Raw genomic sequence first — 60948 nt, 5'->3', positions numbered from 1 at the left:
GGATGGCTATAGCCACCCTGAGCCTCCCCTAGTAACGTCCCTGTGCATGTGTGTGGCTGCACGGGGCCAGGAACACAGCCAGGCAGCCAGCTCCCTGCAGGTAAGTCTAATGGGGGGAAGGGGCATAAGGGAGGGAAGGGGTAGGGGGGGCAGATTGAGGCCCCCATAGTGAGGGAGGGAGTGGGGTAGGGGCCAGAACAGTGCATGGGACCCAGGGCAGGGAGCGGGATGGAGCTACAGATGGCTCATCCAGGGGGCACCAGGGGCAGGGAGGGGGAGGGAGAGCCCCGAGTCCACAGTGGCCAGCTTACACCTGCCCTTGCCCTGCTGGGATCCACTCCTGTTGTGGCAGGGGGCTGGGGGAGCAGGGAGGAGAGGTGGGCATGTGCCACTCCACCCCCAGTCTGCCCAGCCTCCCCTGAGGGGCACAGAGCCCCCACCACCCTTGGCAGTGGCAGCACTAGGAGGGAGAGGGGCCCCTCGCCTCGCTAGAGTCCACCTCCCATGGGGGGTAGGAGGCCTCTAATTTTGTGTTTGCCCAGGGCTCCAGTAAATCTTAATCTGCCTCGGTGTGGCAGTGATAACTGAGTCAAGGCACAGCCTGAAAGCATTCCTCAAACCAGGAAGGCTAGATTTAAATTATGCAGAAACAGGCTGGGAAGAGGCAGTTACCTCACCCTGAATGTGGGTCATGGTAGCATGATGCAACATAGCTATCATTTTGAGGCTATTATTTTGCTCCAGTTGATTGAAGCAACCGTAGTCAGTCCCAGTGCTGTCTGACTTTATTACATTGATTTTTGAGCACCTGCAAAATCAGAAGAATTGAAAACAATATACTGAAACTATATTTTAGAGAACTAGAACATGTCTCAGTACACCCTGGGAGGATACTGGGAGCAAGAGAGAGAAATAACAATGATACTGAGATACTGCACATATCACGTTACAGTTGTTCACATGTGCTTGCAGGGCCACAAAAGATACAGTGTGATCAGACAGTTGAAAACTCTTAAGCTGAAGAGTTTCCCATCATTATCAATATGCAACATTTATCAGAAATCTACCCAATAAAGAATTCAATTCTACGCAACAATTTGACATTTCTCCCCCCAAAACATTTACCATAAAGCTGTAAAACTGCAAGGATAGTAGGATCATAGGATATTAAATTAATAAAGGAAAGATCAGACTTTTTTTCTCTGTCATTTACTACCACAAAGTAATCCTGGGCTAGACTTCTATGTTATGGACACTATCGTTAATCTGACTGACTTTTTCCTTCATGTGGTTTTGATTGTGAATTGTAATATATGGTGCTTTATTAACAGGTGAATGCTGTAAATAAGCGCACTTGCCGTTCTTATTTCCATAGTAGTGTATAATAGAACCCAAAGTTAAAATGTAATTGTTAATTATATGATAAATTAATCATAGGCTTCTGCATAATAACTTTGATCATTATAAGCTGAAGCTAGCAAACAACAATTATCCATGATGGCTGGTTCTGCAGAAACAGTGCAAACCTCCTGGGCTTCAAGAAATGTCAGAGGCAGCTTCCTATCCCAAGGAGGAAGTATGCATCCTCTGATAGCTATTCTACAGCCAGCCTCTCTCAGGAGAAAAGGCTGTGATTTCACTGGCTCAATTACCAGATAAAAATAGATTCACCGCAGGAACGGTGGGGGGAATCACTGAGCATGCTTCTGTAAGCATCCCCTGCCAATACAATGGGAAGATCACCAGAGAGTGAAAAAATATTTTTTTTCACTTTTCTGGCAATGTAATTTTTTTTTAAGTGCTAGATGGCTGGAATAATATCAGTGGCCCTCTGCAGAGCTGGAAGTTAAGTGAGGTCTTTTCTTCTGAATTGGCATGGAACTGGCACGTGCCTATTTACAGGTAGATTCTCCAACTTCTTCAGAGCCCTGTCAGCTGGGTATTTCAGTCTGCTTTCTTCCTGCTAGAATTTTGTGAGGCCTTCAGAAAGAGAAAACTACCTAAGAGCTGGTGCTGAGGGAGAAGATAGTTTTGATAAATATCGGAGGGAAACATTGCTTCCCTTTCACTCACTCCCATATACCCGTGGGCAAATGAAATAGCTTCTTACTAGGGGTGCACCGATAAAGATTTTCTTGGCCGATATCGATGACCGATTATTAACCAGCTATATTAGTTGATCCCGATTTGATAGCTGATTTACAGGAACAGAGCCTGGCAACATGGAGAACAGTGTCTGGCTGGTAAGTCTCCGGGGGGGCGGGGGCGGGCATGAGGGGTACAGATTGAGGTGCCCATGGAGAGGGAGAGAGTGGGGCAGGGGCAGGGGCTCCCCAGCCAGGGTGGTGAATGTGACCTCAGGAATGGGACAGAGCCATGGGTAGCTCATCCAGGGGGTGCCAGGGGGTAGAGAGAAGGGGCAGATTCCTGCCACTGCGCACACTCCAGGGCAGGCATAGGGGCCATGTGGCCCCCTGGATTTGTGTGCAGGGCGAGGGTGGGCTGCCCACTGTGGGGTCAGAGCTAGGGGCTGTGCTGGCCTCTTCCTGGTGGGGGGGTGGTTAGCTAGGGCTGGGCTTGGGATGGGGGAGGGCAGGCAGTGGCACTAGGAGGGGTGGTTATGGAGAATTTTGGGTTGGCTATAGCCCACCCTGTAGCCACTCCTCCCAGCACTGCTGCTTGCCTCACCCCTGGCTGCTCGGAGCCCAGCCCTGACCCCCTCCCCTGCTGGGAAGAGGCTGGTGCAGCCTTGGCCCCGAGCTCACAGTAGGCAGCCCGCCGCTGCCCTGTGGACAAATCCAGGGGGCCCCATGCCCCCCATGCCTCCCTTGGGGGTATGCACAGTGGTGAGGAGAAGCTCCCCCCTCCCCACCCCAACTGCGCCCCTTGGATGAGCCACCCACAGCTCCATCCCACTCCTGGGATCGCATTCACTGCCCTGGCTGGGCAGGACCTGCCCCTGCCCTTGCCCCTGCCCCACTCCCTTCCTCACCACGGGGGCCTCAATCTGCACCCCCCACACTCTTCCCCCCCAAATTACCAGCAGGAAGCTTCTCTCCAAGCTGCCAGGCTGCATTCTGGTTGTGCACATGCTGTGGCTGTACCCATGCATGCTGCATTTATCAATGACAGTATTGGCTACATCGCCCAAAAAAAGCTGATTGCTGATAATGTTAATTTTCCCATTATCAGTGCCAATCCAATATGTAACTGATATATCAGTGCACCTCTACTTCTTACATATTAATAGCACATCAATGTGGATGATGGACATGACTGTCTTCCCTTAGCTTTCTGGAAAATATTTTATAATGCGTCATACCATTTATTTTGCATATAACATGCCTAACATTGTGATAAATCAAGTTAGACAGCTACCAAGCTCTCTGACTAAATCTGTTCTGAAGTTCAGAATAGACTTCATGGGCTTCATCTTGTAAAATATCATTAGTCAAAAAAAAGACCACATTTTGCAGTACATATGTATACATTTAATAATTACAGAAATAACTTGTTACTACAAAAATCCTTTAAAATGTTCTATCATGATTAATGAAATCCAACATTCCTTCTTGGTGCCAGCAGCTACCTAAACAAAGTGTGGACCTGAGGTTTCTATGAAACTGCAAATGAATTCTTCAGTTGGGCTAAGTCAAGATGTCCTAATGAATTATTTTCTCTGCATAGTAATGGGACACTGAAAACTTGTTACAGTACAGTAATCCTAAAATGATGAGTTTATGAAAGATTTGAGCCAAAAATGTTAGCTTTTGAATGAAAACTCTTAATTTGTGAGCTAGAGGTTTATCATGGTAGTAACTGACATTCCTCTCAAGCTAGCTTTATCAATATATAGGGTATCTGACACACAACTTTGCTTGGGCTAAATTATTTGGAGAATTATAAAACTTCGGTATGCCTAACAACAAAGCTACCACTGCTCAGAGCTATTTAAACATACTATTAACTATTCTCCCTTCTTATTCCTGTTTGACATTTCCTCCTCCTCTTCTGTTCTTCTGAAACCTCTCAATAGAGAGGTTTTATGAACAGCAGGAAATGCAGAGAATTTTAGAACAGAAGCATTCCCATCACAGTATAAACCACTTAACATAATTAACTGCCTGAATATTACTAAAACAATGTTTTCTTTGTTAGATCTTACCAGAGGAGACAGATTAAAAAGGTATATGCTGACAGTCCTGAATATGAAAACACTGTTTACTATGTCTTGATAGGTTTAGTTTAATACCCATTGGTAAAAGCTCTGCATTTTCCCCCCTGAATTTTCCTGTATTTTTTCCAAAGATAAGTTACTCTTTGATCTATTTCACCATTTTTTGTTACTGTAATAGTCTTCTGTGTATATAAGGAATTACTTTTCAACTGTCTATGGGCATCTTCTGTTATTTTGATGCCCACAGGATTTATAGTCAGCAATATCTGAATACAGTAGGCCTTATTAAAATTCTGTCCTGACTCAAAAAAAATGAACATAAGCCTGGCAAAAAAATACATGGCTTTTAGTTGCTCAAAAAACATAATTATATCAGTTAATGTGGATTATTTTTAATACTCTCTTTTTATGTTGCATTATTATCTCTTCTGAATTGAAGCTTGACATTTAGCTAATAAACTAAGGCTTTCAATGAGGTCTAAAAGAAGAGGACCCCAAACCCATGTAGATCTATAATGGAGGCAGTGGAATGTCACTTGTATATAACATTTTATCTCCAAGGAGCTCACTGCAGGATTGGGGCCTTAATGCAGTCTTTCGTATATTCACTGTTATCCATTCCTAAGAAAACACAATCAGTACAATTGTATTCTGGTGAACCATGAAAACAACTGGGTCCTTGTTGATGAAATCCCTGACTTTCATAGAATCATAGAATCACTGAGTCGGAAGGGACCTAGGCAAATCATCTAGTCTGACCCCCTGCCATGGGCAGGAAGGAGCACGGAGGGTGGCAGGGGTCATAAGACCCCAGCCAGGTGCCTATCCAGTCTCCTCTTGAAGATCTCCAGGGAAGGTGAGAGCACCACCTCTCTGGGAAGCCTCTTCCAGGCTCTGGCCACGCTTACCGTGAAGTAGTTCTTCTTAATATCCAACCTAAACCTATCCTCCCTCAGCTTGTGGCCATTGTTCCTTGTGACTCCAAGGGGGGCCCTGGTGAACAGACTTTCCCTGAGTCCCTGTTGGTGGCCCCTGATAAGGTTGTAGGAAGCCACAAGATCCCCCCTCAGTCTCCTCTTGCGGAGACTGAAGAGATTCAGGTCCCTCAGCCTCTCCTCATAGGGCTGGCCATGGAGGCCCTCAGCTATACGAGTGGCCCTCCCCTCCACATTCTCCATGTCCTTCTTGAAGTGCGGCGCCCAGAACTGGACACAGCACTCCAGCTGTGACCTGACCAGCGCCACATAGAGGGGGAGCAAGACCTGTCTGGGCCTGTTAGTGATGCCCCTGTTGACGCATGACAGAGTGAGGTTGGCTCTGCCTATTGCTTCATCGCATTGGCGACTCATATTCATCCTGGAGTCAATCATGACTCCAAGATCGCTCTCTGCCTCTGTGCTGCTGAGAAGGTCAGCCCCTAACCTATAACCATAATGCTAGTTCCCTCTGCCCAGGTGCAGCACTCTGCACTTGTCCTTGTTGAACCCCATCCTGTTCAGATCCGTCCACTTCTCCAACCTATCCAGGTCTGCACGAACCCATGTTGGTTACCCCTCAACATCACTTTGGCACCCAGCCTCCCGAGTGGAAGCCAGAACCCTGTGTCAGATGCCTATGCTCACTATTCACTGCTTGGGGACAATCAGGCACCCCATAAATGGCTCTAAACTAGCCAGTACCATGAGTGCACTGCCAGTAAGGGCCAGATTAGGAGTACCATGGACAGCACCGCCACAGAGTATAGTAGGGATGGGCAATTATTTTGGCTGGAGGTCTGCTTAATGAGCTTAGCTGAGCTGTCAAGGGCCACATGGTTAGCCCCTAACCCCTGACCTTTGCCACCACCAGTCTCTCCCTTTGACCCGGAAGTAGTCCGGGGGGAGAGGGGGGATGGTGGGAGCTTGCCATCTTGAAACTGGGGGAAAAAAACATATACTACAAAAATCAGACATCTATTATAACTTACTTTAATTTTTTTTAATGTCAAGATTTATGTGTGTTTGCATAGAGTATCTAGAGGCAATTGCATAATAACTCAAAACACACTCTTACTTTTGCATATTGTATGTGGGGCAGTTAAGGGGGTGCACGTGGGGGTTGTGTGGGGAGGAGTAGGTATGAGGTTGTGGGGTGTGTGTGTATGTGGGTATGGTGACGGGTGTGTGGGGGAGAGTCGGGGGTAGGTGTGGAGGGGTATGGGTATAGGGTGTGTGGGAAGATGTGGGTATGGGTGTGGTAGGGGTGGGAGGGTGAGAGTGTGTGGAAGGATGTGGGTGTGTTTAGGGGTATGGTGGTGGGGGCATGGTGGTTACTTTTTGTTCAAGTAACCCCTTATGATGCTTTGTTCTGGAGCTAGTATAAGTATCACTGCAATATGTCTAGTAAACAGATTATGAAGAAAGTGGGCTGAGGAGCCATGTGTGAGGTTGAAGGGAGATGGGCTGTGCATGAGAAAGAGAGAAGTGGGCAGTGGAGCGGCACACAAAGGATAAAAGAACATTGTGGGATTGTGCATGGGGTTGGAGGGGATCTGGCCAGTTGGACTATGCAGGGCACTGTGAAGTAACTGGACTTTGGGACTGTAGCAAGAAACAAGAAACCTTTTTTTTGCCTGCCCCCCACCTCCAGTGTGAAGTCCCTCCACATGGCAAAAAGCCCCTTTTGCAGTATTTGCCCCCTTTTGGGGATGCTTTCCCTTTTCTACACTTTCTTCCTTCCACCCTCTTCTTTTATTATATTATTTCTATAGCATATAAGGTGTACTTGTAATAAAAATATAGTTTGTAGATGCTTTTATGGGTATAAAATAGTATTATGCATCAGCATGTCCCATCCCCCCATTGTATTTGGTCTATTTGTTGTATGTGCCATGGCATTTCACCCTTTTGTTTTATATTCTATGCTTTTTAACTTTGTAACAAAGGTACTTTAAGTTTAAAAGTAAGTTGTACCATGTAACAATGTTAGCAAGGGTGGGAATCAAACCGCAGTTTCTCTGTATGGAGCGAATCCCTAAATAAATCTTGATTGATTGCATAACAAGTTAATGAGCAGCAATTAACACCTACCAAAGCACAAACTAAGGAGAGGAAAGGATCAATACAGTTTCAGGAACTCCCTGAAACTTCAGTTAGAGGTATAGAAGCCCCCATTTAAACTAATCACAGAAGTGAATTAATCAAACTTCATCAACGGACTCCCGAGACTGCACATACCTGCAGACATGACCACTGGGGCTGACAGCTGCCATCCAGCAACCACCAAGGGGCACATCCCAGGAGGTCAATGACCTCTGGATTGGGTAAGCCCAAAAATTGGGGAGTCAGCAAAGTCTGCCAGAGAGGGATAAAAGGCACTGAAGAATGACCCCCAATGGCACACTCTTCAACCTGACCAGCACCTTGCCTGCCCACCCAAAAGGACCAGCTGGCGACCCCCTTCTGAAGCAACATCGCACTGAAAGAAGCCTTGACTGGTCATCGCCGGCAGACTCCAGCGCTTGGGGATAGGTATATCTTGACACTGGTGCTTAGTGTTCATAGCTAGCTACTGAGAGTGTGTATGTGTGCATGAATGTGTGTGTTTGAGGGGATCAGCCCCAAGGTTTACGATCTGACTTCTGCATCCATCTAATAAACTAGAATTTTATGATGATTCTGTGAGTTGGTCCTTTGTAGCCAACAGGATCACATGGGGTTGGAAGAGGCGGAGAGTGGGACTACACAGGAGGCAGCAAAGGAGGCTCGCGGTGTTCAGGAGAAAGTAGGCATAGAATAAGGTGCTGGATGTGGATGCCAAGCACTAAAACAATGGGTGTTGGGGTTCTGGGCTAGTTGTGCTATAGGTGACAGGGTGAAAATAGGGCTAAGAAGCAACTGGACTGAAAGGCGATGGGTAAGGCACCTGAAAGTTAATGCACATTAACTAGTTTAACACAAAACTCTTTGACACAAAATTTTCACTAAGTAATTACAGAAACACCTCTGGAAGTAGGAACTGGAGCCCAGCTGACTGCCTGCCCAGTAAGCTCCTGAACCATGTTTTGCCTTATGATTAGCCAGTGAATTTTGCAATGTATAAATTTCCTTCTGCACAGCTTCAACAGGAGAAGTGGAGTGCTCCCCCAAACTCAAATCTGTGGACCACTTCTTTAGGAGTGGGAAGTGTGAGCTTGAGCCCCTTCATGCCAAGGAGGCAACTGAACCTGGATCTTATGACGTCTGAGCAAGTGGCTATAATTATGCAGGAAGAGGACCCCTGTGGTTTTCAGAAGAAGCAGTAGCTGTCACTGCATGTTGCAGGGAGCACAATTCTGTGGGTGCTGGGTGGGCCCTGAGAATGCCTTTTTGATCTAGTCTTTAGAGAAGGGGTGGGGAATTATTTGGGCCGGGGGCCACTTATGGAGCTTTGGTGAGCTGTTGTGGGCTGGGTCACCACCCCTCTTCCCCCTACCCCAGCAACAGCTCACCAAAACTCCCTAAGTGGTAGATTACTAGACCAGTCCAGGGGCACTGGACTAAGCAGACAGGTGGCAGGGCTTTCCATGCAGACCCACCCAGGACCTCCACAGGCCAGGTGCACTCAGCGAGGCAGTTGGAATAGTGCAGCAAGTGGGTGAGAAGTGACATCCAGGAGTGGGATGGGCAGGCAGGGCCAGGGCCTCAGGGCAGTGACAGCATGGAGCCAGGGCCCAAGGCAGAGCCATGATCTGTTCCCAGCATGGGCCTGTGTTGTCACTACCCTGCAATCCCAGCCTTGGCTGTGGCCCTGCTCCCAGACGCCACTCCTTGCCTGCCCACAACTCCATCCCATCCACTCAGCCAAGCACATCCTGCCCACAGGGGTCTCGGGCTGGTCTCCCTAGAGACCCCACCCACACACCCACTTGCTCCATCTGACACCTGTGGCAGTGGGTGTGGGGCAGACAGGCCAGGGTACCTGGCAGTGGGCCTGGGGCTAGCAGTGACAGTGGCAGCATTGACACTGGCAGTAGCAGCTAGAAGGAGCCACCACTGTTGGGAAGCTGAGTCTGGCTGCCATACTGCCCTAGCTGTTGTGCACCTGGGGCAGCAAGACCAGCCACATGTATCACAGCTAAGGGACCCACCACAGGCTGTATTAAATCCCTTAGTGGGCTGGATCCAGTCCACAGGCTGCATTTTCCCACCCTTGCTTTAGAGGCTTGGGTAGAGTTGCATCTACTTTCTGAATCCCATTTGGGCTTACATACAGAGATGTTCAGCTGTCGGGACTGCAGCAATTCTGAGCACATGCAGAACCACAGTTCTAAGAATGCCTTTTAGATCTAGTCAACTCTGCCTACGCAGAATTGCATCTACTTTCTGAATCCCATTTGGGCTTATGTAGATATGTTCAGCTGTCAGGAACCACAGCTCTAAGCACCTCTGGAGTTTAGATGCCACCTAGATTAGGTAAGCCAAGATTCTGAAGATCACAATTTGGATTTAGGAAGAATTTAGACACCTAAGCCTCCTTTTTTGGTGTTTCACAGATTCTGTTTGCCTCATATGATACTCCTTGGATCTGATTCTCAGATTAGCTATGCAGTGGGAGCTCCTCTTGAGTCAGTTTGAAAACGAGAACCCAAGTGTTTCACACTGTGAATCCAAAAAAAATGGAAGTAATCAAAATTAATGTCCACTTTTGAAAACACCGATCTTTGTTTTTTGTCTTAAGAAAGGACAGCAAAACCACCTCAACTGATTTAAGAATGAGCATGTATCCAAGAGTTGCACAGCTGAAGCTGCCTAGAAAAATCTCCAGTATTTTTTTCTTAAAGGTAGACAGTAGAAGACAGGACAACTTCAGTTCATCTGGTTAAATATCTCAATCCTGATCTCACTCAGCAAACATATTTATGATATGCTAGAGTCCAAAATCAGAGAGAGCCTACTCCCAAAACATTTTTTGGATGAGACTTTTACATTTTTTCCTTCAGAAAGCAAAAAGGGGGAACCTGTCAATATATCAGGCAAATGGCTAACAGATCCCAACCCTGCGCTGATCCACCTGTCCCAGACCCAGTCGAAGAGGGAAAGGAGCTGTGAAGGAATATAAATGTGAACACTAGCTATAAACTCAGTCTAAAAGTGGAAGGCCATATGTGCAACACCATAATTACTCCTCTATTCAGCAAATGACAGATGCAATCTGGCTATTCACTATTACACTGGATGCTGAAGCCTGATGCTGATTTCACAGTGCTTCTGAACATGAAAAAAATCATTTTAGTGGAGTTGTCCTTGTTTTTCAGAACAGAATTATTTGAAATGTAATGTAAAGATCATTTTAGTGATACTATAGTCTAAGTTCGTATGGTATAAGATACACTGTGGACGAGCTCATTTAAACACTGAGCATTACACATCGCATATGCACATTTGATGCTTTATTTCAGAAAAATATATATTCTTAAAAATAAGGCATTTCAAACATATGTTAACAAACATATAACAGGGCCAATTCCAATTTTATATCAATGCTGCAAAGGTATGTCAGTTTAATGGGAAAGAAAAGAACACCACATTGGCAACTACAGTAATTGAAATGAAAATAAATCTATCAATAAAGTTTACCACCAGCACAAATCAGTGACAATTTGAAGTTAGCTAATATAAAAAGCATCAAAAAAAATTAGTCCAGACACAAATCCAGTTGCCCCAGCCAGTCACAACTGACTACATATTCCTCAACAAAAGAAAATGTGTCAGTAACAGTTGGTCTGCTACTTATAAAACCAAAACATTCCCCTGAGAATGCTGGTTCAACTCTGATCCAGGGAGGCAGTGATTGAAAGTGCCAGCATCTGAAAGCTGTTTTAGGGGTGTGTCTACGTAAAATTAGTTTGGTAATTATGACCCAGACAAAAACCTCTATCATACCAGACAGAGAATGAGCAAATGGTTGACACTTCCTTACAGTGCTGCCAGAAATAAAAAGCCCAGTATAGGATCACTTGGGTATTTAAGTTTGTGTGTGAATTTATATCAGATCACATTATTGAAACATATTGCATTACAGTTCTTAAAGTTGCAGCTTATAAATTAATTATTAATTTAGCCAGCCATCTACACCAACTGGAGCAGTTTTGAGGCCATATTGCACGTATTTTTGCAGTTTTGAAGCTGTACTACACATATTTAATGATTCACTTCTACAATAAAGCAGCATAGGCCTGGATGATGTTCATGAACACAAAATTCTGGGGCTTAATTAAGTAACACAGAAACCCCCAAGTTTCCAACTCATCACTCTATCAAGCTTTATGGTGATAATTTGGAATGTCACCCTCCAAATCTCTGGATGCCCTGAATATCAAAACCATTGTGCAGATTTCAAAATATCTCAAGGGCTGGAGTAGTGAGCTATGGCCTCTACAGCTATTTTCAAAGCATCTGAAAGCACAATGAATGTAGTTGTCAGAGGGTCTGAATGAATACTGAGAAAGGATGCTTTTCAGAGACATTGCCCTTTCTTTCTACAGATCTAAACCTGCTGAATTCAAAGAGCAACCAGACAAGAAGGCACTGTAGCTGGGTCACTGGCCTTTAGGGAACTGTGAGCAGGTGGTGCTTAAGGGGAGCAATTTAGCAGAGGTAGGGAGCTTTAAATGCACACTTTTGTTCAAGTGCACAGACAAATCAGAAGAATCGACTTCTCAGGCATCGTAGTAAGGATCCATCTGTTCAGCTGGATAAGTGGACAGGGCACACATTCACTGCAATATCATCTCTTTCAAACCATGTATGAATGGTACAATTACAATTTAATGTGTGTGTGTTTAAACAAGCCTTCAAGGAATTCAGGATCAAAACTCCCTCTCAAGCTAAAAAGGACTTCTGTGCATCCAAGGAAGCTGCTGAGAACAGCAAACTTGTACTATGTAGTTAACAGATATGGTTGTTACTAGTTACTAACACTGTTTACCTCGCCTACAGTCAGGCAGACATTCCTCTCTCTCTCCCTCATGGCTGGTAAATGAGTTCTGACAACCGGGGCAAATTGCTTACTTGATGCATTTTACTCTGTTAAAGACAAAAAATGAGAGAAAACTCTATTGTTTTGGTCATTTATGGGAGTATTAAATCAAGGCTTACTTAAAAAGAAGAAAAGCAGTATTTCGATCATTCTAAGATGGGCTGATTCAATGTATAATCACAAATTGCACTGATCTCTTCATCCAAACATACTTCTACATTAACTAGTATGAGAAAATAGTTAACTAAGTGCATCTAAAATGCAAATTCAGTGTCAGCTCTGGAGCTGCTGGTAAGTAGCCAATATAGTTTTTTGTTGGCCAGATTTGGGGATATTAAATGGGAATACACATGTGAAAAATAGCTATAAATTCAAGAGCAGGAATAATTTTCATTGATGTGACCCTATATTTAAGATAAACATAAATCTTGGTAATGAATGTATTAGCAGTTTAGGTTTTGAACGTTGACAGCAGACAGCACGTGGACAGGCTTCACTATATTGTTGTATTCTCCATAGGGTGGGGAGCTTTAATTTCCATTGTTTGTCTCTTTCCATCCAAGCCGCCTCAAAGCTCTTTCAAGTGCCACTTGTCCCATGAGGAACGTGATAGTAAAATTACGTTTATACCAATCTCTACATTCCAACATGAAAAAAGCAACCAGCCCAAAAAGAAAACAGAAGAGACAGATAGACAATTACATTAAGGATCTTTAAACACTGATACATGACAATTTACTAATGATGTACCTTCCTCTTTTCTGGCAGCCTTGTTTCTCCTGTCTAATTAGAACTTGCCTCTGAAAATTTGTATTTCCTGCTATTAAGAACTAAGTCACACACTGTGTAATCAGCCTGTGGAATGCATGGCTGCAAGCAATCAGAGGTTAATGCCGTAATGGAGTTAAAAAGGGGTTGAATAATCCAATAAACAATTATATTTAATATGCAATCTAAGATAAGAGTAATAAACCTCACATTTCAGAAGGAAGGTGATCATCAAGCAGTTGGGGGAAACCTCCTCCATAAACAGCACTGTGCTACTGGTTGTCTGTGTTTCTGCTTGCCTATACATTTGTTGACGTGGGTGAATCTGACCACCCTTCAAGGCAGAAAGGAGGCTTTGCTTCGATTCATGTAGTAAATGCGCAGTTTCCAAGTCAGTATATTTATTTAGTCAGGACTACAGCTACCATATTTTCAAAGTTCGTGTTACATACTAACTTTTTTTTTTAGATGGGCTTTTGAAGCATGGCTTTTAGAACCAAGTCAAGGTCTATGTACAATGACCCATCCCACTGTTTCATTTCTGGAGAGCTTGTCTGAAATCCTTGCCCTCGTTACAAATTAAAAAGTAAATGTTGTCATTTCCTTCTTATTCCCAGTGGCTTTGTCCATGTCATAAAACATTGCACAATTAACAGGATATGTTAAAAAAAAGACTTAGAACTGGAATGCCAGAGGGTGTTAAAGATCAGGATTGTGGTCTTTTGGCAGAACTCTGTGGGAAAGCTTATACACACATGCCTGGCACAAGCCAGTGCTATTATCTCTACAGTAAGGGCCCAATCTAAGAGAAGGCTCTTAGTTAGCCTTAAATTACACACAAAAACATAATATAAAATCAACTTAATTAATAAAGGAATTACTTCCTTCTCCTCTTGTTTCCAGAATTATGCATTTGCCTTTTTTCCTGTTTATTGAAAGCTAACAGTCCTACTCCAGTTTTCAGAATTAGACAGTTTCCAGTATAAATATTCCCAAATACATATTCATGAACCAGTGCACCGTCGTACTGCACTAAATAGCACTGTAGATTTCAAATTTCAACACTATGACAGTCACAACTTTGAATCCAGCTGGCAAAGCTGTGAGAGAACATTGAGTTGAACACATAAATACCAGATTTTACAAGTGAGGCTCCTGGAAACTACAATACCTACAATGCATGCCATCGTTTCCAAGACTGTATAATTACACTTGTTAATTAAAATGATGTAACTTCAGCAGATGAACTGATGGCAGGGTAATAACAAGCAGGACCCCACCCACGAACAGATTCTGAATGCTCTTTACCAGGTGGATGGATACCAGCCACAGTTCACCCCACTAAACCTTCCCATGGGCAATTCTGCGTGTCGCAGTCTGCCTTTTCAACCTTCAGTTAATATAATGTTTGCTATGTCTGTTACCATCGTGTTATTAAAAATTAATAACATTTTTTTTAATGCCTGTGTTTTGATGATGTTTCTTTGGTGTTTTCTGTGACTGATTAACTACAAAGTTTAATGGAATTGTTACTGTAAATACACAGAAAAGTTTATCTACAAACTTCAATTTACTGTAAATGTGTAATATGAAAAATTAGTTTCATAGTTGGTAGGGTTGGAAGGGACATGATCAGATCATCAAGTCCGACTCCCTGCCATAGCAGGAAAGAACGCTGGGGTCAAACAACCCCAGCCAGGTGATTATCTAGCCTCCTTCTGAAGACTCCCAGGGTAGAAGTGAGCACCACTTCTTGTAGTTAGTAGATTTAGTCGGACTTCTAGCCTGCTTGACTAGGAAAAACAGACAGAGACCAGAAGTGCTTATACTGCTTACTTCAGTTACATATTCTGAGATAAGGAATCCTGCATGCCCTGTTTAGTCTTGATATATTACCCTGTACACAGATGTTTTCTTTAAGTAAACTGCCTGCATGTCTGTGTGATTTACTATTGTTTTGTTTCTCCAAGGTCATATTTTTTCTTTCTCTGTCTTAAGTATAAATATGCTTGTAAACTTAGAGAGTCCAAGAAATCCTTTGAAACAGACAAGTGGGTGATTCCCCATGCTGTATGGAATTCTTCCTGTGATCACAGTATAGCCCTACATAAAGAAAAGCTGGCTCTGTCAGTTCTGATTCAACCGCCACACAAAGTTTGATTTCTTCCAGACTTCCCTTGGAAGTTGGTTCCAGATCCTAGCTGCCCTGACTGTGAAGTAGTGCCTCCTGATGTCTAGCCTGAACCTACTCTCCATCAACTTGTGGCCGTTATTCCTAGTTACTCCTGGTAGTGCTCAGGGGAACAGGGACTCTCTCGTTCCCTGCAGGTCCCCCCTGGTAAGTTTATAGATGGCCACCAGATCCCCTCTCAGCCTTCTCTTATGGAGGCTGAACAGGTTCAGGTCCCACCACCTCTCTTCGTAGGGCCTGCCCTGCTGCCCCCTGATCATGCAAATGGCCCTCCTCTGAAACCTCTCAATGCTGTTCACATTCCTCCTAAAGTGCAGCACCCAGAACTGGATGCAGTACTCCAACTGCAGCCTGACCAGTGCTGCATGGAAGGGGAGGATCACCTCCTTGGACCTGCTCGTGATGCATCTGTGGATGCATGACAAGGTACGGTTAGCCTTACTGATAGCGTCCTCACATTGGCGGTGAATGTTCATCTTGGAATCAATGACTCCAAGATCCCTTTCTGCCTCTGTGCTGACGAGAAGGGAGTTCCCCAGCCTATAAGTATACTGCTGGTTCTTTCTCCCTTGTCAGTATTGAATCCCATCTTATTCTCATCCGCCTACCCCTGTAACCTGTCCAGATCTAGTTGTAGCCTGTTCCTCCCTTCTATTGTGCCCACCTCTCCTCACATCTTAGTGTCATCTGCAAATTTGAACAACGTGCTTTTCCCCCTCATCCAAATCGCTGATAAAGCAAGCCATTTCCCCTGGTGGGACTGTGCTCCTCCTGGGTTAGGTGGAGGTTCTGTATCTTGGCTAGGAATTTACGTGAGTGGTCAAACCTGGCTGACTGGTCCTCCCAGCAGATGTCCGGGTAGTTTAGGTCACCCATGATGACCACATCCCTTGACTTAACTGCCTCCGCGAGCTGACCTGAGAATTCCCAGTTCACCTCTTCCTCCTGGTTGGGTAGGCTGTGCTAGATACCCACCGTTAAGTCCCTTTCCCCACAAACGCCATGTATTCTTACCCAGAGCACTTATGTCTACCCCTCCTCTGACCCCGTGCCATTTTTTGAGGATGTGTATTGCTCTTTGATGCAGAGCACCACACCCCTGCCTTTCCTCCCCGTTCTATTCCGCCTGTATAGTCTGTAGCCCCTAATGTTTACTGCCCAATCATTCATTAGAAGCTTGTAAAGTAATAGTTCTAGTAACATGAATCCGTTTGAGTCCCATAACTCTTCAACATAACCCAAAGAAATAGACTCCACAACATGGGTGAGAAAAGGGGCTGAGATGCTCCATCAGGTGTGATATTGAATTAAGTTCACAGCAGGCCTGTGCAAAGCAGCTAGTATTCACTTCAGATCCGAATTCAGCCGATAAGGGGATAGTGATTCAATTCCGTGATACAAATCACTGTCCCGAATCGATTTGGCCGAAACTGATTCAGAGATTCGGCTGCTGCCAAATCTCTGAATCACACAGGCCCATCCTCCACCTGTTCCCCCAGCCCAGCAATGGCTGCCCAGTCCAGCTCCTGGCACTTCGAAAAAAAATCCCTGACTCACCAGGTGCTGCCAGGCGGGGCGGGGAGGGGCATCACCCCTGCCCCACACTGCATGGGGGGGGCTCTGCACAAGCCTCCCTGCCCCACCCCCATCCAAGCCCTCCCATGACTGACCCGCCTGCCCGAGCTCCGACCCTATAAGAAAAAAACAAAAAGCCCCCCAGACTCACTGGTTCTCGTTTGGTGGGGGGGGGGGGGGAGGCGGGGGGTGATCCCCAATGCCCCATGCTGCATGGGGAGCTCTGCACAAGGCCCTCAAAGCCCCAAAGCCACTGCAGGAATCGGTGAGTCCGGATTTTTTTTTTCTTTTCTTAAAAGGGCCAGAGCTGTGGTGAATGGGGCAACCATAGGGGAGCTGGGGGAGTGAGGAGGGAGCAGTCAGGGGGCTTGTGGCAGGATCCCCCATGCAGTGTGGTGTGGGGCAATGAGGAGCAGTGGGCTTATCCCACTGCCAGGTGGCACCCAGTGAGTGGGGGCTTTTTTTTTTTTTTTTAAAAACACCAGGAGCTGGGGTGGATGGGGCAGCCATGGGTGGGGACTTGGGGGAATAAGTAGGGGATGGGGCCTGGCAGCGTCCCCCCCATGGTCCCCTCCCCTCCCTCCAGCCACTCCTTGTCCAGCTCCAGCAACCTGCTGCAGTGGGCGGGGACTGCCCAAATCACTGAAGCCCTCCAAATCTTTTCCAAATGGATTCAGAGAGCTTCAGATAGATTCAGACCTTTTTATTGGTCTGCTGATTCGATTCGGATTTGGAGATTTGGCCACCGAATCAGGCCGAATCTCCTCTGAATTGATTCAGCACCTGAAGCTTTGCACAGTCACAGCCAGCAAAAGGAAAGCTAGTTCACAGCCAGCAAAAGGAAAACTCACACAACTTCTCACACCCCCAACAAAACAGTACCAATCAGTTTCACCTCTGCAAGATTATGGGCAACATTGCAATACCTAAAATAATGCAACTGACATGACTTTTTAAATTACTGCCTTGTTCAATTTATTGAAAAGGCACATGGCTAAATAAAACCTCATTATCTGAAAAATAATTTAAGTGGGTTTAATTTCATGTTTACCTATGTTGACTTTTTCCTTCCGTGTTACTGTGTGAAATATCCACATAATAAAAAAGGAAGCTAACTAGCTGAACACGTGTCCCAGCTCCCATTGAAGTCTGTAGAAAGACTAACAGTGATTCAGGGAAGTTGAATTTAACCATAAAGGAAGTACTCAAAGGGATTATCCATAAACACTTGTTAAATGCAAAGTAAATAATGGTGGAAAAAAGAGAACATGTGCATCTTTTCTAGCCTTTGTCAGTACTCATCATCATAGATGTTATTTGTAACTATAGCAAGAAAAACATTTCAGACTGAAGAATACTTTAGGTAGATGGTGTCCCTTCAAAGTAGCTGATAAGATGTAGCATTCAACATACCTGTTATAACACATATGCTTTTTAAAATTTTTACTTAAAAACTCCTTGTAAAATTCAGCCATTTCTTCTGCATTCAGTGTTATTTTGTGACCTGAAAGTAAATTTAAATATAAAATTGTTAATACACTGGATTGGACTTCAAGGGACCTGTGTTCAGTTACTGTGCTGCCACTCAATTTCTATGTGACCTTGAGTCACTGAGTTTTTTTTTTGACTCACTTTTACATGTCTCACCCTTTGTCTCTGCACAGTTGGCCCTGGGACCTGTAGGCACAACTGTAATAAATCTGAAGCCAAAGGTTGAACTACAGTTTAACTATAGCAATTTCTGTTTAAGTCTTTCATAGAGTAGGAAATACAAAATAGCTCATGCATTCTTCTAAGACACAGAGGGGTAATGAAGTCAGTCCCAACCTTTTACACAATAATAGAGCAATTCACCTGTTGTAAAGAACTCAAAAAGATGACAATATGTCTGAATGTTCTGAACACTAAGAATTTCTATTTGAAATTTCTCTCTGAGTTTATCTTGTGAAACATGTTTGCACACTTAATAGTACCAACATCACACAGCACCCCAAAAGGACCTTAAAGCACCCCTTGAGAGTTTTTTAGTTAAAAGATTATTTCCACCTGAGGAGCAGATCTGTAATCTGAACTATTATCAGCCAGAGACAATTCATTTCCATTCCTTCAACCTACCAGGAGAGCACCCTAATCATCACACTGTAGGCTAGACTGAGGTGAAGACATTTTCAATCCTCTCAGTGCTTGCATCGTTACTTCCTCTTTTTGCTGTTATTTTTTAATGGAAATAGTCATAGCTGTGTGCTTTGTTGCTCAATTCATTGTCACTGGCATGTGTGAGGTATGCTCTGAGCATAATTACTGGACTGGTCCCCATACCTAAGTGCGTGAAAGGCACTGAGCAGCCGCAATCACCTGCATGTGCTAACCAGGGGCATGCACAGCAACAGCATTTTAGGCATCTAAGCAAGTGTTTTCAGGGAAAAATCATGTACTTACAGTGAGGCAGGATTCCTGTACATCATTCACTCAAACTTGAGCACTTAAACAACCTTTTTTTAAGCTACTTAAAAAACTTGAAACGTTAAGTATTATTCTTAGTCATTATTATGATACCATTCACAGCTCTGAAATACTGCTGGGGATTAAGGTTTCATGAGAGTAATACAGAGTGAGCCAATTTGAAGGTTACATAACTGTCTGCAAGGAGATTTTTTTTGCTTTATCTTGATTTACTTCTTGATTCTGACAGCAGTAAAGCAGACTCTCTCTTACGTTTGGGTGAAAAGAATGCCTGATATGTAAATGATTAATGTATTTAAGAAACCTGTTACTTTAATAGAAACTCCCAAACAAGTAAATTGTGGACAGACAAACATTCATTTAAGCTTCAGTTCTCTTCTTCATTGTTCTTAAATTACTGTATGGGAAAATGTTTGCTCCAGCACTCATACAAAGTGCATCTCTACTAATTGATAAGTTCCAGGAAATATATAAATTTATTGTTTTCTGTTATTTCTGTAATCTAAATAAAACAATAACAAGTGAAAACTAACACTGTGATATAAGTTTAAATTCTGTTATTTTAAAAAACAAGACAGAAATTCAATTTATCTAATTAGTCTAATTAATTAAGATATTGAATTAGAAAGATATTGAATTAAAAACAAGCATAAGTAGGAGAAATGTAATGATCTGTAAAATACAGGTCAGACTACATGCTTTCATGGCCTCCTCTGATAATATAATCTATCAAATAATTCTTTTCATGCATGCTCAGTACCATGCTCTACAGACCCACTGTATTCGTATCGTATTGTTAGTTCCATCTCATTAAACAGACATGCAACCATTTTACAGAAACTGGGTTCAGGCAAGTAAGCTCGGGAAATAGCTGTTCCTTCCTCAGAAGTTGACTCCCTCTTCCTCTAGGAAGCAAGTTGCATGTATAAGCCAGGGCTGTCCAATTTTTGGACAGTGCTGGGGGGGCACATGCCTGGATAGACCAACAGCTGCCTTCCCAGCCACACGGGCAGCCCAGGTGAACCAGCCCCTCTCTTATCACAGACAGCCCAGATTTGTGAGGCTAGCAGCCCCAGCATAACGCGTGTTCAGGAGCAAACTCTCTCCAACATTCAGCTCCATGTCTTCATTGGAGTGACTGTGTGTAAGGGGGAGAAGGGATGCTTTAACTTGGACTACCAAGTAATTATGGATTCCCTTCCTGGGAACAGAGATATCAGGCTGCCAGAGCTCCTAGAGGCACAGCATACCCCTGCAGCCACAGAGGTGGCTGGATTTGCTCTTGAGCACTGGTCTCCAAACTTTTTATGTAGAAGATCACCTTTAGCATTTAAAAAACAACCCAAGATCTACTGTGCACCGCCACTGCCCCCACCCCCAGAAGGTAAGTCTGTGGGGAAGAAACGAGGAGTGGGGCAAATCAAGGCAGAGGGAGAAAAAAAATATTTGGGGGTGTGCCTCCCCAGCAGATAAGTCTCACCCAGCCAGGGTGCCACTCAATTTACCCCTGCTCCTGCCTCTGTGGCACTGTCCCTCACTGTGGATGCCTCTATCTAGCCCCCGCCCCTTCCCTCCCCCACAGCCTGACCTGCTGGGCTGGGGTGCACGTGTGCATGCATGTGGGCACTCAGCCCTCCACCCCAGCCTCAGATTGACTCCAAGAGGCTCTGAGATCTACTGCAAGAGGCTCTGGGGTCTACTGGTGGACTGAGATCCACTGGTTGGTGACCACTGCTCTTGAGCTTTCTGGGAATTGAAATTAGCAAAACCCAAAGGTAAACAGAAGACGCACTAAACTGCATACAGCAGCCTCACTGACCTGTTTCATCTCTTGTTTGCAGACCTTTAGCTTTCAGTCTTGAATAAATGAATTCTTCTTTTCCCTAAAACACATGTTCCCCCACATTAACACACTTAGTCTTTGAAGTTAGCCAACCTATACCACCTACCAGCTTACTGAGCAAGTTTCAAGAACATGTAAAAGGACCATTTCTAGACCTTACTAAACCTGGTAATGACAACAATGTTTGTTGCTTAATCCAATAATCAGTTCATTTGATCCTCTTAAGGAAACAGTCACTGAGTCCTGATCCTGCACACTGTTACAGTTGTGTATGAGTTTATTTATATACAGAATCCCACAGAAATAAATGTGATTTGTTTGTGTGGGTTAAGTTATATACATGCATAAGTTCACAGAATCAGGAACTTACACTGTAAATTTTAAATAAGGCAATTTATCAAATTAGGTCTTGTTGCATTATACACAAAGTTGAGTCCAAATAACACACGCAGCTCCCCCTTTAAATTAATTCAAAGCTACTTAAACAGCCCAAAAAAAAAATTCTAAAACTAAAAAAGAAAGGAACCCCTCAAATTTTTTTTTTTGACATTTAAAGGAAGCAAACTGTTCTCTTCTTTAGAGAACTTTATCACTTTCTGGAGAACCCTGGAAAAGGTCATCAGAGGTGGGGGTTAATAGCTAAGCTGCTGTTGCTCCCTCAACCTAAAATTCAATATCTCCTCCCCAGTGTGCAACCATATAAAAAAACCTGAGAGGGACTAGGAGTGAAAATAACCTGCCCAAAGTCATAGTCAGGAAGATATATCAGGACAGAAAAGCTCATGCTTATTCTCCCTCTATAACTGAATCTATGCTCCCACTCATCATGGAGTTACCAGAGTTGCAGCTCAGGTTTCAATAACCAGCTTGAATGCCAGGTGCTCCAGGATAAAAGAGGGCAATTATACCCTGATATTTGTTAAATAAAAAGCCAGAAAAAAGGGAGAATATTTTTATACTGCATTAAACAGCAGCTACACATACACTGGTTAACTATGTAGCTGATCTTTAAAATGTGCTCTTCAGTATTGAGAAAACAGTATAACGGCAAAAACAGAAACCGACAAAAACAGATGCATTAGAAACTGGTTTTCTTTGACATTACTCAGGCTGAATCAGCTACAAAATCAAATTTGAAAGCACAGGATAAAGAACTGCAGAGACATAATTTAATAATATTTTTGAAGACAAATACTTTGCATTACCTCAACTATTTCCAAGAGTTATATTATAAAGAGCAATCATGGTTCAAGGTCACTCTGCAGTGCAGCTGTGAAAATCTTCCACATAAGAAACATAATTCCATTCATCTATCAGCTATTAACACTGCAAGCTCTTAAAGAAACTCAGCACCACCAAGTGGCTTAGTACCTCATCTACACGCTCACCTGTTGGAATGACACATTCTGGTTTGCCCAGAATTGTTGATTCCACATTTGAGTTTCTTGTCTAAATTCCCTAAGTCTTCGTTCCAGTGATGATTCATGTTTAGGAACATAAAATATTATTGGTCGGAGGTTTGAATATCTGTCAGGAGGGCCAATCCAATCATTACAAGAATGTGCCGGAGGGCAGAAGCTTGAAACCTTGGGGAAAAAGAAAAGAAAGGAATAACAAGCATTTGGAATTATTTAAGTTTTGTACATAAGTTCACAGAAACATATTATAACACATGTCTTAACGTTATACTCAGCTGTGTGAAGTAACCGAACATTTAAAAAAAGAATGTGAGTTTGGTTTAATCTGATTTAAATTTAATACAGTAATTCATGATTCACTTTTATGCTTGGCAACATGACAGAGATGCACAAGTGACCTGTGAGTCATACAACAAACATGGATCACATACACAACAAATGACTGTTTCACTTGACATTTTGTCCCATTAAGATATTTGATGGCAATACAAGGGACTGCAGTGTCCCCTTCCATTGTATTTAAATTCCCTTTTACTAAAAACCCTTTATTTCTGCAAAGTCCATTTTTACAGCCTGATGAAGTAGGCTGTAGGTTATGAAAGCTCATGCTTCTCAGAACCAGTTAGTCTCCAGAGGGCCACCCGGCCCTGCCTTCTGCCTTAAAAACTTCTGTGGTATTATTTTCTATATATTCTTTGCTTCTGCATGTCCAATAATAGCAAGCAAAGGCTCCCCAGGGAATTGTCAAAGCTGGAGCAGGGAAAACACCCGATTTCTAGCACACCTTGTTAATGACTCATTGCTTGGTTTGGGAAAATAATTATTTTTTTGTGGTTTAGTTTCCCAAACTCTGCAACAGGCAGGGATTTCTTAGTGTGATATCTTTTATTGGACCAACCACATAGCTGGGATGGAGTCAGACAAGCTTTTGGAAGCTCAGACCTGATGAAGGTGGCCTTGCGTTCAAATGCTTGTCTAATTCTATCCCAACTAGGTGGCTGGTCTAATAAAAGGCACCACCCTAAGAAATCCTCTTCTTTTGCATGACCCCTGGCCCAACACAGCCTCAGCATCGTTCCAACACTGCCACTTTCCTCAAGTGTGAACAGAGCGAGTTTGTCCCTGCCAGGGACGTTCACAGCTCCCTCAAGGATGCCAAGCTGTCCGCATGAAAGGCACAACAGAAACAAACTGGCCACAAATTGATTGAGAGCAGGTTCAGAGTTGGTATCAGGAAGCATCGCTTTACGGTGAGGGCTGCCAGGCTCTGGAAGGGGCTCCCAAGGGAGGTGGTGCTCTCCCCTATCTTGGGGGGCTTCAAGAGGAGGCTGAATAGATATCTGGCTGGGGTGTTATGATCCCAGCACCTGTTCCTGCCCAGGGCAAGGGGTTGGACTTGATGATCTATTCAGGTCCCTTCCAACTTGAGAAACTATGAGTATGGCATAAAGCAACCATCTCCAGAGCGAATCTCAGTTAGTTTAATCCATAAATTGTGGGGGAGCTTGTAGCCCAGTGGAGGGGAACTGGGTTGCTTATGAAGCGCTCGAGCTTGAGGATCCGTCAGGAGGGCCAGCCCAAAACAGATGCAGCACGGCCAAGCCAGGAATGGCCTGTATCGTACAGTCCGGCAATTGCGGTAGGGCGGGGTCCGCGACAGCGTTACCACCCATTACGGTAGGGCGGGGCCAACGGTCACAGCGTCCCGCGCCCCTCCCGCCACACCTACCCCGCCGCGCGCCCGCTCGCCTGACCCCGCTCCCTGGGAGCGCGCCGGCCCCGAGCAGCTGCAGCGGCAGCGGCAGCGGCAGCGGCAGAAGCAACAGCGGCGCAGGGCACTCCGCGACGCGGCCGCCATTAGCCTCTCAGCGGCGGCTGCTTTACGGCACTGTCGTAAGAGCGCAACGGGCCAGCCGAAGTGGCTCCCAGGATTCCGCCCCCAGCGCCCCGTCAGGGGTGGGGCGGGACTGGACGCGGCGGCGTCCCTCCCCAAGCCCTCGGGCTCGCCGCCGGTTGGCCACTGCCGGGCCCGGCCGTTTCGTGCCCCGCTGTGACGTCACGGCCGGCAGGCTAACGCGGCAGGTAGCGAGCGGGCGGGGGCGGTGGCGCGAGGCGCCCGCGCGGGGCCCGCGGGTAATGGGGGGTCGCTCGGGACCCTTGAGGAGCCCGGCGGGGGGCGCAGGGTGCAAGGGGCTGCCCTCCCCATGGCTGCCAGGGCAGGAGGAAGGTTCTGCCCCCCTCCGTGCGGTGCCCCGCTGCAGGGCCCGGGCCAGGAGTTGGGGGTGGCAGAGGTCAGATCCCCAGCCCAGGCCCATGATGGTATGGGGCGAGTGGGAGGGCAGCCTTTCAAACTGGTGCCAAGCCCCCTCTGTCGCTCTGTCTCTCTCAGTTCACGTGGAGCCGGATGTGGGAAGAGCATGGATATGGGTAACCAACACCCTGCCATCAGACGGCTCCAGGAGATCCAGAAGGAAGTCAAGGACCTGGAGCAGCAGGTGACAGCCTTCAGTGGCTTGTCCGCAGACCGGGAGTTCAAGAAACTGGAGCGGGCCTTGACCAGGCAGCTGTTTGAGATCGATTCTGTGGACACGGAGGGCCGAGGGGACGTCCAGCAAGCCCGCAAGCGGGCGGCCCAGGAAACGGAGAGGCTGCTGAAGGAGCTGGAGCAAAATGCCAACCACCCACACAGGCTAGAGATCGAGGCCATCTACAAGGAGGCTCAGTCCCTCGTGGAACGGGAAATCACCCCTTTTTATAAAGGAGCCAACTGCATCAGCGATGAGTTCGAAGAGGGTCTTCAGGACATCATCCTGAGGCTCACTCAGGTGAAAACTGGAGGGAAAGTCTCCTTGCGGAAAGCGAGGTACCGCACAGTGACAAAAGTGTGTATGGTTCAGGAGATCATAGAAAGCTGCGTCAAGCAGCAGCCTTCCCTGCCGCTGTCCGACAACGTGCATCCTTCCGTTTCCAAAATTAACTCTGTCCTGTGTGATGTGAACAAAGCTAGAGGGACGCTTATTGCGCTTCTAATGGGAGTAAATAATAACGAAACCTGCAGGCACTTAGCATGTGTGCTTACTGGCCTGATGGCTGATCTGGATGCTTTGGATGTTTGTGGCCGCACAGAAATAAGAAATTACAGAAAGGAAGTGGTGGAAGAGATCAATAAGTTACAGAAATACTTGGATTTGGAAGAGGAAGCTGACACAACTTCAGCTTATGACTTGGCCCAAAATCAGTCCATTCTGAAAATAGAAGAGATCCGCAAAAAAATGAAAGAAGTTCATTCTGTATTTTTAAGAGTGGAAAATGCTTCTGACTTGTATTTGGGATCTAAGGCAGAATTGCAAGGATTAATCATGTGCTTGGATGAAGTGAGTCCAGGAAAGAATCCATGCATCAGAGAAGCCAGGAGAAGAGCAGTGATCGAAGTGCAAACTCTTATAACATACATTGATTTAAAAGAAGCATTAGAAAAAAGGCAAATTCACAGTGATCAAGTTAATGCTGAACATCACTCCCACAAAGCAGTCTGGAGTGTGCTTGGAAGTCTCTCTCAGATTCAGCAGGAGGTGCTGTCATTTGATGGAAACCGAGCTGATAAGAACTACATGAGACTGGAAGAGCTTCTCACGAAGCAGCTGTTAGCCCTTGATGCTGTTGACCCTCAAGGAGATGAACGCTGTAAGGCTGCCAGAAAGCAGGCAGTTAAGCTTGCCCAGAATATTCTTTACTATCTAGACATGAAAACAGATGAGTGGGAGTACTGAAACAGCCGTGGTCCCCGTGAGATATTGCTTTCTCTTTTTTTGCACTTTATATAAACTGATAGTCCCATGAGCAGCAGATAATTAAAATTTGTGTTGTTTTAATATTTGCTCAAGTTGCAGAGACTGCATAAATAGTTGGCTTGACAGCTATCCCACGCTTTCACTCGCTTGCCATGGCAACTGTCCGCCTACCCTTAACCATTCAGTTTTTATCATTGCCGTATGTAGATGATGATTTCTTGCATTGCTGAGTGATGATCAGAGTGTCTTATGTTGGGTCAAGCTTCTTTTTTTTTTTTTAAGAAACATAATACAAAAGTTAGGGGCTGTAGACTTCTCAAAGAGGCAGGGGATACCTTAAAGTAAGTTACTGGGAAAAGTACCAAAGGAAAACAGGGAACTAAAACTATTGCTCAAATTCAAGATTAAATCTAGCAACTGTATAGCAGCATGGACATACTTTTAATGTGCTGTTCCAATCAGAAGGATTAAATGCAAAAAAAAAATACGTTGGTTTTTCTTTTGTGCTTGATTTTATTCCAACTATTTCATTCTACAGTGTTTGGTGTCATTTCATAACAGTATTACAAGACAACTTGCAAATTAACATTTACATACATAATGCCCAGCTGGTTTGTATTATAAGAAAATGGATGGACCTAGGGAAAAGTTCCTCCTATTCTGGTTCTCATTTTGTTTTAAAGTAATTATAATATTTTAAAGAACAGAAAAAAATTATAGCAGGCGCTGAGTAGAGAAAAGTGAGATCTATAGGGTTTTATACTGCCATCCATAAAGCCTGGACTGGATCTTGTGCAGGTGCCATTTAGATCCTTTCTAACCCTGTTCTTGAGTGTGGATGTGATGAATCTTCTCATCAATCTATGAGCATGGAAACCATTTTTACTATTGCTTGTGAATACATCTGATTTAACCTTGTAAAACTAGGTTGTTACAACGTTGTCTGTACTTTTATACCTAAGTTACAGATCTCATACTGGTCAAATGTAACTTCAGATGCTATCACTCAAAAGACTTGTAGTCTCTTCTCTAATTCACCGGTTACTGGTTTGGTTCTTCAGCTCTTTAAATAAAACTGATTATGCTGCTTTCTGCAGTACCCTTTTCTTCTGGCCCTGGGAATATCCAGCACAAATCATGTTTCCACTGTAGCAAATGTTTGGTGGTGCACAGACAGCTGCATTAAATGGCTTTAATGGATCAAAATATGTTTAAATATATCCCTCACCTGAATAACTCCTTTACAGACCTGTCACTTGTAAATCAAACTTAAAAAGATTATTTCACAGATTCACAGAAGTTTGTAATATTTTAACAAGTGCAACCCATTTCAGTTATTAATTCAATTTTTTTTAACTAATTTGAGGCCAAAGTACTTTCTGTGAGAGACAAGTGCCTTTCTAATTTCACCTGAAGTTAATACCAATGTGGGAACTATTAATTTATTGTCAGTCTGACACATCTACACCAGCAGGATTATCCAGTGTATTATTCCGCTAACCCGTATCAAATTAATACAAGGTGACTGCCATGATTTACAGGCTTAGAGGGGACTTTGACTCTCCTTCAGGAGTTCCGAGTTCCGTTTGCAAACCAAATTATAATGTGTGAAGGATTGGGACCATTGGCAAATCTTTCTATTCCTCAGATTGTATGAAGGGGACGATCCTGTCTTTACTTCATCTTTACCTCATCTTTACTTGCTGAATTTTGCCAATGATGTCTTTAAACATCACCTGGCAAAGAAAATGCATGGAAGGTTTGTTTATTTTTTTAAATAGCTATAGTAGATTGTAATATGTTAGATGCTGGAGGTTTCTGCCTATATTTTACACTTATAGAGGGCTATTCCTGTAGCTTTCCCTCCCTTATTTGAAAAAAAATTGCTTCAGCCATGTGACACTGTACTTTCAGTCTATTTTTGTATTATTGGCAAAAAGGAATGGTGATTAATGGTATTTAACATCTGAATTATTTTGCTTATGTTTAGAAAGGACATTTCAGTTTCCTGCCTACTTGAATTGTAGTCTCCAATGAGCATTTGCAACTTTCATGAGATGTAACATTTTTATTGTGCTAGATCGTGTTTGATTCTTTAATCCAGACATTTTTGATACTGTCAAGTTTTCAGTTTTACAGCTATTGTTTAACAGCTTGGTTTTATCATTCATATTCCCCTTACTTCTGTATGCATTTTGACATTTCTGAATTGCTTGTGTAGCAATGTATAATAAAAGTTTCTATTTGTTTCTATTGTGAAATCAGTAGCACCTTGATGGGTTTAAGATTGAGTAGCTAAATAAGGTTTCAGTAACAACATTTTGTGTGAACTTTGCTTTTTTCATCTTTTGACAGTCATCTAGTCAGTGCAGCATTTAAAACTTGTGGTGAGATCCCTCTCTGGTACATTATTAGTAATTTGTTTCTGCATGGATGAAAATAGTAAACTAAATAAGCTAAACCAAAAAAGTATGGTGCATGATTTTTAAGGAATCCTGTTTCTGTGCTGAAGAGTGTAATTTATCTTTGTTTTGTGTGCAAAATGGCTTGAGTACACAAATGCTTTTTTTCTTTCCATTCTTGGGGACTGAAATTTAATTATCCAGCAAAATGTAAAAGGGCCAACTCACAAAAGGCTGCATTTCATAATTAAATGGAATTTAATGGCTTTTGTGTGCTATGCCTTTACACAGTAGCAAAAGAAATGTGTTAATGTGTGTTTTGAGAAAGTCATTAAATCATGATACTTGCTTGCTTTTGTATTGATTTATGAGTGAGTTTGACTTGAAGCACCTTATTTTCAACTCGGTAACACTAACCTTTTTGCTCCTTTGTCAGTGTGGAGAGGGGTATCAGGTTGATTTATGCTCTTTTGTTTTCTTTAAGTAGGGTTTCTATTTTTTTAACTTAATGGAAATGTGTGTAACTAATGAATGTACATGATCTTCTTTAAAATGTCTGTCTCTTTGTCTGTATACATATGGTTACATTAGAATGTAAAAGGTTAACAATTGTTTGGTTATCCCTAATTAATAATAAAATATTTTATTGCCTTGTACAAGCTGTTTATTTATATGTGCCACCATATTGCACCTTTCTCTTTCTTAACTAATGTTCAAAATACATTTTATCAGGGTATAATTAATTTTCCTGCCAGGAAACTCAGAACTTGTTTAAGGTAGAAAGAGGCAAGTTTCTGCATTATTTTCAAATTTATATTCCTAAAATACAGCAGTAAAGAAAACTACATTTCAAAAGGCCAGGTGTGGGAGTTCTGATATCTCCTCTTGGGCTAACTTTTGCTGCTTTAATCTGCTTTATGCTCATATTTTCATTAGACTATCTAAACATGGTCTCGCCCTTTTTATTTTTCTGCCTTGGTGCACATTTTTTGAGACTTACTTTGATGCACAATTTGGATAACAACTAGCTCTTAAGGCCCCTCTATACATGCAGGTAAAGACACAATGGGATCTAATGCATGAGCCACACAGTTATACCTCCTGCCATGCCACACGTGCATGGTAAAAGGTGTGATTGTGGGATGGCACATCAGATCCCATTACACCTTATTTTCAATGCAGAGGAGCCCAATCGGACTTTCTCTGCATCAGTAGGAACCAGGGTCCTACAGCTGAGAGCTCCTTCAGTTGAGGAGCTCCCAGCCATGGAGGTGTTCTGTATACCCCTGCAGCTGGAAGATGCAGCTGCTTTCATCTTTCAGCTCTGGGGGTGCCTGAAACCCCCAGGGCTGGGTGATCATGGCTACTGTGATCTCCCAGCCCCAGGGTTTTCGTGCACTTTCAAGGCTGGGAGACTAGAAGTATCCCAAGGCTGCCTGCCACTGGGAAACATGCTCCTAGGACCCAGCATCCACAGCTGTGGGACTCTGGGTCTGGGTAGCTGCTGGGACTCAGAGCTGAAGGCTGCTGGGGCTCAGCTGTGGGACTCCCAGCCCTGGCTGTGCATGGTGCACACCTGAAAATTAAATCTTAATAGCAACCAGCTAGAAAGTTAGTACGTATTTATAGCTGGTTGGAGTATAGTTGGCTTACCTCAGGGTAACTACAACTAAAACATTAATTGTATGATACCTGTAATGTGTAAGAGGGGGGCCTCAGACTCGTCCTGATGGAATGGAATGGGTCTTTCCCCAGTGGTGTCTATGAAAAATTCAATAAAGCACGTATCCAATTTGAGAAATAATACTGAAGCTGTTACATATGTATCTCAATATTATGCTTCCATCTCAGATACCATATTTAGTTCTAATTGGTTTATTCAAAAGGACAAAACCAAGGAATGGAGGGGAGGGGAAGAGGGAGGTGGAAATGTGTGGTGAAAATTAATAATAACATGCAAAGAGTTTTATTACAGGTTTGGAGTATTGTTGTCAGATGTTGAGAGGCAAGAAGAGGCAGGGTCTTTCTGTAAAATCTTTCATTGAGCCAACTGCTTCATTTGGAGTTGGACAAGCTTTCAGCATCAAATGCCCTTCCTCAAATGATCCAAAGGTTGTCCGATGGCTCTTCCCAACTATAAGGTAGATCCAATAAAAGATATCACAAGATTTTTTATAGAATGAGAATGGATAGTTTAGCAAAAGGAGGATAATAGAAGCATATGCATGAAGTAAATAGAGAAAATAAATTGGGCACTGTTAGTTTTAAATAACAAAAATCAAAGGCTCATCCAAGGCTGAGAGCCTCTGCTGTGCCATGGGACAGCATGTTCTGGGATGATCCCCTGCTACGCTACGTGTAACAAGAACATCTGTGGTTAGTTAACTGCATATACAGTACTTTCATTTTTCAAGCTGCAAGGCAATTGTTGGCTGAGGAGTGTCAGGTAGAAATATTTCCTCAGAGGAGGCTATTTCACAATATCCATGCTCTTCCTCAAGCATCTGGTAGTAAACACCCTTAGAAAAAGAATTATAGATCACTGGCTGGATCCACTAATTCTGAAGTTTCCCTATTTGTCTGTAAACTCTTATAGGAAACAGCCTTAGAAAGATCAATCCTTAGTAACGGAAAATTTACACAGCACTTCTAAACTGGGCCATTTCTCCACATTCAGTTGTGTTAGGCCAGCTTGTGAGACAGAGGAACTCCTTATGAAACCTGGATTTCAGGAAGCTAATCAGAAATCGTCTCATGAGGGAGCAGTGTAACAACTCCAGGGCCTTGTCCTTGATAAAGTCCTGCCTACTTTAGCTCTCAAAATGTACCAGGTATTTAACAAATGTAAATTAATTCCATGCCTAGATTTCTTATGAAAAGTAGCATTAGTTGCGCCAGAAATATGCAGTAGAGCATCTCTTACACATCCACCAAAGAGACCAACAAAGTCAGTTGTTTAGGTGCTCTAATTTCATAGATTTCATAGACATTAGGGCTGGAAGGGACCTCGGGAGATCATCGAGTCCAGCCCCCTGCCCAAAGGGCAGGAAGTCAGCTGGGGTCATAGGATCCCAGCAAGATAAGCATCCAATTTACTCTTGAAGGTGTTCAATGTAGGTGCTTGAACCACCTCCAATGGCAGGCTGTTCCAGACCTTGGGGGCTCGGACAGTAAAGAAATTCTTCCTTCTGTCCAGCCTGAAACGGTCTTGCAGGAGTTTGTGACCGTTCGACCTTGTCATCCCTTGGGGCGCTCTGGTGAACAAACGTTCCCCCAGATCCTGGTGGTCACCCTTGATAAACTTATAGGTGGCCATCAGATCACCCCTGAGCCTACGCTTTTCCAGGCTAAAGAGTCCCATGGCTCTCAGCCTGTCATCGTAAGATCTGTTTACCTGACCTCTGATCATGCGCGTGGCTCTCCTCTGGACTCTTTCAAGCTTCTCCACATCCTTTTTGAATTGTGGAGCCCAAAACTGGACGCAGTACTCCAACTGCGGCCTCACCAAGGCCGAGTACAAGGGGAGAATGACGTCCCGGGATTTGCTCGAGAAGCATCTATGGATGCAAGCCAGCATTTTGGTCGCTTTACTAGCTGCAGCATCGCATTGCAGGCTCATGTTCATCTTGTGGTCAATGATGACCCCCAAGTCTCTTTCTTCTGTAGTGCTAACCAACGTAGCACTGCCGAGCCTATAAGGGTGCTGCAGGTTTTTCCTCCCAAGGTGGAGAACCTTGCATTTTTCGGTGTTAAACACCATGAGGTTCTCATCTGCCCATTTGCTGAGCTTGTCCAGGTCAGCCTGGATCACCCGCCTATCTTCTGGTGTGGATGCTTTGCCCCAAAGTTTGGTGTCATCGGCGAACTTGGCCAGTCCACTCCTGACTCCAATGTCCACATCGTTAATGAAGATGTTGAACAGTATGGGTCCCAGGACAGAGCCTTGAAGGATCCCACTGGTCACAGGGCACCACAATGAGTGACTGCCATCAATCACAACCCTATGGGTCTGACCACGGAGCCAATTTCCCAGCCAGCGGATCGTGGTGGAGCCAAGGCCACAACTGGCCAGTTTGGCCAAGAGGTGATCATGGGATACCAGATCAAAAGCTTTTTTGAAGTCAAGATATATGACATCAACCTCTTCTCCCTTGTCCAGGTGATAGGTCACCTGGTCATAGAAGGAAATGAGATTGGTCAAACAAGACCTACCTGCAACAAACCCGTGCTGGCTGTCCCTTAGAATGTTAGCCTGGGCCAGTCCCTCAAGGATGGCCTCCTTAATAAACTTTTCTAGGATCTTCCCCAGGATAGAAGTCAGGCTAATGGGCCTGTAGTTAGCCGGATCCACTCTCCTCCCTTTCTTGAAGATCGGCACCACATTGGCCTTCTTCCAGTCTTCGGGCACTACACCAGAGCACCAGGAGTTTTCAAAGATCCGTGCCAGGGGCTGGGCTATGACGCTCGCCAGCTCCTTGAGTACCCTGGGGTGCAGATTGTCAGGGCCAGCTGACTTGAAGGTATCCAGCTTCTCAAGGTGTGCCTTCATGAGGTCAGCTTTTATGGAGGGTAGGGGATCCCCCTCACCCAGATTTCCCTGTCCCATAGCAGGCATGGGCATCCCATGTGACTGATGAAAAACTGACGCAAAGTACCTATTTAATAGGTTGGCTTCTTCCTTGAGAAGCAACCACTCTTCTTGAACTCCCATCTCCCTGGGGTCACGGTCCCTGAGGGCCTGACCGACAAGCCTCTTGAGCTTGTCAAAGTCGGCTTTTCTGAAGTCAAGGACTTCTGTGTTGCTGACTGACTTGCCAGCTTTACGGCGGATGGTGAAGGTGATCAGCTCGTGGTCGCTGTCACCCAGCTTCCCATCGATCACTAGGTCGCTGATTAGGTCGTCCCCCGTAGCCAGTACCAGGTCGAGCAGCGCTTTGCCCATAGACTTCTTGAGTCAGGTAGAGGTCATCCACACACGAGAGAAAGCTTTGCGACCACTCGGATTTTGCTGAGTGATCTTCCCAGGAGATGTCCGGGTAATTGAAGTCACCCATGACAACCAAGGTCCTGGAGCAAGCGGCCTCAGTCAGTTCCTGGGCAAACTCCTGGTCAAGCTCAGGACTTCGAGTGGGAGGTCTGTAGTAGACTCCCACTGTTGTGTCCCCTGTGCGGTATTCCCCACAAATTTTTACCCAGAGGGTCTCTAGCTGTCCATGCCGGTCGCCAACATCAGCTTGCAGGGACATGTAGCTTTCCTTCACATAGAGAGCTACACCCCCGCCCCTTTTGTCAACACGATCCCTCCTGTACAGGGTATAGCCCTCTATACCCGTGGTCCAGTCATGGGTGGAGTCCCACCAGGTCTCCGTTATCCCAATGACGTCATATTTCTTTGCACTGAGCAGGAGGACGAGCTCGTCCTGCTTGTTGCCCAGGCTCCTGGCATTAGTGTACAGGCAGGCAAGTGTGCCCTTGGGGGCTCTTGCCTTCCCCACAGATTGTGCCAGGGCTGGGGCAGGGGTGGGCTCCCTTAAGTGCCTTGGTCCGCTGGCTTTGCAAGGGCCATTCAGCGGGCCAGCAGGGGCAGTAGTCCCCCCATCCCCCAGCGGGCTTAGTTTAAAGCCCGGTGGAGCAGGTCAGCCAGCCTGGCTGAGAAGAGCCTCCTCCCCAGGGGAGAGAGGTGGAGGCCATCTCTTCCCAGCAGCTCGCTGCCTCTCTCGCCAAAGAGCGGGCTGTGGTCATGGAAACCAAAGCCTTCCCGATGACACCAGCTCCGCAGTCTTTGGTTCACCGCGTGGATCCTCCTCTCCCTCCTCAGCCCATAGCCCGAGACTGGAAGGATCGAGGAAAACACCACCTGAGCTCCCAGACCCCTAAGCCCCGCTCCCAACTCCCTGTAGCGCCTCATGACCTGGCTGGGGGTGCTCCGAGCCGTGTCACTGGTGCCCACGTGAATAAGGAGCATGGGGTAGTGGTCTGTGGGCCGGAGGAGCTGCGGGATCCTCTCCGCAATGTCTCGGATGCGGGCCCCCGGGAAGCAGCAGACTTCCCGGGCTAAGGGGTCGGGGCGGCAGATTGCCCCCTCAGTGCCCCGCAGGCTGGAGTCTCCCACAACAAACACCTTACGCTTTGTCTTGGGGAGAGCGGGGCCAGTAGCTGCAGTCGAGCCTGGGTTGCCTGCGGGAGCTGGCAACTGCATGGGCTCTGCTGGGGCTGCAAGAGGTGCAATCCTGTTGCTAAGCTCTGGCGAGGGAGGGCCCTTGGTGTGGCGGGCCTTGAGGCCCTTGACCACCTTGGTCCATGCCCCTGACTGGGCAGAGCGGGAGGTCCCAGAGTCCTTCTCTAGTCGCGGAGGGAGACAGAGCTCTCCCCTGCGGCTCCCGGGGGAGAAGGGCCTGGCAGTAGGAGTCTATCTCCTTCTCGCAGTCCCTGATGGCACGCAGTCTCTGGACTGTGGCCTGGAACTCCTCCAGCTGGCGCGCCAGAGACCCCAGTAGGGAGCAGACCCCGCAAGGGGAGGTGGCCATGCTCCCGGGCCCCAGAGCCTGAAAAAGGGACAGGCAGCCCCCGCAGCCAAGAGCCAGGGGCTCCATCTGCATGGAGCCCGGGGCCATGGGCTCCGTCTGGGTGGCTGTCTCTGAGGTGCCCGATGGGGGGGCCGCAGAGCCCGAGGGGACCCTTGGCGTGCGGCGCGTGCCCATCCGTGTCATGCCTCTGGTAGGCTGGCTACGGCTGGGGCTGGCTATGGCTGGGGGGGTCGCAGGCAGGGTCTCATGCCCTCCTGCGCCCTCCCTTGCGCGAACTCCACACTAACTCGGGTGCCTGTTTGCGCAGCCTGTTCGCGCGGCTCCGGTCCAACTAATAAAATAGTCCTGTGAAGTATTGCATCCCATCAATTCCAATGGGAGTTGAGGGCAGTCAGTACTTTACAGGTAACAGCATCTTGTAGTTTGGCATTGATTCATCCTGACTGGCATCTATAGAAAACTCCCATTCATGGCAGGTCAAGGATTTTGAAAAAAGGATGCAGATGGTGTAGCATATCATCACATATAATGCAATACATTTTTCTCCACTTAAAGAGAAACTAGAAGGTTTACTAATATGCTAGGGAGCTAGCACTATATTACTCAGTTTAAAAAATATAATTAGTGGAATGCATGCTAATTTGCTAGATTAATATATTAAGTTTAAAAAAACACAAACTAGGCAAAAAAGTATCAAAAAGTCAGATAGGTATTGTCTGATTAGTCCCATGTTCAATATAGGTAAATGTATGTCTCTTATTCAGATTCATAAAACAAAATCTAGCCCTCTTGAGCATTTTGACAGTGCCTCCAATACTTCACTGCCAGTCATTTCTACAGGTTAAGGTAATATTACCATACCTGAGTTAAAGTTTTTAGCTAGAGCCAAAACAGTTTTCAGGGCTGTGAAGTAGCAGAGAGAGATTACCAGGGATGGTTAACAGGCATCAAAATAGAAGAAGAAAAGATAGTTTGAATAATGGAACATCAAGACCATTAAAAGGATAGAGGGTGGATAGAGATTAGCAGAAATTAGGGACATGATGACGAGACATGAGGTTAACTGATTCTTTCAACACTGCCTGAAGAGAAATACTGCAGCTCATCCCAGGCAGTTGGTTTTGAAGTTCAGATAGAGCAGAAATCAAAGTGGGGTGCAACTGCACCCCCATGGATCCACTCCTGCTCCCTTTGATATTAGTGGGATTTGGATAAACCTTGCATGTCTCACAAAATTGTACTGCAACCACATGTAAGTAGACTAATAAGCTTTTAGGGCTAGAATAAATCCTCTATTCCAGTAGTTCTCAACATTTTTAGACTTGAAACACCCCTCAGAAAATGCTAGCTCTTAATTTTCACTCATGTTTTTACTACAGAAAAATAATAGAGCAATTCTTTTGTTGCAAAGAACTCAAAGGCCACAGCAGGCCAGAATGTTTTTAACACCGGGGGTTCTTACTTGAGATTGTGGTATATCTTGTGAATCATGCTTGCACACCTAACAGTGTGTGGCAGCCCATGGCACTGTTGAAAGGATCTCAAGGCATCCCAGGATGCTATGACACCTTGGCTGAGACAAACTATTCTGACATCCTGCTAAATGCAGGCTATAGGAGAGCAGCTTCTAAACTAGGGGTTGCAACCCCCAGTTAGGTCACAGCCCTTTAAGTGGTGTCATGAACCTCACAGAAATTCAGTTGTGAAACCTGGGTATGCACTGCTAGTGGAGTGTGAGCCCATAAAGTCTGGGAACTGCTGCCATAGGACTTTCCTGCTTCAAATCCCAAAGCTATCAGTGTGTTATAGCATGAATTTTAGGAAAACATCCAGTCTTGATTTCAATAGTGCCTATGAGGGAGAATCTACCATAACCAGGGTTAAGTACTTCAAAAGCATTGATCAGGACAGGCATGGTCCTGAGTGCAAGTTCTATTATAGAGTAGAAGGGTGTTTATGCTGAGATGATGGTTCCTTGATAGACAGCAAAACTATACACAAATTCTTTAAAAAATCTACAGATTCAGTCTGAGCCTCAATAAAAAGTTAAATTGATCTTTTTAATTTTAATAAATATATACAGGTACATGGGCATGCTCATCTATGTGAAGACTGTACTTTGAATAGAGTTGTGGCAAATCAGATAAATCATCTTTTTAAAAAGGTCTATAGTTATGCAATTATATATGCAGGTTCTTTTGGTGAGAGTCATCAAAGTTCCCCAGCCTCTGCTCAGACTCAGCACTTTGGAATAGTCAATTTTCCTTTGTGTCAGGGGAAGAGACAAGTAATTGACCCTTTCATTGCTACAGCATCTATTAATTTCTGATGTCCTGTAATTTGTCTCCAAGTTTTGTTACCTCCCTTTAATTCAGTTTCTGTTATAAACCATTTAATTTTTTATTCTAGCCCATCTTGTTCTTTTGATGCATAGACTGTTATTATTTCTCTTTATGGGTACTAGTTTCATTGCCACATAAATACCTGAACGCTTGCATAGTCACAGAGAAAACATCATGTCTTAGCTTTAGGAAAGGGTTAGCAATCATGGCTGGAACTCAGATAATGAAAGGTATGCATGCTTCAGGCAAAGGTAAAGAAAATTGGGCAGCAGTGCATGTTAATGATGTGATAGACTGGAAAGATATAAGAAGAGATAGCATGAACACAGCTGTCAAAATCTTAATAGGAATGACATAGGAAGTTCTATTAGTGTAGTGCCAAGAATCACCTATGGACCTCCAGGGTCTGATTTGGATAACAAGAGAGATCATTCTAGTATTAAAGGGTGAACTCTACAGAGAGAGAGACTTCAGATAAATGGTTGCCTGTGAATGCAAGGACTGAACGTTGTGGTCTAAGGGACCTCTGCCAGCCATACATGCTTAAAAATATATTGAGAATTATATCAACATGGAAGACATTAGCTTCCCAGATACAGATCTGAGAACAAATTTTACTAATGATGGTAGGGCCCACATTCCTAGATATGATAGTCAATACATTTCTTCACCAGATAGGCATAGAAATAGCTAGATATAATGGTTTTTTACATTCAGCTTTGATAAGAAGAGGAGCAGTACAAGTTGGTTCAGTGTAAATCAAATATAATGATAAACAAAAACAGGTTTGTAAGTAACATAGCAAGTTAAACTAGGATCTGTTTTGGAAACTAGTTTGTGAAGTCAACTAGACTTGAGCAGGTCTGGAACTTTTTTAAGTCAAAGATCAAGAGCTTTCTGAAATGTTATCCAAAGCAAAGGACAAAAATCACATAAAGAAGGCGCTCTAGATTTAATTGGACGGCTAACTCTTTCAAGAGGACTTTAGGAACACTCAGAGAGCCTAAAGAGAACGGAAAAGGCCTGATCAGCTAAGAAAGCTCAGAGATCAGGAAGTATATGAATAACGTTCAGGGCTCCAGTATAAGGATAGCTTAGAGAGCCATCTCAGTACTCGATGAGGCTTTAGAACAAATTGTGAAATTTGATATTTCAGAAGATTTTGCCAGGTTAACCTGAAATCTTTAATAACTAATTTTATAGGCAAAGGAAATGCAGTAGATTGAATTTACCTGGACTTCTCTAAAGCATTTGGTTCAGAATTCTGAGTTAAACTGGAGAATATGGGATATAAACAGAGTATTATAAGGTGAGTAAGGAACTGCCTCCTGCATGGATATAGCAGGTTGTGTTGAAATGAGAAACATCAGGCTGGAGGGAAGTTAATAATGCAGTTCCTTAGGGATCAATCTTGGGACTGGTCTCATTTAATATTTTAATTAGCAACTGTGCCACTAAAAGTGTATTAATGGAATATGCTAATGTGCAAATTTACAATGTCTCATCAATACAGTGGGAGACTGGAATAGTATATAGAAGGAAATGGGTAACCTTGAAGGATGGAGTAATAAATATGGGATGAGATTTAACAGCACCAAACTTCAAGGTCATGCACTTGAGGAATAGGAGTGGGAAATTCTGCTATATGCTGGAAACTCATCAGCTGGAAAATAAGAGAAAGGGAGAAAAATCAAGGTGTACCAGCTAATCACAGAATGACTATGACCCAACAAAATGATGCAGCCACAAATATCAGATGAAGTCTTTCCATTAGAGAGAGACAATTATTATTCCCACTACTCTTTATTCCATCAGCCAAGTCATCTATAAAATAGTGAATAAAGCTGGGCCCAGGAGAGATCCCTGAGGGCTCAAAATGACATATATTTCCCTAAATTCATTCTGAGAAATGACACAACTGTTTTAGTTGAATCTTCCTCCAGAAATGTAGCTTGAAGCCAAGACCCAACATAGAAGTTTTCAGCTGACATGTTCCAGTTTGGCAAAGTTATAAGCAACTAAGAACAACATCTTAAAATGGAAACAATTGGACAGCCTTAACTACAGGCAACATTACCAGCTCTTCTGCAGTACTTTGATGCTACATACGTTCTTCAGATATGCCTCCCCTTTGGGCACAGCTCTGGGGCTGGACTTATATTTGCTGGCTTTTGAGTAGCATACAGTTGCATCCCCATTCCACATTTTCCTGACACGTGGATGATTGGCAAGTTGATCTTTATGGTTTATTACTATTTGTTGCCACTGTGCTGGTTCTGACAAGCTCTTCAGCTTTTCTATATCATGTCATGTGGCCTTCATCACAGCTTCACTTAGGTTTTGCTTCATCTCCACATCAGTGCAAATACTATTTCGTTACATACATATACAATTATACTTACTCATTTTCTGGGGGACTGACTTGGAGTACTTTTGTTATCTCATCTAACAGAACTGTACAGCTCTATCTAAGCCTCTTAACAGATACAGTAACAGCAGTGAAGCAATTTATTGATTCTAGCAGAGGTTTACAAAATTTGTAGAAATATGGAGGGTCTCAAGTTACGGGTGTGCAACTGCAGCTACTTTAAGGAGGCCTGATTTCCAGAGTGGTCCCTCAGAATTTTCTGGGGAAAAAAATACTGATATGTCCCTTTAAGATGCGCAGGCTGGGAACGTGATCATCAAGAAACTCAAAGTTGAGATACTCAAAAAAACCTTTGACAATCTTGGACTCTTCCTTTTGCTGAGCTTTTAGCTTGTTCTGCCCACACCCTTCCTTAGCTTTATGTGTTAAACTGCTGAAAATAGGTGTCTCCTGTTCTACTGCATACTCTTCTTTCTGTGTAATAAAACATTCCCTTTCTTGTGTTTTATAGGATTGTGTAGGCCCCTGACACTAGACACAATAATTTTTTCCATAAGTATTAGCTAAGGTGGATGGTGCATCATATCATCTGAATGAGTTGCTATCTTATACTTTTAAGGTGGAGTGTTCTCTTATTTCTCTGTCTATTATTTGAGTTATAATTTCAGAAAGACTTATGAGGAGAGGTTAAGGGAACTGGGCTTATTTAGTGTACAGAAGAGAAGACTGAGGGAGGGATTTAATAGCAGCCTTCAGTTACCTGAAGGGGGGTTCGAAAGAGGATGGAGCTGGACTGTTCTCAGTGGTGGCAGATGATAGAGCAAGTTGCAGCAAGGGGGATGGGGCCACAGGAGGACTTGAGGACACCTCCCAACCAAGACAGGTGACATGCACAAGGAGTACCCAGGTAAGCAACAAGGGTCCAGATAGTCCTGAGAATCTGGGGGTAGCATACGTACCAATTCAAGGCCTTAAATGCCTCTACACCAATGCTCGTAGTATGGGGAATAAGCAGGAGGAACTCACCCTCCGGATAGCTAGTTCAAACCCAGACATAGTAGGGCTCACAGAAAACTGGTGGGATTCATCCCATGACTGGGTGGTTAACATTAGGGGCTATGGGCTATACAGGTGGGACAGAACAGGGAGGAAAGGCGGGTGTGTGGCACTCTACATCAAAGAGCAATACACATCCTCAACTAGCAGGATGAGGCCAGAGGAGGGGCAGGCTGAAGAGCTCTGGGTCAGGATACAGGGGGGTTGTGGGGAAAGGAACTTAATGGTGGGGGTCTACTACAAACTGCCCAACCAAGGGGAAGAGATGGACCATGAATTCCCGGGTCAGCTTGCAGAGGCACTGAAGGCAAGGGATGTAGTTGTCATGGGTGATCTAAATTACCTGGACATCTGCTGGAGGAGCAGTCAGCCAGGTCTGACTGCTCACGGAGGTTCCTTGCTGAAATACAGGACCTCCACTTAACCCAGGAGGTGCACCGTCCCACCAGGGGAATTGCCCTGCTGGACCTGGTCCTGGCCACAGGTGATGACCTGGTGAGGGGACTCTAGGTCCTCAACCACCTGGGCGACAGTGATCATCACTTGCTGGAATTTACCATCCAGTGCAGGGTGTCAAGGGCCTGCAGCAAGGCAGTAGCCTTAGACTTTAAGAGGGCCAACTTCAATGAGCTGAGGAGATTAGTGGGGGAGGCACAGGGGTCCTGGAGAGTAGGAGAACTGAGTGCCCAAGATGAGTAGTCGTTCCTTAAGGAGACGATACTCAGAGCCCAAGGGGTGACAATCCAAAGGGGGCAAGAGTGCCCAAAAGCCCCCGTGGCTCACCAAGGGCATTCATGAATGCCTGATTGCCAAAAAGAAGGTGTACACCCAGTGGAAGGGAGGAGCTATCACCAAAGAGGAGTATACCTCCACCACTCGGGTCTGTAGGGGGGCTGTTAGGAAAGCTAAGGCAGATACAGAACTAGGGCTAGTATCAAGGATAACAAAAAGTCCTTTTTTAAATACATAGGGAGCATGAAGAAGGCACCAGTTAATGTGGGGCCCCTGCAGGATATGCTCGGCAATCTGGTGCTCGCACCAAAGGAGAAAGCAGACCTCTTTAGCAATTTCTTTGCCTCCATTTTCTTGTGCAGGGACCAGGACTCCCCTACCGAGATTCAGGATGGACTCAGGAGATACTCCTTCAGGCCTAGGGTCAGGGAGGACCGAGTTAGGGAACTTCTGGAAGGGCTGGACACGTTCAAATCAGCAGGTCCAGATGCTCTCCACCCCAGGGTGTTGAGGGAATTGGCACGGGTTATTGCGGGCCCCTGGCACAGCTTTATGAGCACTTGTGATGCTCTGGCCAGGTGCTGGACTACTGAAATAAGGCCAATGTGGTCCCCACGTTTAAAAAGGAAAGAGGGAGGACCTGGGCAGCAACAGGCCCGTTAGTCTTACTTCAATCCTGGGGAAACTCTTTGAGAAGATTATCAAGGAGCACATCTGTGAAGGGCCAGCAGCGGGGATGATGCTCAAGGACAACCAGCTTGGTTTCATTAGGGGCAGATCCTGTCAGACCAACCTGATTGCCTTCTACAATTAGGTCACAAAATCATTGGATGCAGGTGTCGCGGTGGATGTAGTCTTTCTGGACTTCAGGAAGGCCTTTGACACTGTCTTCCACCCCATTCGCATTAAAAAGCTAGACAACTGTGGCACTGATGCCTACACAGTCAGATGGAGTGCAAATTGGCTCAGATGTTGTACTCAGAGAGTGGTAGTGGACAGATCATATTCGACTTGGAGGGAAGTGGGCAGTGGAGTCCCCCAGGGCTTGGCCCTTGGGCCCGCACTGTTCAATTTCTTTATTAGTGACTTGGATGACGGGGTGAAGAGCTTCCTGTTTAAATTCACAGATGACACCAAGATTTGGGGTGAGGTGGGCATGCTAGAAGGGAGGGACAGGATACAGCAGGACCTGGACAGGTTACAGGGGTGGGCAAATGAAAATAGGATGGGATTCAATACTGACAAGTGCAGGGTGCTGCACTTGCGCAGTAGGACCCAGCAGCATACCTATAGGTTGGGGAACACCCGTCTCAAAAGTATGGTGGCAGAAAGAGATACTGGAGTCATTAATGACTCCAAGATGAACATGGGCCAACAATGCGAGAACAGTCAGTAGGGCTAACTATACCTTGTCCTGCATCCACAGATTCATCACAAGCAGGGCCAAGGAGGTGATCCTCCCTCTCTATGTGACACTGGTCAGGCTGCAGTTGGAGTACTGTGTCCAGTTCTGGGCACTGCACTTCAGGACGGATGTGGGCAGCATCAAGAGAATCCAGAGGAGGTCCACTTGTATGATCAGGGGGCAGCAGGGCAGGTCCTATGAGGAGAGGCTATGGGACCTTACCTGTTCACCCTTTGCAAGAGAAGTCTGAGGGGGGACCTGGTGGCTGTCTATAAACTTACTAGGGGGGGACCAGCGGGGATTGGGAGAAACCTTGTTCCCCACCCCCTCCCAGAGTAACAAGGAATAACGGCCACAAGTTGTTAGAGAGTAGGTTTAGACTAGATATTAGAAGTCAGGGTGGCTAGGATCTGGAACCAACTTCCAAGGGAAGTGGTGATGGCTCCTACCTTGGGGGGGTCTTCAAGAGGAGGCTTGACGTTTACCTAGCTGCGGTCATTTGAGCCCAGTTTTCTCTCCTGCCCAGGGCAGGGGGTAGGACTACAAGATCCACAAGGTCCCTTCCAACCCTATATCTATGAATTTATGAAAGTTTAGGTTAGATATTAAGAAGAATTTTCTCACCAGGAGAGTAGTAAAACACTGGAACAGATTACCCAGAGTGGTGGGGGAAGCTCCATCCTTGGAGGTTTTCAAGACCTGGCTATATAAAGCTTTGGCTGGGATGGTCTAGTTGGGGCTGGTCCTGCTTTGAGAAGGGGGTTGGACTAGATGACCTCCTGTGTGAAGCAGCTACTATTCAATTCAGATTCAGATTCGGCCGATTTGGGAAACAGTGGTTTGATTCAGCGATTTGAATCACTGTCCTGATTTGATTCGGCTGAATCCAATTTGGAAATTCGACTGCTGCCAAATCTCCAAATCAGCCAGGCCCCGCCCCTCTCCCAGCCTGGCAATGGCTGCCCCAGCTCCTGGCACTTGAAAAAAAAAAAGCCCTGGCTTAGCAGGTGCTGCTGGGAAGAAGGGTGAGTCCTGGGGCTTTTCTTGGATTTTTTTTTCTTAAAGAGCCAGAGCTGGCCCAGGCGGGGCACCCATGGGGAGGCTGGAGGAGCAAGGGGGGATGGGGGCTTTTGGCAGAGTCCCTATGTAGTGTGGGGCAGTGGGGGGGCAGCAGGGATCACCCCACCCCCACCTGGCAGCACCTGGTGAGTGGGGTTTTTTTTTTAAGTATTGGGAGCTGGGGTGGGCGGGGCAGCCATGGGGGGGGGCTGGGGGAGCAGGAGGAGGGTTGGGGGGCTGGCAGGGGTCCCCCCATGGTCCTCCCCAGTCCCCTCTCCCCTGGCCCTAGTACTTAGCAGCTTGGAGTGGCTGTGGCTCCCTGCTGCAGCCACCGGGGACTGTCCGAATCACCAAAGGTGTCCGAATCTTTTCTGAAGATTCAGAGAGCTTTGATTCAATTCAGACCTTTAAATTGGTCCCTGATTCAATTTGGATTTGGAGATTCAGCCACTGAATCGGGCCGACTCTCCTCCACATTGAATCACCAACCAAAGCTTTGCACAGCCCTACTGAGGTCATTTTCTATGATTCAATGATCTCAGGGACCTAATCCCGTTCCTATTGACTCATCCTATATTCCATGCCCAGGAGGTAGAGCTTCCATGGTTAAACCAAAGGCACAGCTCAACATATCAATGAGTGTGCTGGTATGCTTTTGGCCTGTAGCACTGGCTGGTAATTTTTTTGATCTTGTAGATGGAAGATTGTGAGGTTATGATGAAGAGTATAGCCAGGACACTGCTAATATTTACTTCTATGTACAGAACAGTTCTTATTTTGACTTTTAAAAACTTTATTATATAAATATTAAAAACAAACAGTGAAAGTGCAAAGGCATGTGGATTCCCAGGGGTTGAGCATGAAATACTTCCCAGCACAAGACACAGTGAAATTGGTTTACAGGGCTGGTTTCTGAGTTTCTAACATAAATGCTGGACAGGAGATTTCTTTTAAAAAATACCTTCACAAATACAGGTGGTGGAAGGAACAGAAGAAAGGGAATAAACAGGAAGCTTGCATTGGTAATGTTCCTTTAAAAGTTATGTACATGCACACACCTATGTACAGAAAGATTAATTACTTTTTGTGGAGTTTGATACCTTCAACCAATTGTACCTTCATTAGATATGCTGCACTTATGTGAATGTAGCCATAGATCACAAATTCTCCAATGTATCAGCCTGCCTAATTAGCTAAGTGTGAGCTTTATTTTGCATAAATAAATAGCTCTCCATCACTAAATGACAGTGCGGCACAGGGTTATCTGGGTGTCAGGCAGCAGAGAGGAATTAATGTTAACACTTCTGTGGGTTTTTAGCATTGTGGCTAGCAATGCTTTCAGTGTTGGTAAATGGATTGAATTTATGAGTAAATCACCTACACTTAATAGCTCCCCCATTGCTTCTCTCAGTGACCTCTCACAGAACTGTTTCTTTGCCCTTGTTCTGCTGTTATGCCCTGACTGCCTCCTCTTTAGCGCTCTGTTAGGAAAATGTCACCTAAACAAACTGAAGTGCACATAAATATTAATTAAAAAGGCCATATAGATGCTTTCCTCATTCTCCACACCTTCATTCCCCACTTCTTGCATATTGTCCTGTGCACCTGCGCAAGGAAGATGTAACGTGTGACTGTTCTGACTTAGTGGCTTTTTAGTCACTGTGCAAAGGTATGAATGACTGTACAGGAGCACGGCAGAACCAGGTTTCTCCATCCTGCAGAAACAGGCTGGGGTGGCTGCCCCCATGTCCCAGAAGAGACTGAACACAAACAGGCAGGTGTAATGGGTGTGTGTGCATAAGTCAATTGTGTTGTCAAAATGCTGCATGATGGCTGCTTTAGGGCATGTGCCATAACTGGGTCAGAGGAAATTGGCATGAAAATATGGCTGTGCAGGTGGTGCAGCTAGAGCAAAGGACAGGACCCGCTTACCTGCACTACAGTGCAAGGAGCTATTTAAGAAGCCTGTCTCATCCTTACTGGGTGTGTCTACACATGCGTTTTAATGCCTAATAGCCTACTTTACTGCGCATTGGCGATGTGTAAGGGATGCATGCAGGTGCATGTGCACCCCCTGAAAGAAGCACTGCTGATGTTGCTGGCAGCACCTGTGGGTGGTCGCTGCTCACCGCCACCCCTCCCCCTCGCTGCCAACATTGCCGGCAGCATTTGTGGACAGTCACCAATCTCCGCTGCCACCCCCCACCCCCCTCTTGCCAACACCACCGCAGCTGCCTGTGGAAGCTCCCCACTCGCTGTGGCCATGCCCCTGCTGCTGCCACCACTACTGCCACCTACAGGCAGTCGCCATGCCCCCCCAGCCTCTGGGGGCACACATCGTTCATATTACTGTGCATTACAGTGTCATGGCAAAAACTGTGCTAATATGCTAACGTGCAGTAAAATTAGGCTATTTCACATTAAGCCCCACTAAAAAAGCATATACTTTCACTACTGCACTTTAGGACAGCCTAATGCGTATTTAGTTAGCACTTCATATTAAAGGTACTAAATTTAATGGTCAGTAGCAAAAGTGCATTAATTAACACGTAGATGCTCCCACTGATTAGAATTGCATTAATTCTCATTTCTCCTCCCATCTCTGGGTCACTCTCTACCCAGAGCAATGTTCACAGGGCTCTAAGCCTGTGGCATGATAACCTTGTTCTCAGCCCCTGTTGCAGATGCCTGGTATCTTCATAGATTTCATAGACATCAGGGCTGGAAGGGGCCTTGTGAGATCATCAGGTCCAGTCCCCTGCCAAAGGGACAGGAAGTCTGCAGGGGTCAGATCACCCCAGCAAGTTAAGTATCTGAATGTAACTTGAGCATGTCCAGAGTAGGTGCTTGCACCACCTCTGGGGGGAGTCTGTTCCAGACTCTGGAGACTTGGACAGTAAAGAAGTTTTTCCTTACGTCCAGTCTAAAACAGTCTTCAAGCAGTTTGTGACCACTGGACTTAGTCTTCCCTAGGGGAGCCCTGGTGAACAGACGTTCTCCCAGGTCCTGATTTACACCCCTGATGTACTCATAGGCTGCCTTATATTCTTTGTGGGAAGAGTCTAAGCATAGGTGGATCCTCTCTAAGGAGCAATATCCCTTTCATTTGAGAAGAAATTACATGGCTGACAGCATTAGCATTCGGATTTCTTTCTGAGAATAAATATGGAGGCAAGAAGAGATGTTACACTTGAGCTGAACTGACTCAAATAAAAGCACAAGCTATCCAGCAGCTATTGATCCTGCTGTAACTCCCTGCACAGGTTTTGCTACGCTTACATTTTTTTCATTGCCCTTTAAAAGCAATAATCCAATGTTATGGAAGCATATGAGCAAGTGATTCACCACCTGTGCCCAAGCAGGCCTGTCTCTGGGCTGCTCGCCCATTCTAGGCAGAGTGAAAGACAAGTAAATCTGACAGGCTGTCTGTGGAGTATGACAGAGATGGTCATTTGACAGGTGGCTGGTGTGTCAGTGTCACTCTAAGGCATAAGAAAGACAGGAATGGGAGTTATTGCCTTAGCGCACAGCTGGCAGTGTAAGCACAGCTCACACATTAGTCCCATCAGTAATGCAGGCATCAGCCAGGGTCACTCTTTTTGCCATTGTTTTCCACATGAATTCAAATGGGACAATGCAAGGTACAAGCCTAAGGGAGGCATTTAAATGGTCCAGCCGTAACTAGGTCACATAAAGAAAATGGAGTTCTCCTATCCCTTCGAAGCAGGAGAAGAGGCCGGCTGGGTAGATGGAGCACTGTCCCCCAGGAATGGATTGTTTATTGGGTTGGCAAGGACGGAGGAGGGGAAACAAAAGGGATGTGGAAAACAGCAGGGAAGAGGACAGAGAGAGAATCTTTCACTTCACTTCCGTCCTGTACCCTGACTTGCTGCCTGTTGTGCAGCCTCTGCCTTGCATTTAAGGACATCACAAAGTGTGATGAGGGGATAAGAGGAAGGGGAATCTTTCCATGATTTCTTTTAAATGCTGAAATATGGGAACATTTTACTTTATTCCCTTGCTCTTCACATACTGCAAACTCTGGGGTGGGGGATAAACCCTGCAGCCATGCCTTACCTGTTGACACTAAACAGCAGTGATAATAGCTCTTTTGTCCTTTTCACTAGCAGGTTGCAGAGGGTTATACAGAAGAAAGCAATCTCATCCACATTGTGCAGAAGAAATGCAACTTGCTCACATTCTCCAGCAGATCTGTGACAGACCTAGGAATAGAGATTAGGTCTCCTGAGTCCCAGCCCCATAGGGTACACTACTGCTATCACCAGCTAAACCCTTAGGAAACTGAAAATGCTTTACTTTGCCACAGCATCATTCTTCACAGTATTTTCCTCTCTCTTTTTTCCTAGAAGCCCCCAGGAACAGACAAGCCTTGTTGCATACCCAGTATCAACAGTTTTGACAGATTTCCACCGAAGGCTAAAACTTCCCAAGATTTCAGAGCGTTAAGGGATTTCTACATCAAATTCAACTCTAGCTGGCAAACCACAGGCAGCTACTTTAAACATAGTGGTTTGAGACGCACCACTTAGCTAGTGGTTTCAATTTCTGGGGGGACTGAAGGTGCATACCTGTAATAGCCAGAACCAGAGGGATTAATAAGCAATAAATATGTGCTTCTTGGAGGCATTTGGTATTTTGCCTAAACATGTAATATTAGGTAATATAAAGCTTGTAAGTTTGTAAACTGCAAATGTAACTTGTCTGTCATAAGTTTAACCAAAATGATAAAATTAACTGTTTATGGAACTGCCTGGGCCCCATAGGCAAACCTGTAAGATTAGGAGACCTAACAGTTTTTTGCTCAGGGTTCAGCCTTGATGATAAAACTGGATCTAACTGCCTGGCACACCCAGCATATTCCAAGAAAACATATCCTAAGAAAGCATATTCAAATGACTCCTAAAAGGGGTTGGGGCGTAGGCAGGGCAATGTCAATTTCAAACCTAAAGGTGCTGCATCATAATTTGCTTATTGGATAAACCCAAGTTTGCGTAGTAACCTTTTATGATAATTTTAACACCTTTCAATCCCATAGGGTAACAGCTATAGGGCAACATTATGAATGTCTCTGAGGCCAACAGATTAACATAAGACTAGGTATAAAAAGCACATGCATCAGGTGACCAGCAGGAAGGAGGGAACAGAATGGTCATTTCTGTCCCATGCCTGGACCCCAGACTCCTGGGGTGAGTGAGGATCGGATCCTGATCAAGAGACCTTCCCCAGTAACCCTCTGACAGCGTCGATCAGGGATGCCTGGCTTTGCTGGAATCACTTGACGCGTACCTGGCATTGAGGGACTATCGATAAGTTGCCAACATGCCTGTCTATCTGTTGTTTTGAACAGCCCAGTGGCTAATACCCTCGCAGTGCCCAGTTGGCCTGCAACAGAATTGATCTGTCGTTATAATCTGTTGTTATTATCTGTTATTTATTATTAGCTCGTTAATACTGCATTATCTGCTTATTGCATTTATCTTTCTGTTAACTGTTGGGCCTGTGTAAGCTATAATAAATTTGCCTTCACTTCACTCCCAACTTTGCCTCCTCGATCCGAAACTGAATCAAAACAGCCTAGTTGGCCTGTGATAAAATCGATACACTCACAGTGCCCAGCTGGCCTGTGACACATACCCCAGAGCGTACTTTACTGTAGTCTAGTCCTAAAGCAAGTCATGAGATAGCAAGGAAGAACAGCCATAATTTAGCTGGGTGTGGGGCTTGTGGATGGGATATACTGTTGTCCCTTTATTGAGGGTAAGTTGATTTTTGAGGCCTGTAGTCCCTCCTGTGAAGAACTTAATATAAAAGAACTTAAGAGAGACTCAGCCGGCATGACCGCATCCAGCTCCATTCCCTGTTTAAAGCAGAAATTGGAGGTATGGAGCATGAGAATTTTCCTCACGTAGTTAATTTATTCATAAAATATACACTACCATATTTTCTCAGGTACACATGGTTAACTGCATGCAGAAAACTCTTTCTTGTAAGAGCTTAACATCAGGCTGCAATTTTCTGCCATAAAAAATGGTTGACTTGGGCCTCTCTCTCAAAACTCAGAGTGATCCAGTTGTCCTTTTTCATGCCCCAGTTTCCCTGTACTTCGTACCTGCGCAGCTCCCCTTGGACTATATTATCTGGAAAGCAGGCCATTAGCTGTATTTTTGGACAGCTACTCTGCAGCACAAAAGACGCTTGGAAGAGACCCAGGGCCCAGACAGAGCGAGGTTGTTTCGGCCCTGCAGTTCCCTTTTGAGACTTTCTTAGGGCAGTTACTACCCAGCTTCTTAAATTCTTTCTGTGGCAAGTTTCATCCTGAGCACTCATGCATTAGCCTCTAACATGCAAGCCATTAGCAGCTTTTCAGAGCACCAATGTGCAGGCCTTGCTTCTCGTGGAAATCAAAGTTGTTTTTGTGCCGGAGTTGCACATATACCCTATTGTCCTCAAAAGCCAGCTGACATTTGTGACCATCCTGGGGGGCACCTCAGGGTAATCTAGCCCCCTAGTGGTCAATCCTAGCCTGCTGGCCCTTCCCTCATCCCTAAGTGCCTATCTGCCTCTCATCTGCCACGACTTAATAATATTGAGAATTAGGAAGTAGGCTCACAGTCCTGTAGGAGAGGAACACCTTTAGGTAACTTTCTCTCTAAAAGCACATCCCTGGGCCACCTTTGCCCTGTCCCTTATGGCCCCAGGAGCTCTCTGGCCCCATTTAGCAGTCCAGGAACTGGACTCTTTGAGCAGGCTGGAACAAAAATGCTTAGACCAGGCCAGGATGAATGCCTGGCCTCGTTATCTTGCCATTGCCTCTCCCTCTTGGCCTACTCCTACAATTCCTGCCATCTCCTGCCAACAGTCCCAGTGGGCTTGGCTGCTGTGCAATCAGTTCCAGCCAGGGTACCTTTCCCTGGCTGTTCTCTGACTTCCCCCCAAACTGCTGTGACTCTTCCTACTACAGCCCACATGTGCCTACTCACAGCATTCAGTCCCCAGCACTGCTTCCATTAGCTCCCAGCATGGAGCTCCTGCCTCCAACTATGCCCAGGCCAGACTGCCCCACTCTGCTCCTGGAGCTGGGCTCATACCCCCAAGACCTGCCTCTTCCAGCTTCCCAGCTGCTCACCTCAACGGCACCATCCTCTTACTTTTCATCTGATTTTATAGTAACAGGGCAGGGTCCCCTGTTACACAATTTTTCACCATGCAGCAGGCCAGGGGATCCTGCTTCTGCTCTACATAACCTGTCCTTTATCAAGGACTTTGTCTATGCAAAATGTTACATATCCCCTTGATAGGTTAGGTTATTGATGCTAACTTGCAGCATGCCTGCAGTATGGAGTACTGCTGAAGATCCTTCCTGCCTCCATCTTATGCCTTTACACATGATCATGGTAGTCATGTGTTCAGTCATGGTTTTGGAAGGAGAGCTTTGCAGACCTGGAGCAGCACTGGACTCATGGAAGTAGCAACAAAATCACTGGTAGGCACAAAAGATGAAGAGTGCACACGGGAGCCTCTTCAGTCAGCCTTAGACTATTCAAATCCTCCCATGCTTGGTCCTTGATTTTCATCCTTAGGTTTCCATAAATTTAGGTGTCCCCACAGCAGGTAAACCAAACACCAAGGAGTAATTTGCATCAGGGCTATTCTAGATGCACTAATCTCATTGCCATTAATGAGGCTGGGATTCCCCCCCAGTTCCATGCCCCAAGGGCCTAACATCCAAGAACTCAAGGGAGAATCCCAGCAGGCATTCCCACAGCTATCTCACTGTCTAGCATATTGAACATCTGCCAAGTAAAGTTGCCATGAGTCTTAGCAGCCCCTCCAACTAATCAATTTACCACCCACAGAAAGATGAAGGGTTAAATTGACTCCAGCGAGATGTGAATCTCAGGATCCAGGGAATGCAGTTGTGCTAATGCTTAGATCTCTAAGTCAGTGTCTCTTAAACCAAGCTGTGTGTACCTTTGGGGGGGGATGCAGCAACCTGCAGCCCAAGTGCCACATGTGGCACAGGTGGTCTCTGTGTGTGGCACTGCAGACTGGTGATGGGACAAGTAGTAGAGCAGTAGATAGGGCAAGGAGCAGAAAACAGAGCAGGAACACAGTGCAGGAAGCAGAAAACAGGAGGAGATTGGGCAGGACTCATGCAAGAGGGAACAGAAAGCTGAGCAGCAGATTGGGCAGAGGAAGGGGATCAGAGTGGCACTTGTGGAAGGTGCAGGGCTCCTTTGTGACCTGCCTGCTAAAAATGTTGGCCCTCACGGTTCTAAGTTATCCCCTGTACTTTATACAAAGGATTCTCCAGCTCTAGGCCCTCTCTGACAGTGAATTAAGAGGTCTGCATTGTCACCACTAATTATTCCAGAGTAGATCTCCCTCTGTCTCTAGTTCAGTTCTACTGGAATGGCTGTTGTGGTTTTCAAGGATGCCCTACAGCCATTTACATGTGCTAATGAAAAGAAGTGAAGTCAGTTATAAACTCAGGCCTTATATTGCTGGTACTTGCTTTGACTTGCATCAGTGCTATATGCCTCAGCTGGAATCATTTGTCTCAGGCTGCTTTGAAGAAGAAAGAATTTCAGGAAATAGAAACCCTTGCATTAGAATAAATACACCTCCAGAAATGCTGAGGCAGTTCATATTGTGCTGGGCGACAATGGTTTTCAGTTCCCATTTAGACTCAGCATTTTCAGTGACGAACAAGGTTTGATTAGAAGAAGGATAGCAGGCTATGTTCTACCATTAGGTTATTTAAAAGCATGGATCAAGTATTCTTGAAATCTTTGTTGAGCCAAGATCAACATCAGGCATAAAGTCCTATCCAAGCTGATGAAGTTGAGACTCTACAGGGATCATTTAATTCACCTCTGAACTGCAGCCACTCTTTTTGTCTACACAGTGTTAAGGCAGCATATTTTTTGCCTGTGCCTGGTAATTCTACACTAGACAGGATGTCACAAGCTTCAGTCCCAATAGACACACATTTGCATAATCAGACTTGCTGATCAAAAGGGTCCCTTATGGCTTTAAATATCTATGAATAATGTATCTGACAAAGAATGTAAGCAGAAATCCAGATGTGTCAGCCTAGCAGGGTTCTGTCACATGCCAATTTGGACCTTCAGCTGTGATGGAGCTGTGATGGATAGATGGATACAGATTCATGCAGATTCACAGAAGTTTAGGGCTGGAAGGGACCTTGTGATATCATTGGGTTCAGCTCCCCTGCTCTGGGCAGGAAATATAACTGGGGTCAAATAACTCCAGCAAGGTATGCATCCAGTCTCCTTTTGAAGATCTCCAGGGTTAGTCTTATGCAGAGTCAGAGTGTCATTCCAGTCTGCTTGCGGCTTCTTACTTCTTTGTTTACACATAGACTTTGTGTGCTGTATGATTTTTGCTGTTGTCCTGGTCAGTCCAGTCTAGTGCATTGCATCCCCTAATGTGAATGCAGTGAACAGGAAAGGGAACCAGGTCAGGACTTTTCTAATGAAAAGAGTTTAACTAAATAAAGAACAGCCTTCATTAGTGGTGCAGGCCCAGTGTACAGGTGTAATTGCACTGACAAGGCACGTGTCTTCAGAATGTATTGGCCAAACACAGCAGCTCATACATGAGATGGAAACCACTGAACCTGTAGTACATCCAGTGGGACTGCTGGAGAACTGGGGGACGATTGTCCAGGAGAACTCAGAATGTGTGCCAACCTCACATTTGCTTTGCACCAGCACCAAAGACCCAAAATGGCATTTAAGGAGAAAAGTAAACACAGATCCAGTGGGCATGTCTATATGAGATATGGATATGAGATATCGACTAGTTAGTTACAGACTAAACACCTCGGTGCCCACATGTGCGCCACTATTAGGCTGGAGTAAATTAATTTATTCCACAGCAGGAAAGTACTTGCAAATACAAGTATTATTTTGCTGTGGAGTAAAAAACTCCACAGCAGCACATGTAGATGCAGCCCTGGCTGGCTGGGGCATAAAGGTGCTTCATTGCAGGGGTTTCCTGCCAGCTAGCCCCCTGCTGAAGCACTCTCATGCCCCAGCCAGCCCCTCTGCAGCATGTCGAACCAGGTCGGAGCAGCCCTGGGCTAGCAGGCAGGCCTCCCAGACTCCCTGCCAGCTGGGGTTGCTGTGACCCAGGTCAATATGCTGTGGTCCTAGGTGCATATGTAAACATGGTTCCCCAGAGCAATAAACTCTGGTGCAACATTCACCAGAATTTATTGCTTAGCATTAATATGCACGTGTAGATGCACCCAATGACAGACGAGACCCAGAGCTGCTTGACTAACCTGCAGCCTGTTATGAATGGGCTTTGCTTTCAGAGGATGAAAGAGGACTTAGGTCTAAGGGGTAGGGAGCAAGTGCTCTCCCTGAAAGATGCACTTGGCTCTTTGGGAGCTGAAGGAGATAGCAAAGATGACTAATATAGTTAGTGAGCAAAAGCCAGTCAGTTGGGGTGGCAGATTTGGTAGGGTTGCCTGAAGGGTACCCACCCCTATGCTTCGTACTGGACAAAGTAACACTATCAGGGAGGAAATAGTCTGTAGATAGGGTGACCATAAGGAAATCTGGAACTCTGCCCCTCCTCCCCACAGTCAGCATCACTACTGAGGCAGTGGTAGAGGCCAGCAAGCAGGGGCAAAGGTGCAGTCCTGCAGGGAGTTGGAGCTGCCTGGTGCACCATGTTGCTCTGCCTCCCTGCCAGACAGTGCCCCACACCCCTGCGATTCCAGGACTGTCCCATGCAAACTGGGGCATATGGTCACCCTATCTATAGATGAAGTGTACAGAGAATGAAGGTTAAATTCAACAAAGAAGCTTATGTTGCTTCCTAAAGGATGAGCCTACCTGACATGCCTGCTAAGTGAGCCAACTACTCTCTTGCTTCATGATCTGTCTGACCTTCCTGGGGGAAGATGCAAAATTAATTTCTCTGTCTGCTGGTAGGAGTTAAAACAAGGGTGGAAAGACACATTCCAGCAGGGAAAGGACAGAGGAATTTCTTATTTTCCTCTGCTGCAAGTTACCTGAAAATATGCTTTCCTAATTGTTTTTACAGAAGAGGTTACTTTTACAAGAGTTGTGCAGTGGTGACTTGCACTATGGGATCTCAGTCACCCCCATTAACCTTTAAAGAACCTTACATAAAGGTCATTGTATTTGATCTAGGCTCTGTATGGACACAGTCTTAATGAATATTTTCTCCATACTTCTGCTTCCTCCTCAGCTTCATCTTTTGGGAGGAAATAAAGGAGATGTGTCACACGTGCCTCTCTGCTTTCATTGTGTGCTATCCTAGATAAAGGGAGTTACATCTATAAAATAAACAACCACATCAGCAATTTCATCCTTGTTGTCTTCTGGAGAGGGCTAAAGCGATAATTAATGTACTTCGGCATCACCTGTCTTTTGATGTTACAATCAAAGAAATGTAAACCAGCAAAGGAATAGTCCATAACTGCTATCACTCATTACACTAACAAGTCAAGCAGCCTCTAGAACAGATATTCACTGGTGCTGACAGTCTCTTTCACCTGCAGAGCAAAACTATGGGCTAAGTCATGTCCCCCACAGTGAGAGCCAAGTGGAGTCACACTCTTGGAGAAGCAGGGGGCAAAAAGGGGGAAATCCTGTCCCAACTGAACTCAGTTGGAATTTGGCCATTGTCTTCAAGAGGGCCAAGATCTCACCCTTTGTATTTTGCCCCCCAAGGATCCCACATATGCAAGCCCAGGGATACACCCCTTAAAAGGTGGACTGTAGGTGGCACACTCTGCTGATGGGCTCAGAAGAAGATAGCCCAGGATCCCCTGAGTTGGCTAGAACCTACAGGGATATTGGTAGGGAATGAAAATGCTCTGAGGACTGCAGTTGTATTTGACTCCAACATGCAGATTTAAAGGGAGAGGATCCTTGTGCCCCATCTGCCAAGACCAGACATAATCTGCTGTTCACTCCACTGCTTTGGTAAAACTTAACTGAATCTGTGATGTAATAGGGAGGATTTTAACTAGGGAGGGATGCAGCAATACTGCAAAAGAGAGATTTATTTCCCTGTCTGAAGCTACAGGGAAATCTTAGGGGATGGGTGGGAGAACGGAACGTGATCCAAACTGTCAGATGTTCAAGCTCCTGGGTTAACTCTGAGCCCTGGGAAAAATGACCTGGGATCCTGAATGATCACACAAGGTCAGGGCTTCCTTTTCTCATCACATCCAAAGACAATCAAGCTCTTCTGAACACTGTAGCACCTGACACTATCCCTGTGGATTTCCAATTAAACTACATAGCCGGTGCCTATGTCATTATATTTATCAGCATCACAGTTCATGATTTCAATAAAGCATTTTTTTGGCTCAAGAAAACAATAAGAAGGTTCATGGACAACCATCATATTTTTGAGGTAGGTGGGCAAGAAGGCAGAGCTGTGCCACAAGGGGTCACTCTTAGCATGTAGTTCAGCTGAGACATTTCTCTACAAGCTTAAGGTTTTAGAAACTCCTTCTTTTCAGTAAGGCAGTGGGGCAGTGATTCATTGAAAAGTGAATCTTACATGTATTTTCACAAAAATGTTCCCACCTAAACAGTGGATACATTTATTTAAGTGTTTCAAATTGGGGCCTGGAAACACATCAACTTAGCATTTCCATAATGTTCCCGTATGTAATTATTTATTATTAGTCAAATATTACTTCTCTGGAGGCCTCATTCTTCTTCATATTTTCTGCAGTAAAATAGCACTGCTTGGCATCTGTTTTGAATTTGTATCTATCTTCCTTTGGTGTAATGGTCTCTTGGCATCTAGCTGATCTCAGAATAATAATTTGAACCCTGGTTTTTCAGACAAATCCCTTCATAACCCTCTTAGACATCTAACTTTGTTTATATGAGATTTTACTAGGGAAGAATTTCATTTCTTCTTCAGAGAGTATCATTGCAGTGTCCAGCACTTTTCTGGGATTAAATGTCTAGACTTAAACACAATATTTGAAATGCCTTTTCCATTAATCCATTTGAGTTTGCAATAGAGCATTTACTATGCATATAGATATATAAGTATCAGAGACAATCATAGAGAAGTAGGGCTGGAAGGGACCTTGGGAGGTCATCTTGTCCGACCCCCTGCCTGAGGCAGGATCATCCCTATCCAAACCACCCCATACTAATCCATTGTCTAACCTCTTAGCAAAACTACAGAGTCAGAACAAGATGTAACACCCTAATCTGCCACAAGTAAAGCAGGGGGAACACCACAGCCTATGTCCTGCTGCTGCAAAGGTTGTTAAAATACATGTGAGATCTCAGGAGGAGGGTCATGTCCTTTACTACAGAGGAACATGGAAGTAGCAGGAGGCTACTATATTATCAACATATGATTGTACCTCTAAAGGGAAAGTTGAAGAAATGGTAGTAGAAAAATGGAACAACAACATTAAAGAGCTGCTGGCCAGCCCAATGGAACGGCAATGTAAACTAGCAAGAAATCATAGAAGCAGACATATTATGGTCAAGGAAAGGACAGTCAGGCCTCATTCAAGCATGGCACAAGATGATAACTACTGACTTGTACTATGACACAGCAAAGTATAATTTCAAATAAGCATGTTAACAATTGCCCTTCCTCATAAACTCTCTGTAGTTTTCACCATCAGCAAAGTAAAATGAAAACAAATGAGCCAATCTCACTTCTGTTGAAGCCAGAACCTGCCATATATTTCAATGGGAGCAAAATAAACCTCAAAGGGTATACAGTACATATGCAAATATTGCACACTGGGAGAAGAAAACAAGGGGTGCAATGAGTTTTGCAGGAGAACCCCATCTTTGTGTGCGTGTGTGTGTTTGCACAGTCTGCTTTTTAACATCCTTAAGTGACCACTGAAAAAAAATCACTTATTCTGAACCTCAGTTCTTAGTCCTGCACCATCTGACTGCAAACCCTCAATCTATTCCCAGCCATTCACAAGACTCCCCTCTCTAAAGGAGTGAACAATACCATGCTTGTTACAAGCAAAGGCATGAGCTCATCCATTGTTATCATTCTGCTGCTTTGGCTACTATTCCAAAAGGAGGTTTTGTAGCAATTTCTGAATGTGTACAGAGGAGCTGCTGCTACATAAACTTTGGTTAAATCTTCAGAGAATAAAACTGAGTGGATTAAGTCCTCATCTGCTGTAAGAATAGCATTTCTGAATGCAAGGAAACAGTGGCTGTTAGTATAATGCTGTGAGGTTTCAGTTCAAAATGCAAAACCTCTCAAGGGACTGGGGAAGCCGTGTCAGGGTCTAATTTTCAAGCATCCATACAATCTGACAGTCCGATAATCCTTTGATCCTCTGACATTTGGGACTGGCGGGAAACAAAGGTGAGTAAAAGAGAAATGCAAACTGGCAAGTTTTAAAATGTGAAGGACTCAACTTGCTGAGGCCTAAACTCTAAAGACATCTTTGCAGAACAGCTGCATTTCAGGCAGAGAAGCTGTCAGTGCATATGAATGACATATTTTAATGGGATAAGCTGTTGCTTTCAGGTCAGTATCTCAGGAATAGTGTTTCTCCTCCAGCTCTAGTTGGGAAGTGGAAGGCTTGCAGATATGATGCTTGCTTCCTGGTTTCCTCCAGTGCAGCCCCTGATGCCTGCTAAGGAAGATCCTGGCATGACAGAACAACCACAGGACAAGCTAATGACTTGTTCTGGCAGATGTTTACGACTAAGAGGAGTGCTGGCTAGCACCCACAGGACCAGCCAGCTTGTGTTTGCCAGGTGGGCTCTAACTCCACCTTAGATCTTAGAAAAGTTTATCAAAGAGGCCATCCTTAATGGACTGGCCAATGCCAACATCCTGAGGGATAGCCAGCACGGGTGTGTTGCGGGTAGGTCTTGTTTGACCAATCTCATTTCCTTTTATGACGAGGTGACCTGTCACCTGGACAAGGGAGAAGAGATTGATGTCATATATCTTGACTTCAAAAAAGCCTTTGATCTGGTATCCCACAATCACCTCTTGGCCAAACTGGCCAATCATGGTCTTGGGTCCACCACGATCCGCTGGCTGGGAAACTGGCTCTGTGGTCGGACCCAGAGGGTGGTAATTCATGGAAGTCAATCATCATGTTGTCCTGTGACCAGTGGGGTCTCCCAAGGCTCTGTCCTTGGACCCATATTGTTCAACATCTTCATTAGTGATGTGGACATTGGAGTCAGAAGCGGACTGGCCAAGGTCACCAATGACACCAAACTTTGAGGCAAAGCATCCACACCTGAAGGCAGGTGAGCGATCCAGGCTGACCTGGACAGGCTCAGCAAATGGGCGGATGAGAACCTAATGTTTAACACTGAAAAATGCAAGGTTCTCCACCTTGGGAGGAAAAACCTGCAGCATCCTTATAGGCTTGGCAGTGCTACTCTGGCTAGCACTATGGAAGAAAGAGACTTGAGGGTCATCATTGACCACAAGATGAACATGAGCCTGCAATGCGATGCTGCAGCTAGTAAAGCGACCAAAACACTGGCTTGCATCCATAGATTCTTCTCAAGCAAATCCCAGGATGTCATTCTCCCACCTTGACACAGTCTCCCACCCCATCCTCATTAAGAAAATGGGTGACTGTGGCATTGATGCCTATACAGTCAGATGGATTGCAGATTGGCTGAAGGGTCGCACTCAGAGGGTGGTGGTGGACGGGTCATATTCGATCTGGGGAGAAGTGGGCAGTGGAGTCCCCCAGGGCTCTGTCCTTGGGCCCGCACTGTTCAATCTCTTTATCAGTATTTTGGACGACGGGGTGAAATGCAACCTGTTGAAATTCGCTAATGATACCAAAATTTGGGGTGAGGCGAGCATGCTAGTAGGGAGGGAAAGACTGCAGCAAGACCTGGATAGGTTACAGGGGTGGGCTAGCAAAAACAGGATGCACTTCAACACTGACAAGTGCAGGGTGCTGCACTTGGGCAGCAGTAACCAGCAGCACACTTATAAGATGGGAAACTCCCTTCTTGAGAGCACAAAGGCAGAAAGGGATCTTGGAGTCATTATTGACTCCAAGACGAACATGGGCCAACAATGTGAGGTCACGGTTGGCAGGGCTAACCGGACCTTGTCGTGCATCCACAGGTGCATCTCAAGTAGAGCCAAGGAGGTGATCCTCCCCCTCTATGCGATGCTGGTCAGGCCACAGCTGGAGTACTGTGTCCAGCTCTGTGTGCCCCACTTCAGGAGGGATGTGGACAACATTGAGAGGGTCCAGAGGAGGGCCACCCGCATGATCCGGGGACTACAGGGCAGTCCCTACAATGAGAGACTGCGGGACCTGAACCTGTTCAGCCTTCACAAGAGAAGGCTGAGGGGGGACCTGGTGGCTGTCTATAAACTCACTAGGGGAGACCAGAAGGGTTTGGGAGAGACCTTGTTTCCCCTCGTGCCCCCTGGCAGAACAAGGAATAATGGCCACAAGTTGTTGGAGGGGAGGTTTAGATTAGACATCCGTAAGAACTACTTCACTGTCAGGGCGGCTAGGATCTGGAACCAACTGCCGAGGGAAGTTGTGCTGGCTCCTACCCTGGGGGTCTTTAAGAGGAGGCTTGATGCCTACCTGGCTGGACTCATTTGAGCCCAGTTTTTTTTCTCCTGCCCTGGTAGGGGGGTGGACTTGAAGATCTATAAGGTCCCTTCCAACCCGACTTCTATGATTCTATGATTCTCCCCTTGTACTCGGCCTTGGTGAGGCCGCAGCTGCAGTACTGCGTCTGGTTTTGGGTCCCACAATTCAAAAAGGATGTGGAAAAGCTT

At 45.3% G+C, this 60948-nt stretch overlaps 2 protein-coding genes across 4 annotated transcripts; one reads left to right on the top strand and one right to left on the bottom strand.

The window, feature by feature from the left end:
• Window positions 1-10571: 10571 nt before the first annotated feature.
• On the bottom strand, window positions 10572-24309 carry COA8 (cytochrome c oxidase assembly factor 8). Of its 2 annotated transcripts, none has more exons than XM_090034105.1 (5): window positions 24163-24309; window positions 22404-22601; window positions 20992-21055; window positions 18123-18213; window positions 10572-12811 (listed from the first exon to the last, which is right to left on the bottom strand). In XM_090034105.1, the coding sequence occupies exons 1-5, from the start codon at window positions 24289-24291 to the stop codon at window positions 12706-12708; spliced, it is 588 nt and encodes a 195-aa protein (XP_089890231.1). In that variant the 5' UTR covers window positions 24292-24309; the 3' UTR covers window positions 10572-12705. The 2 variants fall into 2 exon arrangements, with proteins under 2 accessions (XP_089890231.1, XP_089890233.1); XM_090034107.1 differs by having other exon boundaries at window positions 10572-12222.
• A 65-nt stretch (window positions 24310-24374) lies between these two features.
• Window positions 24375-26502, top strand: BAG5 (BAG cochaperone 5). 2 transcript variants are annotated; one of them, XM_090034103.1, is made up of 2 exons: window positions 24375-24515; window positions 24823-26502. In XM_090034103.1, exon 2 carries the CDS (start codon window positions 24851-24853, stop codon window positions 26201-26203), a length of 1353 nt encoding a protein of 450 aa, XP_089890229.1. In that variant the 5' UTR covers window positions 24375-24515; window positions 24823-24850; the 3' UTR covers window positions 26204-26502. The 2 variants fall into 2 exon arrangements, with proteins under 2 accessions (XP_089890229.1, XP_089890230.1); XM_090034104.1 differs by having other exon boundaries at window positions 24511-24566.
• The last annotated feature ends 34446 nt before the right edge of the window (window positions 26503-60948 follow it).

Source organism: Crocodylus siamensis, chromosome 2 (genome assembly GCF_052110815.1).
Source record: "Crocodylus siamensis isolate JL-2025a chromosome 2, ASM5211081v1, whole genome shotgun sequence".
In the NCBI taxonomy this organism is placed as follows: Eukaryota; Metazoa; Chordata; order Crocodylia; family Crocodylidae; genus Crocodylus; species Crocodylus siamensis.
This window is presented reverse-complemented; position numbering and strand designations above follow the sequence as displayed.

Bases quoted from the DNA above. Each gene is read 5' to 3' on its own strand.
- COA8 (XM_090034105.1), bottom strand. From the start codon at position 24,291: ATGGCGGCCGCGTCGCGGAGTGCCCTGCGCCGCTGTTGCTTCTGCCGC. The intron at 21,056-22,403 runs GTGAGCGTGTAG...CATGTGTTTTAG, and splicing joins AGAATGTGTCATTCCAACAG to GGAAAAGAAGAATTCATTTA. The intron at 18,214-20,991 runs GTCAGTGAGGCT...ATTTACTTTCAG, and splicing joins GCAAACAAGAGATGAAACAG to GTCACAAAATAACACTGAAT.
- BAG5 (XM_090034103.1), top strand. From the start codon at position 24,851: ATGGATATGGGTAACCAACACCCTGCCATCAGACGGCTCCAGGAGATC.